At 32.5% G+C, this 72,089-nt stretch overlaps 3 protein-coding genes and 1 pseudogene across 5 annotated transcripts; all 4 read left to right on the top strand.

Annotated features, from left to right (window-relative positions):
• The first annotated feature begins 26,868 nt into the window (after positions 1-26,868).
• Positions 26,869-36,378, top strand: LOC120279004 (CCR4-NOT transcription complex subunit 10-like). Of its 2 annotated transcripts, none has more exons than XM_039285827.1 (6): positions 26,869-27,233; positions 30,219-30,299; positions 32,696-32,878; positions 32,966-33,052; positions 33,131-33,202; positions 34,229-36,378. In XM_039285827.1, exons 1-6 carry the CDS (start codon positions 27,057-27,059, stop codon positions 36,029-36,031), a joined length of 2,403 nt encoding a protein of 800 aa, XP_039141761.1. In that variant the 5' UTR covers positions 26,869-27,056; the 3' UTR covers positions 36,032-36,378. The 2 variants fall into 2 exon arrangements, with proteins under 2 accessions (XP_039141761.1, XP_039141760.1); XM_039285826.1 differs by having other exon boundaries at positions 30,219-30,305.
• A 7,370-nt stretch (positions 36,379-43,748) lies between these two features.
• On the top strand, positions 43,749-47,064 carry LOC120279427 (vesicle-associated membrane protein 711-like). The gene is made up of 4 exons (XM_039286362.1): positions 43,749-44,054; positions 45,015-45,205; positions 46,306-46,469; positions 46,813-47,064. Exons 1-4 carry the CDS (start codon positions 43,838-43,840, stop codon positions 46,901-46,903), a joined length of 663 nt encoding a protein of 220 aa, XP_039142296.1. The 5' UTR covers positions 43,749-43,837; the 3' UTR covers positions 46,904-47,064.
• Positions 47,065-52,502: 5,438 nt separating this feature from the next.
• LOC120278408 (ACT domain-containing protein ACR2) lies at positions 52,503-57,312 on the top strand. Of its 2 annotated transcripts, none has more exons than XM_039285189.1 (9): positions 52,503-52,730; positions 53,547-53,647; positions 54,198-54,269; positions 54,341-54,386; positions 54,486-54,600; positions 55,020-55,087; positions 55,155-55,826; positions 56,640-56,744; positions 56,886-57,312. In XM_039285189.1, exons 2-9 carry the CDS (start codon positions 53,643-53,645, stop codon positions 57,216-57,218), a joined length of 1,416 nt encoding a protein of 471 aa, XP_039141123.1. In that variant the 5' UTR covers positions 52,503-52,730; positions 53,547-53,642; the 3' UTR covers positions 57,219-57,312. The 2 variants fall into 2 exon arrangements, with proteins under 2 accessions (XP_039141123.1, XP_039141122.1); XM_039285188.1 differs by having other exon boundaries at positions 54,335-54,386.
• A 4,246-nt stretch (positions 57,313-61,558) lies between these two features.
• LOC120278453 lies at positions 61,559-62,454 on the top strand (annotated as a pseudogene).
• Positions 62,455-72,089: the final 9,635 nt, after the last annotated feature.

The following is a 72,089-nucleotide window of genomic DNA, read 5'->3' as shown; positions in this document are numbered from 1 at the left end:
CTATATTCAGTTCGGCCCCTCTCTAGATATACTAGTATATGTATACTATATGCATACATATACATACATAAACATACATACATACATACATGACATACATATACATATACATATACATATACATACATGCATATATATATATATATATATATATATATATATGTGTGTGTGTATAAGGATGCATCATCTATGAACATTTCAACCGATTTGATTTGGAATACGTGGTAAAATATGATGAACAGTAACTCATGAACAGTTAAAACTGAGATTAACAGTAATACATAAAAAATATCTTTATAGATAGTAAAAAATGGGATGAACCAGCTGATACTGTTGCACTCTCTGTCCACACCAATTCCTCTTTATCTCTCTCTTCTTGCTTTCTTTTCCTTTTTTCAATCTACGGATAGAAATGAATTTCCCCATATTACATTTACTCTCTCTCTCTCTCTCTCTCTATATATATATATATATATATATATATAGCGTAAATTTTTTGATAATGTATCAAACTAGTTCTTTTTATAATTTACATCAAAATGGTTACCCAGCTTCAATTTTGTTTCACCTAAGGATCATCTAACAAATTTTAGCCTACTTTTGATGATGTATTCAGAAATTCTCTATAGCAAGTGAGATAGAATTACCAGTAGAACAGACAACGCATCATATATATGATAACGTGAATTTTAGGCATATACATCATCAAAAAGAGACTATAATCTCTCGTGTGACCATTTGGTGAAACAAAATTGAAGCTGGATAACCATTTTTATTCAAATTGAAGTTTTGAACCCCAAAATGAAAATAGGTCATACATAGTTTAGTGCTCTATCAAAAAATTTAACCTATATATACATGATTGCAAATGGCCGAGCTAGATGCTAGTTGAACACAATATTAACTCAAAAAAGCTTGCCTGGTTTCAACTTGATTTTAATTTCGAAAGTTAGCGCTTATCTCGATTTAGATCTTGAATAAATTTATTTTTGAGAATTCAAACTCGAGCAGATTTTATTTGAAACAGAAATATCATTTATAACTTGATTTTTGTTTATAAACATAAATAATATAAAATATGTAGTGTTTTAATATAATAATAAATTATATAACATTATTATATATTATAAATATATTAAAAATTTTAACATATGTATATATTTCAAGCTAGTAATCGAGCTAATTAAAGTGGACCTAGCTCAGCTTGGCTAGAAATTAATTTCAGACTCAAAAATTAAACCCAAGCTTGATCCAAAATCTTGAAATTTCAATTAATAATATTGAATAAAAAAAATCTAGTTGGAACAAAGAAATGTATGTTTTCTTTGTGAGAAATATCTCAGAAATAAATTGGGACAAATGACCATGTATCAGTTACTCTGACCTTTTCAATTAAATTTTAAAAAAATTGGAATAGAAATAATTTTTTTAATATTTAATTATTTCAACAAATATAATTGTTAATAAATTTTTAAAAATAATTAAGTATTAAAATTAACATGAATTATTAATTGTTACAAAAATATGGATTTTAGGTAGGGTCAGTCCAAGCCCATCTCAGTCAACAGGTAATCAATTGAGCTTGATCGCCTCAACCCAAAATTAGGTGCTTGTTCAGTTGTTCCAAAGCTGTGATTGGGCCATGGGCCCAAACCCACATGGCTAATTGGCGGTCCAATTATTATTATTATTATTATTATTATTATTATTATTATTATTATTATTATTATTATTACAAAAATTAACTTTTTATCTAGTATTGATTGGTTTTTATATGCCAATGAAAAAAATATCGTTAATTATTTATTTAACATCCAATTCTTTATATACCTTTAATTAATACTTCCAAATTTTTGCTTATCTATCCTTTTCCCCATCAAAAGTTGTCTAATTTAATATCAAATTATGAAAGGTTAAGTTATCCTTTGCATCCCTAAACAAATACAGGTTCTGTCTTTTTGGTCCCTATAGTATTTTTTTAGTATTTTTATTTTTTTTTTAGTTTTTGTAAGTTGGAAATCTTAGTTCTCCCACGGATGTTGAGTTTGTCGTTCTGCTTTTCTTACACATTTTTTTTTATTTTAAACTAAAAAATACTTTAGGGACCAAATGAGTAAAAACTTATTTGTTTGGGGACTAAAATGATAATTTTATCTAGTATTAACGGTATAATTTTCTTTTAGTTTAAAATAAAAAATGCCATATAAGCAAAACCTAATGGCAAACCCAACATCCAACAAGGGAGGATTAATATTTTCAAGTTACAATAGTTAAAGGGACTTAAAAATGCCCAAAAATATTGGAAGGACCAAAATGGCAAAGACCCTACTTGTTTTGGGATTAAAGTGGTAATTTTACAAGTATTAAACTATATAAAAATATTTAATACATATTTAAAGTGAACTAATATGATTCTAGGATTTAGGGGTTGTTTAAGAATTTAAGTTATAATAATAAATCTCATTTTTTTTTTATACTAAAATATAATTATTTTTATAATATATTGGTAAACTGGAGTATATGATGAAACAAATTTTTGGAGTTCAAATAGATAACTAAACATATATAAAACCCAATTTAAATCCTGTAAAATTTTAAAAAGATATTATTCTCTTTTATGACAATAAAATACATAGAATTTTTTGTTTAATTTCTAACTTAAAATGTAAATTGATACAATTTCAATAAGTTTTTTCAAAAATTTTATAAGTCAGTAGAACCATTTTATATGAGGTTTTTATTATTTGTACGAAGGGAAAAACCCAAGATCACAAAATCATGTTTGGGCCAAATGATGGTAGTGAATATAGTACGGGCAAAATATTAAAAGAATAAACTTTCAAAATAAAGTATACAATATGTACACTATCATTTTAAATCAAATAATTAATAAAATTTTAATTCAATAAGGGTTAAAAAAAACCATGATTCATTAGCTTCATTGTTAGTTCCGGAGGGGTAAGTGTGTGTAAAAATAAACTCTCAATCTCACAAAGAAATTAAAACACACACAAACAGTCATATAAAAGTAAGAAGACACACAAGATGGTTACCTAGTTTGGTATAACCTTGCTTATATTTGGGGGGCAGAACCAGAAGAAACAATCTACTAAAAGAGGTAAAAGAATGAAGAGTATAACACATTCTCTCACTCATACAATGACAAAGAAAACCCTCTTAACATTGTCCGATGCCCACTCTCCTCAATCCACACACCTTGGGGTCTCTCATGTGTGCCTCATCCTAAATCTTCAAGCATGGTATTATTGAGTAAATTTCCCTATTGGTGTCCGTACTTTGGACTTGTTTCAAAGCGGGGTCCGAACTTTAATTTATATCAAATTGGTTACCAAACAATAATATCGTTTCACCGGCGAGTGACCCAGTCTTTTCCGGCCTATATTTTTTGACGTGGCCACCAGAAATTCATTGTCATCATCTGCGTGTCTACCTGGATCCCAGTTGGCCCCTTCCACGTCAAAGCTTGTAATTAATTTAAGGAAGCTTTCGCCACGTCAAAGGCCATGTCAGATTATTTTCGCCATGCGTACAAGGGTTCATCCATCATCTCCAGAGATTGCCCCCTTGTGTGGTGGGGCTACTGCATAGTCAAAGAGAGACAGGGAGAGCGACTGAGATAGCCAGAGGGTCTAGGCCAAGGTTGCCGCCGTGAATCAAGCAGGGGAAAGAGGCAAGGGTGAGGCGAAGATGGTATAGGGGAGATGTAAATCAAGATAGAGCCTTTTTGATGATGACCTGCAGCTTGTGTGGAGATGTAAATCAAGATAGTTGATCTGTTTATTTTTTATTTGAGTTTGTTATTTTTGGAGATTGATTTGCACCATTTATTTGTATTTTGGAGATTGCTTTGGTTGTATTTTCATTATTTGGACCTTTGAGTGTGACAATGTGATTTGTTTCTAGTTTTCATTATTGGTTCAGTTTTGTGTTCATCTGTATTGTTCAATTAGTTCTACTGAGTTTTTCCCTCAGGTCTACAGCTTTGTATTAGTCCTTGATGTTTTTTTAATGTAATTTTCTCTTTGGAATTAAATAAAACAACCTTTTGATGGAGATTAGTGTCATGGCTGAAGTGAATACAAAATTTCAATGTTAAAAATTTACATCTATGTGTTAAAAATTTGCATCAGTTTGATCATGAAGACAAGTTAGCAAACCTTTGAACATAATTCAACAAACATTGAAATCATTGCCAGTTATGACAATATTACTTGATAAGCCTGGTTGAAATAAAGGAATTGGAATTATACACAACAAGAATAACAAACTAAAGGAAATTGAAATGCAACATAAGCAGGGTGGCTCAATTAATTATCTATAGTTTTTAAATTTAAATCAGATTTCTGACTGAAGGCAATTTAGCAAACTAACTTGAATTTCTGCCATTCAAGTCTACAACAATGACCTTTTTTAACAAAACAATGTTATTTTCGATCACCTAGTGATAATGTTACCAAAATCTTTCTCAGACACTTGAGAAGTGTTACAAAAATGATACAATTAGATAAATACAACACAAAAGAAAGACCATTATGTCAGAAGTGAACTATGGCAACCAGATTTTTCTTCTTTTGTCTGCACATTCATCTTTGCCTTTTTTTCTTGAGGGTCATTGTGAATCCTTTGAGATTTTTTTAATGTTAATTTTGTTTGTGCTCCTTTGAGATTTTTTTAATGTTAATTTTGTTTGTGCTTCACTTGGCCTCCCTTTTGTAGACCTTATGATATGTAATTTTGGCCTATTCTTGTGAGAAGTCAAGCCAACTAATGCTCGGGAAAGGGATTGACCATGTAATTCAATTACCTATTTGTCACACAGAATGAAAAATATAGAAAACATTAAAAACCATAGAAGGTTAGTGAAGAAATTGTATGCAACTACCTATGGGACAGGAACTTCACATTGTTGTTGTGAAGCAGCAACCTCAATTGGAATTGATTGATCTCCTTCTGTGTTTAAGGTTACCATTCTTGCAGGGGTTGTTTCATGAGCCTCTCCAATGTCCTACAATGATAGTAAATAAATCAACATATAAAGTTAATAACCTGTGATGACCTGTGATGATCTGAAGGATTACACACACATGAATAATCACCTGTAACTGATTATCTGCAAGGCCTTCCATAAATGTGACATGTACCTCATTCTCATTAGTTAGCACTGTATTATCAACCTTGTAATAACCAGAAAGCACAAATTACATGTATACCCAGTATAAAATGCATTCTCTTCTAATCAAACTTAAAACAAAAAAAATAAAATTTAACACTCTATATAACCAGAATAGAATAGCATAATACCATTGATCTTGGGTTGGTTTGCACTGGTTGACTTGTTTGTCCAACTGAGCATGAATTCCTCCCCTACAATACACACTCATTAAATTAAAACTTCATGTACAAAAACAGTATTTTAACTTTGAAATATACATAATTAGAAAAACTGCCTTACCTGAACCCCATGGTATCTTTTATTATGCCCTATAGCACCACACAAGCTGCAGGTCATTCTCACTCACTTCCTGCTGACCTTTCCACTTGTGAATCCAGTGTTTTCACCCATTTTTTCCTCCTAAGCATAGTCTTCCTGCCCCTTCCTTTATTCAATATCTCATGTGGAATGATGGGACCCTGATCACTCTTTGGCCATGAATTTTTATCATGGGTTGGGTATAGGATGTACCTAGATGTGTCCATGAATGTGCTGACCTTGTAACATGCATGCAGGTAATTTTCTGGTTTATCTTTATTGTAGAACAAGATAGATATGGAATGACAACATGGAACACAACTAAGTTGCCACCTCCTACATGAACATGTACACTCTCTCTTATCAACAATAAATTGACCCTTAGGACCTACAACCTGGTATTTGTCTCCACCAGACCAAGTGGTGTTATAAAACCAACTTAATTTCTTTTGATTTCTAAAGCTTCTTCATAAATCCTAGGATAGTGCTGGGAGGCAATTTTTTTCATGGCATCTCTCCTCTTTTGTATTCTCTTCATTAATTGTGTCCTAATCATTTCATTCATTGTGATAATGCCTTTGATCCTTGCTTCTAAGATTTGACTATTGATTCATTAACACAAATTATTGAGAAGGATGTCACATGTAAATTGGGTTTGGAAGTGTGATCAACTCCAATGATGGGGTTCAATTTTTTTCATGTATTCAAATGCCCCCACAGACATCTCTTTCAGAGTTTCCATTGCCCACTCATAAGCAGAGGTGTAACTTGCCTTAGCACAGGTTCATAACTGGTCCTTAAAGAGCTTTACCACTAAAGTTTTTCTTGAAATTTGTGTGAATATGTCTGACACAATACCTATGTTCACTATAAGGGAATTGTTCTGCTATAGCTGGCATTAAACCCTAGAATGGTTAATTAATGATAGGTCAACAAAAAAACAAAAGAAATAAAAATACTGCATCAGCAAAAAGAAGCAGAAAAAATTATCCAAAACAACACTAAATAGCAATTATGTTTGAAAATTTTAGAATACTTCAACCAAAGTTCATGCAAGACAGATACAAGAAATATTTGAAAACATCCATTACTCTTGCTAGAATAGTAAAATTAAATATGGTTCAGCAGGTAAAAAAAAATTCATACATGAAAATTGCAAAACAAGTCATCCAAATTAAAGAATGTACATTACTCAAGTTATTTTGGAAAAAAATGTACAGATTTAGCAGGAAGCATCTATGTTTGAATTGTTTATAATAATTCAACCAAAGTTCATGCAGAACACACACAACAACTATTTCAAAACATACATTACTTTTGCTAGAACAGAAAAATAAATATGAAAATTGCAGAATAGGTCATCCAAATTTCTCATGCTATTTTGGAAAAAAAAATGTTCAGATTTAGTGAGGAGATTATTACATCCAGCAATTTCCCAAAAGCATGAGAGAAGAAACCATTGCAATGGAAGGGAAAAATCACAATAAGTAAGACGATATTCATGCAGGGCAGATACAACAAAATTGAAAAAAATTAAAGTTTACAACCTACCAGTTAACTTACTTGATTTTGCAATGATCACCCACAACATATTCCATATCCAATGCATGACAAGTTGGTGAAAAGTAACCAAATGGAAATAGAAACTAAATCAATCAACAGAACAAGAATGAAAAGTTATCATTAAACTAAAGCCTTAAAAAAACAATTTTAGCCTACCTTTTGCCTATCAGTCATGAATGCCCACTTGTGGCTGTCAACAATTCTAAGATCTTGTGCCAAAACTGCTAAGAACCACTGCCAGTTGTCTTTGTTTTCTTTACTCACCACTGCCCAGGCAAAAGGATAGATGCAGTCATTTGCATCTATCCCAACAGCAGTTAGAAGTTGGCCTTCATACAAATCCTTAAGAAAACATCCATCAAGTGACACCAAATGGCTGCACCTTGCCAAGAATCATGTTCTCAAAGGAGCTAAGCACACATAGAAAGCTTGGAAGCCCCCATCCTCATTACACTTGATGATTTGGTTGAATCAGGGTGTGTCTTCATCAATTCTAATCTATAATCATACAACCTCTTGATTTGTGACTCCTCATCACCATCTAGAATCCTTTAAACAAATAGGACAATAAAAATGAAATTCAAATATTGTAAGGTTGCTAGGTTTAGAAAAATAAACTACCCTAAGGACAATGAGATTCACCTGTGTGCAATATTCTTGGTTCTAAAAGCCTTTAGTCTTCTGAAGTCCACTTCCTGGTTGGTCTTGATAGCTTGAACTATGCCAACAAGCTTCCAACTTGGGTTTGCCCTGAATTGTTTAAGATAATTCTTAGCTATCCATTCAGCATTCACATGTTTGCTATTATGTTCTCTAGCACATTCATGTTCCAAAATTCCAGCCTTGATCTGTATTGTGCTCTTGTCTTTCAACATTGGTGAAACCCACAAGTAGAATGGACAACCCCTCTTACAATAAGCTTTGCACTTTCTTTTGTTGTTGGGGTTGAAATTCATCTCATACCCATTTTGGATTCCATAATTTCTAACAACCTCCTTAAATTATTTGAAGCTCCTAAACTTCATTCCAATTTTGAATTATGGGGTTTTCATGTCCACATCATCATTAAACTCAACATATCTAGGTCTCACAGGTAGTAATGACTCTTCACTGTGGAAGAGCATGATTCCAACTCCTCTGAACCACCATAATTAGAGTCTACATCATTAACCATCTCTGGATTATCTCCTTCAATGTCTACATCAGCCCTAGGCCCTCTAACATTGTCTGTTTCTGCTTCATCTGATTCACCATTAGATGTATAATATAAATCTTGTAAGTCACTTTCTTCACCCCCACTTTTCCCTGTATCTTCTTTATAACAATCCCTAATTAGAATTTCTTCCACATCAGCATCTTCTATATCTTCGGATTCATCCATTTCTATATCTTCATCTACATCCCTCAAGAGTACAACCTTGCTAAATTCACCCACACCCACACCCACACCTACACCCACACCATCATCATTGTTCACATTAACTTCAGCTTCATTAGTGGTGGAGCCATCCATAAGTGTAATACATACATAGATCTCTTTAGATAACCCTACAGAAAATGCCATATTCAATGCATCCAAATCAGTCCTTATTTCTTACATTCCCTTCTCATCACCTATTACATTTAACCACCAAATCCTACAATACTAATCAACACAACATAAGTCTACATAGCCAGCTAAACCCTCTATGTCACCCACTTTGTAATGCATTCGAATGGTGAACAACTCAGCATCTCGCACTGTAATTTAATTATAGAGATGTTAGCTAATTATACAATGTATATTGTTATATACCATTTTAATTAACAACACAAAAATCTAAGCTTGGAAAAAATAGCAAACAACAGTCAATGTCTTTGGACAACGTATACCATTTTAATTAGCAACACAAAAATTAATTCAAAACAACATGCAATGTTGTGTCAAAACAACATGGTCAACAAATTTAATAGAAAGCAATACTTTGGACAAACATATAAAGAGACATGGGCAACATATACCATTTTAATTAGCAACACAAAAAAAATAAATTCAAAATATCATCCAATGTTCTATGAAAACAGCATAGCCAATATATTTAAGTGAGAGCACTACTTAATTAGGACAAACAAATAAAGATGCCATGCAACAACAATCAAACCAAAACAATGCTCTAATTTTGTCATTCTTGTCTACATTACAAGACAAAATTTGAATACAAACAACAATCATGTGTCTATGAGAAAAAAATAGCAAACAACAAAATAGTGAATGATCTAACCTAAATCAACACCATATACCATTTTAATTAGTAACACAAAAATTAATGATGGAATTGTTGGTTAACCTGTCTACTTTAAATTCTCTGTCAAATACACTAGGATCTTGCTTTGCCTTCTGTTTATTTTTATTTTTTACATGACAAGACCTTCAACAATTCCCCAAAAAAAAAAAAACAATCAGTTTTTGGAAACATTAGAAAAAAAGAATTACACTACTACAATCCTACTATTATTCTTAATTAACTTGTCATGCTGATATTACTGGCAAGATTCTATGAAGTGATAGTGATTTCCAAATTCAGGTAATTTTACATATGCATGGAGTCATGAAAACACTATCTATAATTGACATCACACTTTTCTTGATATTAATGATTTTGATTTCTGCCTTGTATCATTGAAGTGAACTTATGTGAGGATATATTATCAATTATTGCTCCATATGTTACCAATATAGAGATCAGAATTACACTGTAGATCAGAATTCTCTATGTTATATTCCTATATTATCAATACACACATAGCCATAAAAATTGTTAGAGATACATCTTACAAAGCAACGCACACGTACTAAGAAAAAAAAACTTTTTTTATTCTTAATCTCTTAGTGAGTAATTAACAAAACTACTGATTACCCTATTTAAATAAAGAAAATCAACTTTAACAGGCTCAGATAAAATAAATAACAACCTTATCAACCTTAGCTAAAACAATCTTAACAAACTCAGCTAACATTGTCACTAAACATATGCACTAAAGACTCGATCCAACACAACTCGAAGGAGAAAGAACAAGTCAGGATTAAACACAACAAAATTAACTTCTTCTCCGGGAGACAAGATGCACAAGTCTTTTAATTGCATGGTAATTACTTTGCAATATCACAAAATAGAACTAACCCCCTTCAATTGACTTTAGGGTTTTTTATATTACCTATATTGATATTTTCTTCTTGAACAAACCCAAACTTTAAATAAGGCTCCAAAAGAACAAAAATTGTTGAGAATGCAAGGTTTAAGAGAAGCACTTATAGTATTCCGAAGCTTCTTGCCTTGGGCCCCTTATTTCCCAATTTACCGACATCTTCACGGTGAAAACCTCCTCCTTCTGTTTAAACTAATAATTGTACTCAGCCACGTCTCACCCTTGCCTCTGTCCCCTGCTTAATTCACGACGGCAACCTTGGCCTGGACCCTCTTGCTATCTAAGTCGCTCTCTCCCCTGTCTCTCTTTGACTATGCAATAGCCCCACCACACAAGGGGGCAATCTCTGGAGACGATGGATGAACCACTGTACACATGGCAAAAGTTGGAGACGTGGCGAAAATAATCTGACATGGCCTTTAAAGTGGCAAAGCTTCCTTAAATTAATTACAAGCTTTGACATGTATGGGGCCAACTGGGATCCAGGTAGACACGCAGACGATGACAATGAATTTCTGGTGGCCACGTCAGAAAATATAGGCTGGAAAAGACTGTGTCACTTACTAGTAAAACGATATTATTGTTTGGTAACAAATTTGATACAAATTAAAGTTCGGCGATTTGAAATAAGTCCAAAGTACGGACACCAGTACGGAAATTTACTCAAGGTATCTTATATGGACGCACCTATGTTCTAATAGATCTTCCTCTTTTAGACTTTTCCGCGGTTTTCTAACTTGCACACCTTCCAAAGTTAGGTGTTGCAACACCATTTGCAACTAGACTTGCAACACTGCCCACTTTACTGGACTTGATTGAGTTCTAGCCCAGTTATAATTGAACTTGCGACACCTTCAACTCTCCAGATTCCTTCAGTTCATTTTGTAGCAGTTGACTAGTCCCGAGCTCCTTATGCCTGCAACCGCTTCCTTCCTCATGTCATTTCAGCAAGCCCCTCTCTCGAGGGTCGCACCCACCTAGGCGCGAATACCATCTCACCAAAGATGGCCACCAAAGATCTCTCGATCTTCTTTCCAAACTTGATCCAAGTTTGGTCTTCAATTATGATCTTCATTTAATTCACCAATCTTTTGTTACTAGAATTGATCTCTTCTCATCCAAGTTTAGTTTTCAATATCTTCCAATCATGATCTTCAATCATCCATGCTTGGGTATTCAAATCTTCTATCACATCTCTTCATATATGATTTATATCCTTGAATAGCTCCACCCATAAATAGCCTTCCTACCAACTTATGCTTCATGCAATCTTCATGAAGATCTTTTAATCTTGCCAATCAATCAATAATTCCTCTCATTTAGAAATAGACTTCTCATGAAAAGATTCTACCAAAGATATGATTCATCATCCCGGATCTTATCAAAAATAGATAAAATCATACCTAAGATAAAACTAGCTCTTCAAGAGAGATCCTTTCCTTGATGTTCGTGCTAAAAATAGATCTTCCTTAAATGAATCTTTTGAGAGAAATACTCCAATCATAATTACCTACCAAGATCTTCTAGCCTTCATATCGTCATACGCCAAGTTACCATGCGTTAGCCACATCATCATCCTTGTCACCTCTTCTATTTATTGTTAAGTCACCATTGCCTAGTAATCTTCCTTTGCAGTGTTATTTCCTGGCTTGTCAAATAATGCCAATCCAAGTCCAGACCTAAAATTCATAAATAAAAAAAAATTAGAAAAGAGACTAGATTGACAGAAACAAAATGGAAAAGTATAATAATCAGGTCCATTCAATATGGAGAAACAAAAACAAAGAGCCAGGATTGGGATGAGGAGGTGATTCCCAAAAGGCTAAGCTAACTTGCAAGACTAGTCATGATTAGCCATCATTTTTCCAAGTCCGTTCACGTTGTCAGTAAGGGACCCAATGAACTCCAAACTTGTTCCTCACTGTGCTAATCAAATCCTCTAGCTTTGTCTTTTTCGCTTCCAATACTGTGAATACTCAGAGAAGAAACAGACTATTAATTTTAGCTAAAATTGAATTAGATGCAACTCCCTAGAATTAAAAACGTGTTCTCTACGCTCAAGTGAAATATTCCAAATATTAGTCTAGCCAAGGATCCCACGTCTCCCTAAGGGAGGGCCTTAAATGAGATCTCCACATTGACCATAAATCTTTGAGGGAGTCAGGGAAGCGTTCAAGTCCTAAAAGCAACCAAAATATCCCCAAACATGCTTTGTAAAAGGACAAAGAATGAAGAGATGATCTATTGATTCTATTGTTGAATAGCAAAGTCTATCGGTCATTGTTGGAAATTTGTTACATCTTCTATAGGAAAGGTTTTCCAAAGTAAGAATTTTGTTGTCCCAAGCCAGACATTGATGATGCAGATTTTGTGGGAACATACTCCTTTTCAAAAGAGTGGGGAAGACCACACAATGCTAGCCTTCATTGTTGAGGAAGCCATATAACTAATTCTTTAATAGATCTTGTCCTAAATATTTAAATTATATATTTTTTGAATAAGCTAAGATTAGTAAATTAATTTTAATTAGATGACTTATTACATAATATAATTTATCTAAAAAACTTGTAAAGTTTACACATATACACTCCTAAACACTACAATAAAACTTACATTTTACGATGACCTATTGCCATCACAAAATGATAAATGCTTCACAAAATAGTATTTTGCTTTGTATATATTTTCATTGCAAAAGATATTTTTTTTGCAACACTTCGTTGCAAAAAGTATTTTATGCAATGGGATAATGTCGTCGCAAAAAACAAAATCGATACAAGGTTGTCACAAATGAGGCGCAATTGCGTATTATTTGCGACTTAATTTTTATGATCGCAAATGACTATTATTTGCAATGAATATGTAACCGTCGCAAAGGAGCATTATTTGCAACCAAGTTATGGCCGTCACAAATGAGTTGTGTTTGCGACCATGTTTTGCTCATCTCGAATGTGTATCTTTTGTAACGATTTGATAGCCATCATATATGGGCATTATTTGCAACTTGGTTGTCACATGCACAAATGACCATTATTTCCAATGAATTAGTGGGCTTTTGCAATGGGTGTTAATTGGGAGAAATTTATGACCATTGCAAAAGTATATTACTTGCAAGTATTATTTGCAGGAAACTTGCTACAATCACAAATGAGTATTATTTGAGACAAATTATTTTCTTTACAAATGCTTTATAAAAAATTGGGCAGCATTTTACCCCATTATTTATGTTCCTATGTTACAATATAATATAAATTTTATGACCATAAGCTTATACAATATGCACTCAATTACTATTAAACATTTATTTAATTTAAGACATAAATTTAATAATAGCTCAGAACCAATTTATAAGTAACAAAATAAAGTTTTATAGACTTCTACAAGATAAACATTGAGTCACTAAGAGTTTAAAACATAAATTAATGTAAGATAAACATATTCATAAAAGTGAAAAATCCTCAATCATCATCATCATCATCATCATCAAGATGATCATCTTCATCACCATCCTCAATCACCATCATCATCATCGCTCTCCAAGCTATCCTCATTGTCCTCATTTTCATTGATATTTTCAGACACTTTTCCTATATTTTCTTAAGAATTAACCCTCACATCTTTAAGTCCATTATCACCACCCTGCACACAAAAATAATCAATGAAAAATAATTTAAAATTAATATATTATTACAATAAATCAAATCTATATGACATAAAACATAAGTTACATTAACTATAATTTAAAATTACTACAAACATAATGCCGAAAACTATCAATTAATATTCGTTATACTTGAGTAGCTGATAGTACATTAGATAAGCCTAAAGTTTGCAACATTACCTAATCCATAAAAGGTATTTGTTGTTGCGATTCATTAATAGTGGGTTTCATTTGTTTGAAACACTCCTCTCATTCCACTCCCTTCTTTACATCTTTTGTTGCATGCTTGAGAGGGACTAGTTGTTAGGTAATGTCGCAAAATTAAATAACATCATCAAAGGCATGCGGAAGCAATAATAAATTTATGATATGATCTAATTGTTATAATGAACTCCGTAATTTAATTAAAAGCCCTAGAAAATTATCTTCTAGTGTTTAAAAGCCTTTTCTTTGATGTGCCGAATTTGTCCCTCGATTGTCGTAGATCTCTTAGCGCCGAACAAAAGTCCCACGCCTCTAGATCACAAACGGAAATTAAGAAACCATCTCCTCTTCTTCTCTAAATAGTGGCTAGGGTTAGAAAGGAAGAGAGAGCTTGGGGATTTTTCTCACTAAAGAATTAATTGATTGCCATGGCAGCGTCATATAAGTACACTCACCGGAAATAGCCTTAAAACATGGCATTATGGTTTCACGTGTAACTGGAGAAAAGTTAAGTGGATTTTGTGTTATAAAAAAAAGTTTTGTGGTCACAGTGTAATAAATTACAAACATTTGTGGCCATGAGTGAAAATAAACCCCCAATAGTGTGCTTGTTGAGTTATACTCCTTATAAGCATGCCACACTTCTTCCAAATCTTTAAGGAATATGTTTCTATTGGTAGGAGTAGGATGCCTTGTGCAATGAGTCTGATCCTGCATTTCCACACATACACAAAATTAACAAAAATTATTTAGATTAAGCAATAATTTTTGTTTAGAACTAAACAAAAAAAAAGAAGAAAGATGCCCAAATGAAGAAATTTTTTTTTATGTCTTCTTTCAAAAATGAAAGTGTTCTCATCAAGTTGTGGCTGCATCATTATTAAAATGAAATCTCTTATTAGAATTGTAAAATACTAAAAACTGAAATATCCTTAAAGATAAATTCAAACTATAGAGGAAAATTAAAAGTATAAGGACATGCATACCTCATCTTTGACGACCAAATGTCAACTTCATAGTGTTCAAAACAAAATTTTAGAAAATCTTCCACAAAAGGTGGTGTACCATGTCCTGATTTTCGACCTCAGGCCTCTTTAGATTCTTGTGCATGCATTAGAGGTAAAATGGTCATTTAGCACTAGTGGTATCCTTGCATGGTTGCATAGTAGCTTTTGCGCGAGAACCAGCCAAAAACCAGGGGCAATTCAGTCTTTTGGACCTTTTCTTTTTATTTTTCTATTAGAAGGGCATTTTGGTCATTTTTATTATTTAAAAAATTAAAACGGATAAGAAGCCCAGCTGGATTCTCTTTCTCTCATTCTTTCTTTCTTTCTTCTTCTTCTTCCTTTCTTTCTTCCATTCGGCCGAGCACCCAAAGCTTTGAAAAAAAATTCTCCGGCGAGCTTTTTCGGTGAATCAAAGCTTCCACTCTCTTCCTCTAATCCTCTTGAGTAAGGTAGGAGCTTCAATCCAAGGTATTCTTTTGTATTTTCCTCGTATTTAATCGTTTTTTAAAATCTTTGAAAAACCTAGAATTACACCTTGGTTTGGGTTGTTTTTAGGCTCAAATCGAAGCCAGTGTCATGATGATTCATTTATGTGAATGCTTGATGAGAAATTTGTTGATTTGATGATGTAAATTGGGAAGAAACCATTGTATAAGGGCCGGTTACTGTATCAATCCCGAGTTTACTGTAGCACCAAAAATTTTTGACCTTTTCTTGTATTTCTTTGGTCCAAATTGATGCCCTTCTTACTTAGAAATTCATTGAAAGTAGGTTTTATTCCAGTTCAAGGTCATTTGGATCCAAAATAACGTTGTTTTTCCCTAAAACCCTAGAGTTACATGTTCAACATGTAACATTGCATTGTCATGCATTTTAGTTTCCATTCTTGTGTTCATTGGTTCTTGGATTCTCCCACTTGTATCTAAATGGTGAAGCATCCTCCAAAGGGAAGGAAATTGCCGACCAATAAGTGCGTCTTGAGGCAAGATGACTAGTTCTGTAAGTGGTTAAATTTCAAAATTGCATAGATTTAATAAGAGTATTATAGTATTTCTTTATGTGTTCTATAACATAAATTTGATGATAAATAAGAATTCATTGGATATATATATATATAGATATTTTGAACATGAACTTATTTGGAATGGTTGAACCTAGTATACTTATGCGTTTTATCTTGAAAGGAAGCATGTTTACATGTGCGTGTATTTACATGCAAATGGAATATGGTTTAATGTGCATTTTTGTATTCAAACATTGTATGGTGGATTCCTTGAGTTGGAATTGGAAAGAATTACATTGTGGCATTTTGGTTTTTGATGGTGACTACAGACTTTAGTCCGACACTGCAGTGGGGGTCCCATGGTCCGGCCTAATGGGGGCAGCGTGGTTAACCCTGAGTATACCCTAGTCAAGAGGTGCATGGAGCCATTGATAGTGGGTTCTTTATGTGAGAAACCCGGGGTTACCACATGTGATCTCAATGGCCAACGTCAAGGTTATGAATACCTTGATGGCTCTCAACCTAGTCCCGACGGCGGCTAAGTCGGGGAATGTTTTTAGGCCAATGTTTTGAGATCGATTTTACAGTTCAATTGTGCAAAATATGTTATTTTGGATTGTGATGAGGGGACGAAGCCCAACTGTCACTCTTAGGAAAGCAGTCTCTCATAAAAATTTATATTTCCTGGGAAAATGTTACTTACCTATACTATTTATAAATCATTGTGTTAACTGTTAATCTGTTGAGTACTTGGAGCTACCTTTTTTATATTATTATTGTGGTAATTACTATTGAAAAATGCTTTATTACTCTATTATATCTATGTTGTCACCACTCACTAGGTAACATCCGTTACCCACCACTCTCCTTATTCTTTCTCAGACTGCGATGTTGGACTTGGTTGTGTTGGGCATGCAGTAGACTGACTTATCTATTTCCCTTTGTCTAGGTTAGTTGCAATGTGCATGTAAACTCTATGGATCCATTAGACTTGATCTTTTGTATATTGTTCCTATATTTTATATTTCTCTGGTTTGTATTTGGAACCCTGGCTGGTTCCGTTGTGGATATTGTCTCCTTCTTTAGTGAGTTATGTTAACAGGTTTGTTTTGAGCCTTACGGTGACTAGAGAGGTGAGACGTTGTAGGGCTCACTCCTTGTTGTCAGTGGCGATTGCCACGTGCCCGGCTAGGGTCAGGGCGTGACAAAAGGTCTTGGTCTCACAACTATAAAAGCAAACATTTAGACAATCAACTTAAAATAAACATGCTAATTATTGAATAGAAGAGTCAAATGCATTTGGCACTTCTAAATTTAGTGCTAGTGAGCACCCATTAACATTAAGAATAAGAAGTTTCTTTCAGTGAGCTATGATCAACGTCTTCTTGCTGGTTTATATTTTTGTATCCTTGTAAACCTAAAAAAAGAAGTGTCAAACGGACAAGAGCAATAAAGACTTCATAAAGGCAAAATGCTAACTCATAAATGAAACCTCATAAATGCTAACTACAAAATATAAACTGAAACTCAAATAATAGCAGTAACAATAAAAGCAAAATTTCACAATTACTAGATTTTTCCCTTTTTAACATTTGTTTCCTCAATAGAAGGATTGTCATGACTTTTTGAGAAAATAAATAAGCAAAGACATCAGCAAAAAACAATAGTATGTTTGGCAAGAAAAAAGTAAAGTAATCATTTAATTGGAAAAAAATGAATACATAACTGTGATCACTGACAATTCACTATGTGGCTAGTTCATTTTTTGCCATTGCCATGGATGAATGAAAATGATTATATAATTGTAACATTACAAGGTATTGTAGACATATTTAAGACAACCAAAAATATACATAACATATAACATAATTTAATATTTACCTTTCGCGCGCTCTGCAATTTTTTGTTTTCTTCCATGATAAAGACCACTAACAATGTTGTCCTGTGTAAACAAGGATGGTTGAAGGTTTGTCGGGGCCTTTAATGGCCGTATTTCACCAGAGCTCATAATGTCCTCCTCATCAATTTCATTTCTTATTCATATTTTTTTAGGAGGCAGCTGCATTTTCTCCATCAAAAGGAGTGCACTGTTGCTCCTCCACCTTCTGGTCATGCATGGTTTCCGTACAAAAAATACAAACAAAATAGGAGATCAATTACTTTGTTGTTGGGAAAAAATCAATTGATTGGTTGTTCTATTGAAAAAATTAGTAACCAGTACACTATTTATAATTTAACCATAAACTCAATAATCAGAAAAGATTTATAATATATACATGCTAACTCCTATACCTAAACATTAACTACTTATAATATGTTGTAAGTTGAGAAAAAAAAATTAGTCACCTGTACAGTTGATGTCATCCATAAGAATTCATGCCACATATTGCATCCACCAATATGAGACATCCTTTTGAGTTAAGCAGAGTTCCTCTCAATTAAGAATCTGCTCCATCAACCGCATCAAATATACAAAAATAGTCAAGACCACCCACTTGTTGTGGGCAGTTGCGGATATAGGTCATTAGGTAGGACTTAGGTCCTTTATCATTGACTATGATGGAGAGGCAATTGTCAAAAAGTATCCTCTACAAGTGGATCAAGGAAAGATTAGTTAAAGACAAAGGAAAACATAAAATTTTTAATGAATAATACCATTTCTTCTACAGTAATATCATATTTTTTGTTTTCGAGGGACGAGGAATGTTGATACTCCTTCTCCTTATCAAGGACAAGAAGATGGAAGAGCCCGTTAGAAACTATTAGTATTAGGACCACCTCCACTTTATCGTAGACTTTCAAGGGACCAACCATCAATTTATAATGCCCTCGTAGATACATCAATTAATTCCCAAATACTTGTTTCACATCTTTTTCAGATTCGCTATGTGAATCCACAACCAAATAACGAGTAAAAAGTGTATTTAACTCTGATTAAGGATATTCAAAATAAGATATCCGTGGTCCATTAATTTTTTTGTCAAAAAGAACATGTATCTCACCATGGTTTTTGGCGTTAAAATCTTGTATCGAAATGAAATGAATACTATAAGTTATGATGTTTAAATGGTAATAAAAAATATGTTAAAAAATTATAAAAGCATATTTTCCAAACCTTAGATTATGGTTCAAGTTGACAAAAAAGATGAATTAATAATTTATAAAAGAGTTTCTATAAGATAATATATTTACTTGTCCTCATGTATCTCAATTTCAATTTTGTTTCTTAATTTGACACCTTTATTTTTTTCCCTCTCACATTTTGTTTTCCAATAGCATGATTTATGAATTTGTAAATATTTATAGCATATAATACATTATATATATATATATATATTAAAAATTTATTTCATGACTCTTTCTATGTCTTTTGGCTGGGGATGCTGAAAAACCTACTTCATTTGTTGACGGATTAAATGATGGTGCTTCTGAATAATTTGGATTAGTTTTTGTATTTTCATCATCTATTTGATTTGGTATTTGATTATCTTGATATTTTGATGATGCATCATTTCTAACTTGTGCTTTTCCTTTCTTTGCCATGGTTAACTATCGTTTTTTATAATGTTGAATGTGATGTTTTCCCACCTATAAAAAAACCACAAAAAGACAAATATTAAAATGCAATAAATACATTAAACAACTTCATGTTTATCACTAAAATAGCCATTATGATTTAAAATACCAAAATAAAAGGCATAATAGGTTTCTATCAATATTTTAATTCTAAGGAAAAAAAAATAGCATATGTGAAAGTTGAAAAATTATAAAAATGCTATCATAACAAGATATAGATCAAAGTAATTGATATAAAACAAAAAATGAAACTCACCAAATAGAATAATGTTAAAAAATTGTCGAGATTAATGCCAAAAGATTCAATTAATCTATTATCATATCTTCAACTCAATGCTTATTCCAATCTACATATTTAAAAGCATCTTGACTCAATGCTTATTACAATCTATATATTCAAAAGCATCTTGGCTCAATGCTTAATCCAATCTATATATTCATAATCATCTTGACTCAATAATCCACTTATATCATGAACTATATAGTCTTCTTAGTATGGCCCATCTTCATTTCATGGCATTTCATAAAGATTTATTGGCTTCATCTCAATAATTGTAGTCCATGTAGGATCTTTTAAGTATCAAATATAATAAACTTGAGTTACTTGAGATGCTAGAACAAATGAATCATTTATATGTAGTTTTTGTAATATGTTAACATTAACAATTCCATAATAATCTTTTTAATAACCAATGCCCTCCCGAAGAGTATCATACCAATCACATCTAAATAACGTAATTTTGTTTCCTCTTGTATAGAGAAATTCAATTATGTCTAATGTTACTCTGTAATATAACAACTTTCCACTATTTCCTTCCTCTTTAACCATACTCCACAATTTTACTTTTTTTTCATCACAATCTCTTTTGTGGAACCGAAATCCATTCATATAGTAACCTAGACAACATATTACTCTTCATTCAGGACCACGTGCTAAAGCAAGCATATTTATGCCTTTCCTTCATCAATTTTATTATATGCATTAGTTATCTTCATAATATGCCAAAATTCCAAAAATTATCGTTAATATTTACTCCAAGAAATTAGAGGACAATCTATTACAATGAAATAATTAATTTGTTAGGATGCTGTTATGTTTAGTATAAAAATTATGAAGAGACTTTAATATTAATTTGATTAATATCATATTATAATCATTCATTCAAATATGGACTTAAATTACCTGATAACAAATAGAGAGAACAAAGAGCCATATGATGACTTAAGAGGGGCTCTTTCTTCTTTCTTGCTTTATTTTTTATTATTTGTTAATTATTTATGTAAAATTGCAAAGGTGGTTTAATGGAATTTCTTTCTGTCTTTTACTGACCAATACAAGTCAATATATATATATATACAAATGGAGATTCACAAATCATTTAACTTCTTGCCCAAGCAAACATTTCTAGCCTAAAATATACGAAGAATCACAATAAAAAAATAATATCCTTCCTAAAATATACATGAAGAATATTCTCACCTAAAACATATCCTATATACTCCCCTGCCTAATACTCCCCCTCAAATTGGAGCATGTAAATCTCGAATGGTCCACTTGCTAATAAAGTATTCAAACTATTGTTGTCCGAGGGCCTTGGTGAAAATATTAGCTAACTGGTTTGTAGTTCTAACATAACAAGTGGCAATGTTGGCCTGTTGTATCTTATCATGAACGAAGTGGTAATTGACCTCAATATGCTTTGTCCATTCATGAAAAATTGGGTTTGTGGCTATATGGAGAGCATCTTGACTATCACAATGTAGGTGCATAGGTTCATCATGTGTCACCCCTAATAACTGAAGCAAACCTTTCAATGATCTTAACTCACATCTACCGATTGCCATTGTGCGATACTTAGATTCTGCAGAAGATTTTGACATTGTTTGTTGCTTCTTTGTCTTCTAAGAGATAGGAGAGGATCTTAACAATGCAAAATAACCTATCAGTGAGCATCAAGTCATTGGGCAGCTTGCCCAATCAAAATCACAATATGTATTCAAGCAAAAATCATTGTCAACCCATAAGAAACTATCATGTTCGGGATGTCTTTTCAAGTAACGCACCACTCCCAAAGTGGCCTCCCAATGATCTTGTCATGGACATTGCATAAACTAAGCTAGGACATGAATAAAATATCTAAGCTCAAGTCTTGTAATAGTAAGATGTATTAGTTGCCCCACCAACCATCAATATTGCTCAAGATCACCCATGATTGCACTTGTAGTCAATAACAGTTGATGATTTTGTTCTATAGGAAAAGATGTCAGCTTTGCTCCCAATAAACCAACTTCAAAAATAATGTTCAGGGCATATTTGCATTGGCAAAGAGAAATACCTTCTAAACCACGGGAGACATCAATGCCCAAGAAATATCTTTCATATAAAAACATTTGCTTAATTACTCTTGGAACATGGCAGTAGTCTCGGAGTTATTTCCAGCTATGATCAAGTCATCAACATATATTAACACACTTAGGTGTATATCATCATCGTAATACATAAATAGCGAATAATCAAAGTAAGATTGAATAAACCCAAACTTCTTTAACACTGTCGCGAATTTTAGAAAACCAATAACGAGGAGCTTGTTGTAATCAGTAGGGTGACTTTTTTAATTTGCACACCTTTGTTGAATCTTTTGTAGAAAATCTTGGAGGCATCTGGATATAGACCTCTTCATCTAAATCACCATGTAAGAATGCATTATGTACATCCATTTGATGCAACTCCCATTTCTTTGTTACCGCAATAGCCAAGAATGCTCTTACTATCACCATCTTAGCAACTGGGCAAAAGTCTCAGTATAATCGCGACCTTCCACTTGTCTATTCCCTAGAATCACTAAGCGTATTTCATGATGCTCTAGTGTTCCATCTAAGTTATACTTGATCTTGTATACATATTTGTACCCAATTGCTTTTTCCCCCGGGGGCAAGGTCTCTAAAGTCCAAGTCCCATTATTCTCCAAATCTTGTATCTCTTTTCTTATGGCATCCTTCAACTTTCATCTTTTACAACCTCAGAATAACAAGTGGGCTCAATTCCTGCTGTCACAAGAGCTAAGAAAGCACAATAACTAAATTAATTAGAACAATGAAATCTTAAACTAGTTCTTGCTTCCAAACTTTAGCCCATATCGCACTCATCCAAGAAAGTACACATGTAACACTAGATTACACGCATAGAAAACTACAATTAAAAAAAAAACATAAACACTACAAAAATTATATGAGTTCTAAAAATAAATTAAATTCATATTTTCATTTACAAACTTAACTACAAAACTCTCTTACTAATCCATCTTCACCTAACAATTCATTATAAATTACATCGTTGGCTTTTCACCCCCAGAAGTGGTTCTCACACTCCCATCCCTCCTTTTGTTTTACCCATTTGCCTTCAATACTCTATACGATTTCTCTAAAAACTTTTGCTAAAAAATATCAGTAATTGTTTATTATATGATTACCTATTACTTTTGAAACAGTATCAACTTTTCCATTAGCAACCAAATTCAACATTTTTATGACAAAGGAATGCATCATCTGATTTTTGTTCAAAATAATCTCTATTGCGTATCTTGCATGTAAATAATCTTTAAAAGTTGTATTTTGTAGATATTTGATGCTTGAATCTATTTTCAACTTTATACATTCTACCTACAAAATAATTTAAAAAATTAGTTTCCAATATTAATTGTATAACTTATCTAAGATTAAAACAAGTGTTGAAATTATAAATATTCTACCAAGCAAATTTCCAAACTAGCTTCTAAATTTCCACTCCATGCGCAATTCCGAAGAAATCTAATATACTCTTCCATGCCAAGGTACTATAAATTGTCTACTTGCATTAATTGGCCAACTCTCTTACTTTTTGACACTTCATAAAAACTTTTGCAATTGAAAAAAAAAAAACCATTTCCTCATTATTGAAAGAAATAGTTATTTTGTTTTTATTCTATGAATGAATAAAATTACCATCCAAGCAAAATTTTGAGATCATGAAGAGATTTAGAAGATATTGAACTTATATATCCAAGGATTTCTTCAACTATATCTTGAGAAATGCTTTCAGTAAAAAGATTGCAATATCTCTCCCATTCTAAGATTAAGAAGAACATAATGGTCACACATTTGAAAAGGGAAAAGGAACAAAACCAAAAACTAAGGCAAGAAATACAAGAAAATACATAGGCGAAAAATGTAAACCTAGATAATGAAAGGAAAACTTACTCTTAAAGTAGATAGAATAAAGATAGTAACAGATGCAACCTTATGGGTGGTGAGCGTTTGTGTGACTATTTAAAAAATTTATGTATATGGAGTGGATGAAGACATTAACCCTCCCTCTCACCCTTTCTCTCTTTCTTCCCAATAATTGTATCCCTGCTTGTGTCTTTCTCCACCCTTATACCCCAATAATTGTACTTGTGTTTCTCTCTCTCTTCCCTTATATGCATATAACACTTTTATTTAATAGAATCCAAATTTCAATTAATACAAATGATTTAAATAAAATATGTTTGTTTTGAAAGAAAACCCATCATTAATTGTTAATTATGTATGTGTTTCTTTATTGGATATGGCCTAAGATGTGACCCTCTACTTTTAAGTTGAAACAAAGTGAAAGTAAAATACACACTTCCTATTATTTTGTAAGAGTAATGAAACTATTAATATTAAATGGTTCATCCAAACATGAAACAATGGTTGAGAGAAATTTTGAAATATAACATAATTACTAATAATTTTTTTCCCCAAACCTCCGAAAGAATTAGAAAATATTGAATTAAAATCTATTTTTTGTAGTGAACAATTAATTACATATAACATAATTTACATGTAAAACCAAATACAACACTTTATGAAATCCTTTGTTTGTTTGGGTGAATCTGTAAATCCTGGTGTATTTGGTTTTACACTACAATGCCTTTTTGGGAGTATTTCGTTTTACGCCCAAATTGAGCGTAAAACCAAATTCTGAGAAAAAGAAATCAAAGAAGGAAAAGAAGAGGGGTTTCATACGAGTGTTGTCATCCTCCGCTCACACCGGCAAGAGCTTCTTCAAGGTTTCACACCAGCAAGAGCTCCTCCAAGGCTGTCCTCTGCTCACACCAGCAAGGGCTTGCGGTTCTCCCACACAATAGCATCGGCTCATCTCCTCCAAGAGTTCTTTGAATGCTCTGTTCACGCCATCCTCCGGTTGATGATATTGCACAAGATCGAGCATCATCAACATCCTCCGGTTGTAAGAGATCATCTTATCTTTTGATCATAGCAAAACCTTTACATGAAATTATCTTCATCACCCTCTGTTAAGTTCTACCAATTGGATCTAATTTTTCTTATGATCTTCCTTATATTTATTTGTTCTTATAACTCTCATGTTTCTTGATCTAACTATATTTTTCTTGGATTTTATGCATTATTCCTTGCAGATCTTCACTAAACTTTGAAGTTTCCTTGATATTTGTTGTTTTCCAGCTTAAGGTAACTAATTTTTCTGATTTTTTTAGATATCCACACTTAAATCTTTTTAGATCTAGCCTTTTTCTTGCTTATTGGTATATTTTCCTCCAAAAATTTGTTTATATCTATATATATTTCTGCTGAAAATCATGTTGTATGTATTGTTGTTTGATTTGTTTCTTGATTTAATATGCAAACACTTTATTATGGAATGCCTGGTATGAATACAAGGCCTTATTAAAGTTGATTGCAGGTTATATTTACATGTATTTTTTTTTCTTCATAGTTGTATGACATATGGTGTACAAGAAGCTAATTTGTAGCAATGTTATTATTCAAAAATATTAAATGAGATATTATGAAATGTGGTCATTTATTTAATTAAATTTTGAGTAATAACTCATTTAATTAATTTTTTATTCAAAATTTATTTAACATGCATAATTAAAGTTTATTTAACTCGGAATTATTTAAATAAAATTTAAGAAAACAAGTAAAATATTATTGGAGAAGTCATCATTGATAATATATTTAAAAAATATATCAATAATTTAGAAATTAATTTAATTAAAAAAATTTAATGCTTATGTTAATTAAGATAATAATTACAATCAATAAAATAATCAACATTGACATTAAAAATAAAAACAAACACAAAAGATTGTGAGTTTGAGAGTCTGGGGGGTAATCTCACCATGGGTGCCCACATCTCTTAATACATCAAACCAAACACTGGATTTCATAATACAAATTTACAAATTCCTCAAAACAAACACAAAATTTCATGTACATGATTTTTCGATTACATCCAACCAAACACCGATTTTTGCATTCATGTATTTTCAAATCCATAAATTTCAGGTTCATTTGTAAATCAAAATCCAAAGTCGATTTTCGATTCATCCAACCAAACACACCCTAAAGGTTTAAATAATAAAGAGAAATTAAGTGTTTTTTTTAGTGAGAGGAAGAATAATGTGGATGCTGACATCAATACCAACTTAGCATCAGCCTCATTCGGACTATTAATTTGATCTATATACTCGTAATAAATATCATTATTATATATATTTATATATTATACTTACTAATTCTACAATGTTTAATTTTTAATTTTTTATTATTCTTTTTTATATATGTATAGATGTGATTTTGTGTATTTTAATTTTGCTTTTGTAGTTTGTTTTCATTGGTTTGGAACAATAAAATGAATAAATAGATATATAATATGTTTTTATTTTAATCTTGTTTTTATTGTTTAACAATTTCTTTTTATTATTTATATATTATATCATTAGTTATTGTTTTATCAAATATATTTAATAATATTAGTGATTAATTATTTTTTTTATTAAGTGACTTTTTTGAAGTTTGTTTTAAACGATTCCGATTATTAAATGAAACCTATACTTTAAGCACGAATATCTATGCTAGTATATATATATATAATTTTTTAAATGGATAATAAATAATTTTGATTTAAAAAATAAATTTATAATATGAATAAATATTTATTTATTTATTATTGAAAAAAAAATTTTTACAAGGGTGTAAATCTGAATTTCACAAGTCCAAGCCATTTAGCGCTAATAAAAAAAAAGCTTTGGTCAACCTTAGTGAATTTCTCAGATAAAGCCCTCAATTTAATTTTTATTATTTTCAGGGTTGAAACATAAAACATATATAAACAAATGCCCCCCCAGTTCTTTCCCCTTTTTCCGCCATTCCTTCTCACAATCAATCCCGATCGATATCCAAAGAACACAAAACCGATTTCGTTCTCATCGTTCCCAAATCCCAAATCCAAAACCCTAACCCTAGCTATCTCCAACCCCAAGATTGCGCCCCAGGTTGTTTGGATTTGGGATCGGATCGTGGCTCCCAGATCTGGGAATGGACGGGCGGGATCCAACGGCGGCCGGTGGCGATGGGCCGGTGGAGGAGGACGGTGCTCTTTCCGTCACTGCGGCGCTGGCGAAGGAGGCTGCCGCGTTGTTTCAGAGTGGAAGGTATTCGGAGTGCGTTGAGGTTTTGAACCAGCTTTCGCAGTTGAAGGAGGACGATGCGAAGGTTACCCTCTGGGATCTTGATCTTTTTGTTTTCTCCTAGTGGTTTCCATTTTCGTTTCATTTGATCTGCTGTTTATGAATCCTTTTTGTTATTCAGTGTATCAATGAATTTTTTTTTTCACTATTGTTGAATTGATTGAAATGTGTAAATTATAAATTTAAGTAAAGTGAGTGCTTATGCCATCGCTGTAATTGGTTTACTTGTGGTGTTTGATTGGATGGAAAATAGTGGTGTTGATTTTTCATGAGTATATTCGGTAGGGCATGATTTCTGAGACATGGCTTGACTAGGGATTTGAACTTTGTCAATTCTTATTTTTAAGACTTTGGTGAATGATTGCTAGTTGACCTCCGAAGCATTGTTGTTTCCAAGCTTTAGTGCCTGCCGCTTTGGCATCTTTGTTTCCGCTTTCATCTTCTTTACCCTGAAATATACGGAAACCCATTTGTATATGTGAATATTCCAATATAAGCGTATGTATGAAAATACTTCGAAGCTAACATGCAACAAAGACAAATGGTTAGCTAGAGATACAGTAATTCAGCTGCATGAAAATATATCTAGTTGTATTTGAGTACCTTTCAATGCGCCCAATAATTCATGATGTCCTTCATTGACACCTTTTTTTTTCTTTTGTTATTTTCTTCCCACTTCCTCCATGCTCACCCAATATTCTGAAATCCATTTTTATGCCCATAATTTGTAATTATAGAATGGTGGAAGTTTTGTATCCAATGAGCCGTGATACCAATAATGAGAAAAGCATCAAGTTATGCCTCCAAAAAGAAACATAGCAATCTTAGTCCCTAATCTTAAACAAAAACCAGAGAAAAGCAACAAATCAAAATTTAAACTTAATCTCTATGATATAATTTTCACCACATTGGGGATGAAAACTTGTGCAACATTTGCAAGGTTAAGGTAGTTGGTCAATTAAACAGAATATGCAAAAAGGTATTGGAAACATTTAATTTGTCTAATTTAAAAGAAGCACGAGCTAAATGTCAAAATGGAGTTCCGACTTCCAAGAGGTATTTGAATTTTAAAAGGATTGATATGAAGGTCCAAGATGAACATATGTTTTGATACAATGAAAATCAAGAATTAGAGGATGTCTAGTGCATTGCAAGATACCAGAACACGCTGTAGATAAAGATTTATGTTGTTTGGTTACTTGATCCTTAGCTACTCATTTCTTTAGGCAACATGTTAGCAATGAAGCTGTTTTCATTTTTTGTCCTCATCAAGAGAGAATAAGAAATTCAAGTCTTTTGTAAATAATCGTTTTACTTTGAATCCCATTAAATTAGTGGAAGGATTTGATCATTATAGGCCATGTAGTATCTTTCCTATGCAACCTTGGAGAATGTTCTAAGTCTATTTATTTGTTCATTACTTCTCCTTTCAAGCATAATTTTATGATGGCTCGTGAATGCTTCGTTTAGGGTACTCAAATGATTTCTTCAAACATATACATTAATGTAATTTTTAACCCCAACCGCTGAAGAATTTCTTTTTTGTTTAGCTTTGTTTATTGAAGATAATTGTAGTTTATCTCTTTTCTTAAACCATATGCTTGGCTTTGATGGAGGGCAATGGGAAGATGAAATCATGCCTTAATATGTTTGAACTTTTGTGCCATGTGCAATGTCCATTAAGTTTTTGCTTTAGTATATCTACGGTCACTATCATTATTTTTCCTAGGGATGACAGTTTTTATGGGCTTGGTTGGCACCCAATTTATGTAAACCCTGATAGGATCTGCTTGAGGAGGGTTTGGAATTTAACCCTTAAATACCTCGAATCCTTGTACATAGTTCATAGGTATCTAGCACAGAACCCATGAAATGCGAAGCCTGAAACTAGAAAACCAAGTAATATATCTGCATATGTCCATATATACACATATGAAATTGGAATATTTGCTTAATGACTATTATTATTTGATTTTCTTGATTACTATTGTTATTTGTAAATCTATAATGCATAGTGTTTTTTACCAAAATTTAGACAACTTTATTTTCTTCTGATTTTCGTGTTATTTTTTGAAATCTCTTAAGCTCAATTTTCGTATACTCTAGGTAAGTAACAATATTTCTTTTTGTTCTGTTTGAGACAACACCTCAACTGAATTGGATCTTTCATTTTTTTTAATCTTCTACAGTTATATTAGTTTGTACAAAATATATACATTTTTTAACTTTTGAAGATCAATTTATTTACTAAGGTTTGATTATTTGGAATGAGTGTGTATTGAGTTGCTAAATTTGAATTATTGGTTTTTTTTATTTAAAACATTTAATGGGTTTGGAACAGCTTTTAGAATTTAGTTAGAGATTATAAATGGGTTTGGTAGTTTGGGATGGCTTTGGGTTTGAATATTTTTTAAAGGTTTAGATTTGGGAATTGTGTTTTTGCCCTGTACCTATGAGATTGCCATATTCTGTTTTATCCACAGTCCCTGTTTCTGATTGCATTGAAGTTTCGTATACAAACCTGTCCATAAGGTAGTGAAGGTAACTGTTGGTTTTTTCCAGTTTGTGCATGCACTGATGATGTTGACAATGCCCTCACTGAGGTAAATTGCAGTCAACTTCCTTTTATTCTGTTTTCCTGTAATCACCCTTTGTTCTTTCTTGGTTCAACTATTTGTTAGTATTTGTCTGGTTGTTAAGAAGCATGCTGTTACCTTTGGCGACTTATCTATTTTGTATCAGTATGCTTGTTATCCTCATTATAGTTTGTTCATATTTATAATGTTTTCCTTTGTTGGTCTATCTTAATGGTCCTTCTTTTCTCCTATGAGGGAAACTCTACTAACATGAATATGCACAAAAAGCACCTTAGGGAATTCGGTCAATGTTACAATCTTTTATGATACTGGTTCCCTTATGTGTGAGTTATTTTTACTTGTATTTCTGAAAGTGTGCCATGATATATATTTCTTCAAATTCTGTTACTTAAATTGTGGATCTAATCTTTCAGGTTGTTCATAACAAGGCTGTTGCTCAATATTTCTGCAATGGTTGTTCCAATCCAAGGAAATTGCTTGATGTGCTTGACAAGGTAAAGGTAAGATGAAAAGAAATTCAGGGATTCACCATTTAGTTTGTCAATCATTCACTTCTGAAATTTTAGATAATTTATTTCCTTTGGGTTACTTTTTAGACTTTTTTCCTTTTTATACTTATTATTTATAGTCCATTCTTAGTATATTATTTATACTCCCTTTTGCCTTTGAAGTGATCACTTAAAATCATGTACTATAAAAGATTTTGAAGATTTTCATTCTTACTGTTCCCTTCTTATTGATCCATTAGTTCAATTCATTCTAGCCAATTTTATTCAAGATCCATCCTTTTTTTTTCTTTCTTTTTTTTTTCTGGTTCATTAGTTTCTACTTTTTGGCTGCAAAAAATATATTAATTCTCTGTATGTTGTTTCTTAGTGACAATCATTAAATTGATTGATAATCTGTACTAACATCATTATTTTCTGATTTCATTTCGATGGAGTTCGTCATTTTTGTCTTGACTGTCCCTAAATATTCCTAAGCTAGAAAATTTTTTTCTCATCTTTGAATAGTTACCAAAGCTCACTGTGATCTATCTAATTCTTCAACCATTGTATGCTATTACAATTTTTAAATTTCCATTATAAAATACATCAGAAGTATGTTTAACAATTTTCTGTTACACCAGATTATCCTTATTCAATTGCCAATGTTACGGTAGGTTTTTGCTTTTTATCGTCACATTTTGTGAACCCATAGAAGAGTTATGGAAATAGCAATGTTAAAGAAGGCATAAGGCGTTTTGCTTTTGTGAGGTGAGGTGTAAGCCTCAAATTAAAAAAGATTTTGTAAAAATATATATGCTATCTTACATGTTAATCCCTTTTTCAGTGTCCATATGTCTTTGAATTTATAAATAATTTGAGATCCAATTTTTAAGGACTATAGAGGAACTTCTTGTTATCAACCATATCAAGATGTTTCAAATTTTACACAATGTTTAAAAAGGCGAATGGCATGCCTCGAGGCGGTCTGAGGCGTAAGCCTCAACAAAAACTGAAAATGTAAATAGTAATTGACAAAATAGTCATGAAATTAATAATAAAAAGATTAATTGTCTTTGGTTTTTCCATAGTTTTTAACTTAAACTTCATAGTTCATTCTAGTTTCTAAGAAATTGTTTTGTAATTGCCCCAAAATAGTAATCGAGTTTTTTTTATAATTTTTTTGGAAATATAGTTGGTAAAAAAAATTAAGGGCTATTTAAATGGGTCTCTTGTATATCCATTTATTTAAAAAAAAACCAAAGAATAATTGATTTCAAATTTTCAATTACCGATTCATTTTTAAATGATTAGTTACGATTCCATTTTTAAATGATTGGGTACACCATATTTTTAAATGATTAGTTAGATTTAGAATTTATTTTTAAATGATTAGTTGGTTACTTGGTAATTTACAGATCAATTAATAAGTATGTCAAATCTTTTGTGGTGAGTTTTTTTAATACATAATTATTTCATTTTGATGAAATTTTAAAATTAGTATTAAATAAATTAAGATTTCTTTCATTTATACAAAATAGAAACTTAGCAATTTATCAATATATATATTGGTATATTAACTATGTATACATCAGATAGGGAGAAAGAAATGGTGGTGGGTGAGGCGCACGCCTCTTGCGCCTCGAGGCAGAGCGTCTTGAGGCGTAGGATTTATGCATTTTATAGGAGGCGTAGGATTTATGCATTTTATAGGAGGAACGCCTCAAGGCGTGCCTCGAGGCGTACGCCTCAACAGCTTTTTTAAACTATGATTTTACATAGTTATGATTGTTTTGTTTCTTCCTCTTCTTTCTAGCCAAATTTTTTTCTACACTGCAAATTTTATTTTTTTAATCTGTTTTTGTATGAATATATTGAGCTATAATTTTTTTGAAATAATTCATGATTTCTTTTAATCGTTGAATTTCAGTGCTTGATTGGCCTTTCCGCAAATATTTGCAGTTCATGATGTTGGTACAGTTGTTTGTTCTTACTGCTTTGGATATTTTGGCAATATAGTTTTTTAGCCCACTTTGAAAGACCTTGTGTTTTACTTGATTTTGGATATTTTTTTCTATTTAGTGATTTGTGACATCTCTGACAGATCTTTTTCATGCTTAGATTGGTTTGATCTGATCTGCATCACCAATAAAGTAGGTTATGTTTAGACTCTTAAAATGATTGCCAAATCAATGACCAATTTGACTTGGACACTCTTGTGGAGAATAGAGTCTGATGTTTTCTCTGTGCTTTTGACCTTTGCATTACAAGGTGTGGTAGTACGTGTACATTCTAAACATGCAGTTCATTATTGGAAGTTGCATGTGTAATTATGCAATGCAACTCATTATTTTATACTGGTAATTATGCTATGCAATTTTTATACTGATTTTCTAATACTGCAGAGGCAAAGCGAAGACCTTGTCCGGTCCTCTAGGGAGGAGAGGGATGTTATTGGAAACAATGGAAGCAATCTGGGCTCAGGATCTACTGCAAGCTCGACTCCATTATATCAGCTTTCTGCTCCAAATTCTAGCCGCATTACCTATGCAGATGAATTTGATACTTCCATCGTGACTTTAAACACTGTATGTTGCCCACTCCCTTTGTTTTTTATTTTCATTTATCTGTTCATCCTTTGGGGATTTATGTATTCATCTTGGTTCATTTTTCAGGCAGTAATTCTGTATGCTCTGCATGACTACGATGGTGCATTATCAAGACTAGAGCCATTATATCAAAACATAAAATCTGTCGATGAAGTATTATAGATGACTTTCAAGAAAGTTACTGAACAAACTCAATTCTATTTCCTAATTCATATTATTTTTTCAACACAGGCAAATACTCTTCAGATATGCTTTCTTTTACTGGATATTGCATTAGCTTCCCAAGATGCGCTGAGAGCTGCAGTAAGTGAAAGATTCAAAACTGCAACTTTCTTTTTCTAAGCACATAAACTTTATTTTATTTATCTTTTGGGTCCATCATATAAATGAGTATGGAATAGTTTATGGATGTTTGGAAATCTTCAATTGCTTGTACTTGCTTCATGCTTGACCCTGGGTTTGTATAATTTTTTTTTCCTTTATTGTGCTTTTCTGATCCTTCCACTTGAACAAATCCAGTTCATTATTGTTAATCTGGCAACTGCTTCTTGGTTCTGGGTTTTTCCAATATCTTAAGTTATGAGTTTGTTTATGACATTTCAGTTTAGTCTATCACTCCTTTTTTCCATGGACCATGTGAATTTTCTCTGTATTAGACATATCAATTTTCAATCACATCTGTGCTGTGAACAAAATGGCATGGCTCTGAGTCCTCCTTTCCAACCTCCAGAATGCCAGTGACTGATCATCTCTGGATTATTTTCTCAAGTAGAAAGAGGAGTAATTCCATAATTCCACTACTTCTCTAACTTCCATGAACCTTTCACAATCAGCATGAATATAATTCTGATATTTTACCAAGTATTCATTGTTTCTGGCATGACATCTAGGTTTTCTTGCTGTAGATGAAAGCATGTCTCTTTTGTTAAGATATTTGCATTTGGCCAATGCTGCCACAAATTTAATTTGGTCTAGCCCAATCTCTTGATTTGTATGCCGTTTCGATTTCATTCTGTATTGTTGTGGTTACATTCTTGGGTATATTTTCTATGTTTCTCTCGATTTTCATTTGTTGGTGATCAAATAATATGACATGTTTCATTTAAATTTTACATGGAAACAACCCTTATCTGCTATTGCTCTGTTTTCTTTTAGCTGACGTGAGTGAGATGAGCATACTAGAGAGTACGCCATTTCTCATTTGGATGCTTGTCTTTATTTGTAGATGTCCATAGCAAAATAACCCACTAATTAACTTTGTGGTTCAATTCTGTTCCTTTGTAATCCTTTCCTCCTTACTGATGTGGCACAAAATTGTATGCTTTCTAGGATGTGATTCAATATTTGGAGAAGTTATTTGGTGTTGGCTGCCTCACAAACCAAATTGATGATGGAACTGGTGCTGATAATCAATATTCAAATGAAGTTGCTTCAGCAAACATTAATGTCAATGTGCAAGATGCCTCTAGATCAGATTCAAGTGACAGTCCAAGCATTCCTGAGAACTCCCTCGCACGAACTTTATTGGATGAATCATTGGAGTATGAAACATTTATCTCAGCAATGGATGGTGGTACTCCTAACTTGGGTAGGTCTGCTACAAAGGATGTCTCAAAATCATCAGTTGATCGGATTGCGCCTGCCATTGTGCAACTTTACAAGGTCAAATTTCTGCTACTTACCAGAAACCTGAAGGCAGTAAAGCGTGAACTCAAGCTTGTTAAGAATATTAAAGGCAGCGGAGGTTCACCACTGCTGTTGAAGTCCCACCTAGAATATGCTTGTGGCAACCATCAAAATGCTAGAGAACACTTGATGTCATTCATGGGTCAGAAAGAACAAAGAATTCGGGCTATACTGCATAACAACCTTGGATGCATATCTCACCAACTAGGAGAACATCACACGGCTATCTGGTATTTTTTGAAGGCATTACATAGCTGCTCAGCACTACGATCTGAGAAGCCTCCAAAACTTTCAACTTATTCACAGGATAAATCCCTTGTCATATTTTACAATTGTGGCTTGCAATATTTAGCCTGTGGAAAACCATTAGTTGCAGCTAGATGTTTCCGTAAAGCTGCTCCTTTTCACAGTCGACTTCTTTTATGGCTCCGGTTCGCTGAATGCTGTTTATTAGCTCAAGAAAAGGGTCTCCTTCAAAAAACCCCTTCCTCTAGCAGTGAAGAGATTAAAGTTCAAGTAATTGGTTCAGGCAAATGGAGGCATTTATTTGTGGAGAACATTAACTCGAGTAACAGGCATTTGGATGACACTGGAGAGGATATTCTGTTTGATCCTGATGATAAAAATAAAGACATTCTCTCACTTCCATTTGCTCGCCAGTGTTTGAACAAAGCCCTTGATTTATTAACCGAGCTGGAAGAAAAAAAATCAAAACACAATGCTTCACGCTCTGCATCAGAAGTGGAAGTAACAAGCCATAAGACAACAGGATCACATGGAGCCTCTAGAGGAGCAGCCTCTATGCTAACTGGTGCGAATGGTGATTCTAAAGAAACCAAGGTGAACCGTGGCACTATATTTCAGAGTTCTCTTTCTTCGTATCTAGATTTGTCCCAAAAAGAGAACCATATGATAAAGCAGGCAGTTCTAGCTGACCTAGCATACGTGGAGCTTAGCTTGGAAAATCCAAAGAAAGCACTTGCTGCTGCAATTCGACTTCAGCAATTGCCTGGCTGTTCCAGGATGTATAATTTTCTCAGCCGTGTATACGCAGCTGAAGCACATTGCCACCTGAACGAACCTAAAGAAGCAGCGAAGCAATTATCGGTATATCTCTTAGACACGACTGATGTCACTTTTCCATACAGTGATGAGGACAGAGAGAGATGGCAAGTTGATGAAGCTCAAGGTGGCAAAACCTTGAAGCCCGAAGAGGCTCGTGGCATTCTTTACCTCAACATTGCCACTATGTTTTCCATTGAGGGAAATTCCGAAATGGCTAGTCAGTTTGTAACTAAAGCATTGTCTCACGTACCGAATAACCCCCGAGCTATTCTTGCTGCGATTTACGTGGATCTCCTATGGGGTAAGACACAAGACGCCCTCGTCAAGTTGAAACAAAGCAGGCATGTGAGATTCTACTCAAGTACAGAGGCTAAACAATGAAATGAGCAGCTTAGGATGTTTTTGTGTTCTTTTTTTTATTTTTCCGGTTTTCCCAATTGATTTGTATCCTCCCGTGTGTTCGGTTAGATGAAAAGCTTTACCGGAGGGATAATTTCGATGCTAGTGTTTTTATGTACCATAGAAAAATGATTGTTGGTAGAAATAAGTATTTTTCCTACCATTACCAATAGGGTCGTTTTGTGGTGTATGACAGATTAATTTTGATCTGTTTGTGCCCAGCTTTTGATCTTACCATGTAATGCATGTCAATGATAGAGAAGAAGAAACAGCACCTTTTTTAGGATTTTGCTAAAATTTCATTCATTTAACAGTGATGTTAATGGGAAGGCTCTTTCTTTTCCAGGACAAACAAGTTCACAATGTCTTTCACTTTCTTTGTTAGTTAATAAATTACTGAAAAAGAAAAATACTTGTTTCTGAAATTGTATTTTACTTAAATTGTTGCTTGGTTAGGCAGTGGAGGTGAGAAAATAATTGAATTCCAGTTTGATGGTTTGTATTGCTTTTGAGAATTTCAATCTCTATTTATTAACTTAATTGTAAGTAACAAACAATGTGGGTGAAAATGATTGTTATATCATCAAATATCATGTGTAAATTATTTGTTGCATAAACAAGGAGAAAATTCATTTTAACCCAGATTAAAACAACAAAAGTAATATAGAATGAGAGTTTCCTTATTTCAGCCAGCAAAATTGCCTAAGAATTTAAAATATAATTATTAACATTTCCAAAAAAAAAATTATAACCATCTACTTTCTCTTCTTAATAATTCAAGTATTGTGGAAGGAGAAGTGTGGACAAAAACAAGAGTGAGACATTCATGATGGGTAGCTCATGTTCTTGGGAGCATTTGGCCAAAATATACAAAGAATTATAAAAATGCATAATATTTAAAATTATTCATAATTATAATATATTATACATTTGCATATTGAAATTATATGCCAATTATCGTTTAGTCTATTGGCATCTTTATAAATTTTAATTAAATTAAAATTACAAATTTAGTCCTACATTTCTCATCTCAATGGAGGTCTATGTTTGCCCTAATATAAGACATGATCATCTTTGCGCCCACTAGAGAGAGGTGAGCTCGCCTTTTTGCCAACATGCTTGCACCTAGTATCCCCCTTTTGGCCATACCGTGAGCATTATTCGGAAAAACCGAATATCAAATCCTAACCAAACTGAATAAAAATTTTGGTTTGGTTACTGAATTTTTTCTGGTTTTGGTTAGGTGACAATTCTATTAATAATTTGGTATCCGGTTCTGTTCGGTTTTTTGTAAAAAAATTTGATTTAACCGAAACTGAACCGAATTATGTCATATAAATAAAAAATTATATATGTAGGCTAGGTTTTTGTATAAGTTATAAATAATTAATTTATAAGCCCACTATTTAATAGGTTATAATTAACCTAAAACGATATAATGATGAATTAAAAAATTATGAATTAATATTTCAATTAATTGACCTACAAATCATTTAAAAGCTGTTTTTTATATATAATTTTGATTAAATAACATATTATGGTTAATAATCCAACCAAAATTTCGGTTTGGTTAATTTCGGTTTTTACCTATATTTGGTTCGGTTCGATTCTCATTTTTTAACATATTTTGGTTGGGTTAATCGACAATTCGGTTCGGTTCAATAAATGAACCGACCGATGCTCTCACTAACACCCACTTTAAGTATCTGAAAATATTTTTAAAATTTTATTAAAATATTGCGAGTATAAGATTGCATAGAAAATAAAAATTAAAAATTTATATATATATATATATATTGTTGAGAATATTTTATAAATATAAAGAGAATAATAAGAATAAAGAGCAAGAATATTTACCAAACATCTTGATAATTTACTTCTTCTTCTTCCTCTTATTTCTTCTATTCTTCTTCTCTTCTTTTATATTCAAAATATACAAGTGAGGGGGGTATTTATAGGCTTACAAGAGTTGAATGAATGGTCAGGTTCGATTTGATCCGACGGTCCAAAATACCCTTGTAAGTGAAATAGTACAGTACTGGCGGCTACTATAGTGGTTTCTAGATTGTTGCTACAGTAATGCAGCCTGCTATAGTATTTTTGCTATAGTAGGCATCCATTATAATATTTATTTATAACACTCCCCCTTGGATGCCTACGAGTAAAGGATATGCCTCGTTAAAACCTTGCTAGGAAAAACCCAGTGGAATAAAAATCTAGCTAAGGAAAAAGAGTACACTATCCTTGGTATATTTGAGGGTTACTGTCTCATTAAAAACCATGCCTCGAAAAAACCCATTGGGATAAAAACCTTGGCGAAGGGAAAAAGAGTATAGTCTCCCCCTCAAATCTCCCCCTCAAATAAATAATTTTTAACTTATATCAGAATTATTTACATCCTTAAGTCTTCTCATCCCGATTTTGTGTATAAGTCTTTGGTAGATGCACTTTAGGGAGGTGAATTTGTGAATAGATCAACTTGATTTTCATTGGATTGAATCTTTTGAACTACTATAACGCCTTTTTTCTGGATATCATGAGTGTAAAAAATTTTTGGTGATATATGTTTCGTTCTGTCACCTTTAATATAACCTCCTTGTATTTGAGAAATACAAGCACTGTTGTCTTCATAAATTACTGTAGCATTTGTTGTTACTGATGATAATTTGCATAATGATTGTATATGCTCAATCATAGATCGTAACCATTGGCATTCACGACTTGCTTCATGGAGGGCTAGAATTTCAGCATGATTTGATGAAGTAGCTGTAAGAGTTTGTTTTGTGGAACGCCATGAAATAGCTGTACCATTGTAAGAAAATATGTATCCAGTTTGAGATCACCCTTTATGAGGATCAGACAGATACCCAGCATCAGCAAAGCCTGTGAGGTTGAATGAAGATTCTTGTGGATAAAATAAGCCCAGATCTATAGTTCCTCATAAATAACGTAGCACATCTTTTACTCCTTTCCAGTGTCTTCGTGTCGGTGTAGAGATGTATCTTGCTAGAAGATTTACTGCAAAAGCTATATCTTGTCTTGTATTATTTATAAGGTACATTAATGCACCAATTGCACTTAGATATGGAGTTTCTGGACCAAGAATGATTTCTCCTTCTTCAGGTGGACTAAATGGATCTTTCTGGGCATCAAGAGTCCGAACGACCATTGGCGTACTCAGTGGATAAGCCTTCTCCATATTGAATCTCTTCAACACTTTTTCTATATAGGTTGATTGATGCACAAATATTCTTGAGGATAAGTGCTCGATTTGTATGCCAAGACAAAATTTGGTTTTTCCCAAATCTTTCATTTCAAATTCCTTCCTCAGATATGATGCTGCAATTACAATTTCAGAAAGAATGCCTATAAGATTTAAATCATCCACATATACTGCTATCCTAACAAAACCGTGTATAACTTTTAATAAACACACATGGACATATACTATCATTTTGGTACCCTTCTTTTATAAGATATTCACTAAGATGGTTATACCACATCCGTCCAGATTGTTTTAATCTATTAAAAGATCTCTGTAATTTATTAGAGTATAAATGATGATGATTTGTAATGTCTGGTTTTCTGTATCCTTTAGGAATTTTCATATATATGTCATTTTCAAGTAATCCATACAGATATGCTGTGACAACATCCATCAACTGTATATCTAATTTATTACTTGCTGCCATGGCAATTAAAAAAAATCAAAAAAGTAATTCCATCCATTACAGGAGAATATGTTTCTTCATAATCAATACCAGGACATTTGAGAGAAACCTTGAGCAACCAGTCTAGCTTTGTATCTCATAATTTGATTATTTTCATTTCTTTTTCTCACGAATGCTCATTTATAATCGACTGGTTTTATCCCTTATGGTGTTGGCACTATCGGGCCCCAATATCTCTCGTTTTGATAGGGAATTTAGCTCAACCTAGATAGCTTCTTTCTATTTTGGCCAATCATTTCTTTGTCGATATTCTTCAATACATCGTAGTTCTTGATCATTATTAGTATTTATTTCTATATCTATAGCCGCATTGTAGATGAATATATCATTTATTTCGGTCTCATGCCGATTCATTCTTTGACCATCATCTACATAGCAAATTGAATTTTCAATATTTTCATAAATATCATTCCCCATTGATTTTTTTATTAACTTGTTCTGAGGGTTTCATAATTTCCTCTCCCTTTTTACATGGGAGATCCCTCTCTTTATTTTTCTGCTTCCTTTTTATAGGAGTTGAATTTTTGGCGCAAATTAGTTTTCCATGTTTTTGTCGTGGTTTGTTTTCTACTTGATTTTCTTTCAATGGAGTTTTAGGAATCTCAATTCTTGCAGGAGCATTGGCAGCTAGTATATATAATTTGGTTACCATTTTGGTATCAATATATGCATCAAGTATTTCATTTGCAATATTTTGCAATTTAATGATCCTTTGAACTTCAAGTTCACATTCATTGGTACGAGGATCATAGGTATGTAATCGTGATACATTCCAATCAATTTCTTTTGCCTTGTTTTGAGTAATCATTTCTCCCCCTAATAAAGGGAAGACAGATTCATCAAAATGACAATCTGCAAATCTTGCAGTAAATACATTCCCTGTTAATGGTTTTAAATATCGTATAATTGAGGGAGAATCATAGCCAACATATATACCAAGTCGGCATTGTGGACCCATTTTTGTACGATTTGGTGGTGCTATTGACACATATACTGCACAACCAAATATTTTCATATGTGAAATATCAGGTTCTTTACCCATAACAAGTTGATGTGGTGAATATGAATTACATGCAGTGGGTCGGATCCGTATTAAAGCTGCAGCATGCAAAATAGCATGACCCCACGCACTTGTAGGCAATTTCGTCCTTAATAACATTAGACGGGCAATAATTTGAAGTCTTTTAATTAATGACTCTACCAACCCATTTTGGGTATGTACATGAGCTACTAGATGTTCAACATGTATTCCAACTGCCATACAATAATCATAAAATGATTTTAATGAAAATTCACCAGCATTATCAAGTCGAATTGTCTTTATGGGATAATCTGAAAATTGTGCTTTAAGCTTGATAATTTGCGCCAATAGTCTTGCAAAGGCTACATTCCTTGTAGACAAAAGTGAAACATGGGACCATCTAGTCGATGCATCGATTAAAACCATAAAATACCTAAATGGTCCGCATGATGGATGTATTGGTCCACATATGTCTCTTTATATTCTTTTTAAAAATTTAGGAGATGCACCAGTCACCTTAGTTACAGAAGATATAGTTATTAGCTTTCCCATTGAGCAAGCTGAATATGCATATTCATTATTTGTTAGGATTTTATAATCCTTCAATGGGTGTCTATGAGAACTAGTAAAAATCCGGCGTAACATAATAGCACCCGGATGTCCAAGTCTTTCATGCCATATTTTAAATATCTCCGAGTCATTAACCTTCCGGGTTAATACCGTATGTAATTCCATCACTTTAATACGTGTAAAATATAATCCTGAAGATATACAGGGAAAGCTTTCAAGTACACGTTTTTGATATGAAATAACTTGTGTAATATGAAGATATTCTTTTCCTTCCTTATCAACCGTCTCTAAATAATATCCATTGAGACATATATCTCTAAAGCTTAAAAGGTTCCTCCTAGACTTAGGGGAATAGAGAGCATTTTTCATCTGCAAGGATATCCCATTTGGCAACATCAATGCTGCTTCTCCGAAACCTTCAATCAGGTCTGATGACCCTGTTATTGTGGCTATAAATGCCTTTCTTATTAATAAAAATATAAAATATATTTTTATTGTCAAAATAGTATGTGTTGTTCTCAATCAATAATGCATTCATCATCAGTCATATTTTTAACAAAATAGAAGAAAAATATAATTTAATAAAACATAAAGACATATTACAAATTAGTCTATAAGGAAATCTGATACATCTAAATATGTATTTTCAATTACATTTAAATTATTTGTAGAATTATTCTCAATTGGATCAACTGTGGGGTTGTCAGTAAAATTTATCTCAATATCTTTACCTTTCTTATTTTTGAGTAATTCTTGGTAAAGATGGACAAAATGTTTAGGGGTCCTGCAAATTCTGGACCAATGACTTTCCAGGCCACAACGATAGCAGGTATTCCTCTTTGTTTCTAACCTCATGTTGTGGCTTTATTGCTTTTGTTGATGTACATCAATTTTGTTATCGTGTGTCCGATATTATTTCGGCCTCCATCACGACCGCGTCATCCTCGACCACTATAATGTCCTCGTCCACCTCGGTTTTTAAAACCAATACCGTGACCACGCCATCTTCTTTGCCCAAAATTAATTTCTGGTAGTGGTGCTGTTCCAGATGGTCGAGATTAATGATTCTGCATCAACAATTCATTGTTTTGCTCCACCACAAGGAGACAAGAAATTAATTCAGAAAATTTTGTGAAATTCTTTTCTCGAGCATCATACCTTCCGTCACTGTTTCTCCACAAAGACGTAGCACTGAAACAATTTTAAATAGCTCGGAATTATATTCTTGCATGCTTTTAAAGTCTTGAAACCTTAGGTTTGATCAATCATTGCGTACTTTGGACAAGCAGACCATTCTGAGAAGTTCAAATTGTTCTTTCAGGAATAACCACAATTCCTGTGGATCCTCAATGGTCAAATATTCATTCTTCAGACCATCATTAATATGATGTTTTATAAATATTAAGGCTTTCGCCTTATTATCATTAGGCTCATCATTATTATCCTCAATAGTTTTGCCCAGGTTCCTTGCTTTCAAATGAAGCATGATATCCAGGCTCCAGGATATATAATTGCTCCAGAAATATGAAGAGCCTCGAATTCTCTTTTTGTGATATTTGCCATTAAATACAAATTCTAGAAAATATGATAGATCATTAGAGAAAAAGATTAAAAGGAATAATACAAATACATGAAATAAAGTTACATGGAAATGTAATATAAAGATTATGAGCAGATTCGTGCTGATAACGTGTTGAGAATATTTTATAAGTATAAAGAGAATAATAAGAATAAAGAGCCAGAATATTTACCAAACACCTTGATAATTTACTTCTTCTTCTTTTTCCTCTTATTTCTTCTTTTCTTCTTCTCTTCTTTTATATTCAAAATATACAAGTGAGGGAGGGGGAGGGGGGTATTTATAAGCTTACAAGAGTTGAATGAACGGTCAGGATTGATTTGATCCAACGGTCCAAAATACCCTGATAGGTGGAATAGTAACAGTACTGGCTACTGCTACAGTACCACATGGTCGGCTGTTGTAGTGTTATATTTGCTATATTGGCTTCTAGATGGTTACTACAGTAATACTACTTTGATACAGTGTTTTGCTACAGTAAACATCTATTATAATATTTATTTATAAAAATATATATATATAAGTCACATAACGCAACATACAAAGAGTTCTTAATAATTTTCTTTTAAACATAATAAGTCTTTGCAAATAAACCCAAACATAAAGAATTAAAAAACTTTTCGCGCCAACAACGTGTAATCCAGTAATCCAACCAAACATATAAAAACAAACCAATCAACACCCACCACGTGTCCTTTTCCACAACTCTCCTCTCCTCTCGAGTCCAATATAACTAACTTCTCTTTTTCTAAAAAACCAATATAAACCCTTCGCACTGCTGTCCCTTCTTCGCTGTCCTCGTCTTTCTCGCTGTTCTCGTTTCCAGAATTCCAGAGATCGATCGATCGAGAACGAGAGAGAGAGAGAGAGAGAGAGAGAGGGATTCAATGGCGGTAGTGTATGCGCTGGTGGCTCGGGGAACGGTGGTGTTGGCGGAGTTCAGCTCGACGGGGAGCAATGCGAGCGCAATCGCGAGGCAAATCCTGGAGAAAATCCCTGGGGCTGATGATAGCCATGTATCCTACTCGCAAGATCGGTACGTGTTTCATGTTAAGAGAACCGATGGGATCACCGTCCTCTGCATGGCCGATGACTCCGCTGGCAGTGAGCTCCTCTGATCCGTTTCTTTTCTTTGAATTTGTGGTTTTTTTTTTTCTTTTTTGGTGAATTATGTATGGTTTTTATCATATTGGTTTGATTTGGTTATGTGTCTGAGATTAAAGTTTGAATTTTCATGCGAGTGATTAAAATGTATGTGAAGTTTTTGGGTGATTGTTTGATGGTAATTGCTTGCTCTTGCCCATATTGAAGAATGATTAGCAAAGATTATTTAAGAGATCTTTGAATTGAACTTTTAATGGTGTAAAAGTTTGTGCCTTGATTTTTGGCCATAATAATCTGACAATTTTGGTCATTGTTGGTCAATTTTCATTCACTGAAGGCACTATATAGTGATAGCATGGGATCTTTTTAATTAAATATTATTCACAAGTGAAAAGATGACAATATCTGCTACAAACTATTTGATTTAAGATTTCCTAGACATTTAAGTATAAGAAATGTCATCTTTTTTTTTTAATCTTTTTTTATCTTTCTGGGTTTAATGATGAACAGAGAGAGATTATTGGAAGATGACTGTCAAGCTATAGGCAAGAAAAAAAAATAAGCTGTCCTAGGATCTTGATCAAATGATTTTTATGAATAATTTTAGCATCTTGGCAATGGTTCTTGCAGAAGCAAATTTGATAGCTCCTGTTGTTATCAATATCTACTTCTTCATTGTGTATCATGTGCTAATTTTTTGCAACAGATTTGGCTTTTTTTTAAGCCAATGACTTGACAGATTATACAGAACATTGTGTTTATTTAATCACCAAACAATTTTTGAAGCTTTTCTTCTCAATCATCTGGCATAATATATTCACCAGCTGCTGAAGTACATATATGTGCTACAAATTATTTGTAATATTGATGATAGACATGATGGTGTGATAGGAATCCATTTTTGTAGTTTATACTATATATTATATTTTTAAGAGTATTTCATGGAAAGTATTTGTTTAGGGAGGATTCCTTTTGCCTTTCTGGAGGACATTCATGGGAGATTTGTGAAGACATATGGCCGTGCCTGTCACACAGCCCTTGCTTATGCGATGAATGATGAATTCTCAAGGGTCTTAAGTCAACAAATGGACTTCTATTCTAGTGATCCTAATGCAGATAGGATTAATCGCATCAAAGGCGAAATGAGTCAGGTAGAATTGTTATGCTTTTGAAAGAGTTGTTCTTCATCCTTCTGCACCTTTAATATGTTTCAAGGTGCTATTTTATAATATGAATTTCTGAATATGCTTGAATCGTTGACAGAATAGATTGTTTCCATAACTTTGCATATGTTAAAATAGCCAAGGTTAAATGATGCCTTTTAAGTTAAATTGGCATAAGTTCAAGCAGATACAGAACACAACAAATGTATTCGGCATTCCTAGTGAACTGTTACTTCATTTGTTGTCATCTAGCATTCCTTCTACTGTGGAGGTGCTTAGTGAACAAGATGATATTATATTATATCTCACTATTTATCATGTAGGTTCTGTTTTGTAAAACATGCTTAGGTGGCAGAAACGTTTATTGTTAAAATAACAGTATCTAATATATATATATATATAGGCATACAGATCAAATTTTATCTCTTTCGTAGTATTACACACGCACACGTGCACAGACACAGGGTTTTTGTTTTGTCATTTTCTAATATTTATTCTAATATTTGATGTGCCCTATTCAGTATAGGGCAACAGTGTGGAATTGCTTCATCCAAACTTAAGCTTTTATTTAAGATGTTATTATTATGCCTGTATGCAATTTCTGCCGCTATGCACTTACACCATTAATTTTGTAATATATCAATTCACATTTGTGATCTGTTTAAAAACTGAACTATATTAGTATATACCTCTCTGTTATTAATTGTAGTTTCTATTTCATCATTCCATATGGTGGTAAAAGTAGGCATCCTTGAACTTGTTTTCTGTTCTTCTAGCCCTTTGGCAATAATTGTTGGATGATGTCAATGTGGCTAAGTTGTTTCCTTGATGATTGGAGCCGACATGTACAATGGATTGTTTTTAAGGCTTCTTTCTTATTCATTAAATGATCTCGTGACTTTTCATATAATTTTCCCTGTCATTTTGTGTCTGAAAACCATTGAACTTGCATTCAGTCAACTGCCTGCAGTTGATAACTCTCCACTCTGTAAATGCTAGCATTGTGCTTACAAATTATTTTCAGTGCTTTAGTACTCATTTCTCTATCATTAAATAATTCTCATGTTTGAAAGTTTATATCTTTGTAGGTACGCAATGTTATGATAGAAAACATAGACAAGGTTCTGGAAAGGGGTGACAGATTGGAATTACTAGTAGATAAAACCGCAAATATGCAAGCAAATACATTTCGCTTCAGAAGACAAACTCGTCGTTTTAATAACACTGTTTGGTGGCGCAATGTTAAACTTAGGTAAGTATTTGGTCAATCAATACTACTTCTGCTCTTTGCTAAAGAGAGAACATGCTTGAACTCAGTATTTGGATGAATGTTATCTAGTAACCATAACAACACAATTGTTTCCTATATGTGACTCCAATATTCATTTTGGTTTCTATATTCTTAAAAAGATCAATACAGTCTTCATTATCATATGCATTGTGAGTCAGAATAAGTATTGAAATACATATCATTTTGAAAATATGAGGACAAAAGTGAGCATTACAGTTAAATATAAGGATGAATGCTGCATTTAGACAATGTTTATGTCTTCATGTTGTATTCACATTGTCTCAAGCTAAACATATTTTTGCAGGGCAACTCTGATTCTCGTCGTCTTGATTGTAATCTACGTCGTACTTGCATTCATCTGCGAAGGGGTCACCCTGCCATCATGTATCAGGTAAAATACAGCTTTCAATTTTCAATGTCTTTAATATGAGTCACCAGTTCTCATATATTATTTGTGAATGTGAGAAAACATCAGAACTATGCTATTTGCATTATTTGCTGTAATACTTGTTTCGAGCAAATTATTTCTGAAATGTGATATCATTTTTTTTTTTTCTCTGAATTCCACTGCTAGATTTGAGCCAAATTTTTTTTTTATTTTATTTTATTGCATTTTGAACATGGAAAAACTTGATTAACTTTGATTGCATGTAGTTAGACATGAAAATAAATATTATATAAAGATGAACTTAGAGGACCTAAAAAATTTTAACCAAATACATGGAAAGCAAGAAAGATTATATATATATATATATATAATTCATGTGAAAAGATAAGGTTTTTAATTTGACTGATGTCAGGGATTAAGAATAAAAAACATTATCTTTGACTACAATTCATTGTTAGAAATATTTGGGTGGTCATATCTCATCACTGATGTTGATAGGAAATTCCCATCTAACTAAAACTTAATTAAGACAAACAAATATTATTATTTTTTTCCTGAAAAACTAACTAAACTTTTGTTTTCTATATTCTATTAGTTTTCTATAATTATATTTTTTTTATTTGACTATTGATTTTTGGGTTATGTAAAAAATTAAATCCACGTCAAATAAGTATTTTTTTACCTTATATATTTATATATGTTATATATAATATTATTCTAACTGAGTAGTGTTCAATAGTCTTAAATTTAATTAATAGATATTTCACGTATTTTTTTTAAAAAAAATATATATATACGAATGTGTCCCTATTCTAAATTCTTTTATTCACATTTTACCCCCTTGATTTCTGAAAATTATCAAAATATCATCATTAGTTCAAAAGGAATAATACTCCGGCTATAAATTTGCCTGTCATTATCATGCCCATTAGAAAAAACACTAGTTGAATGAGTCAAAAAGCCTAATAATAAATAAAGATCTAAATATGTCATTAGGGTCTTAATTATGATTTAATTATATTTTTAACGGTGCAAAAGAGAAAAAGCTTTATCAACTAAAAAAATAGATTAAAATCCTAACTCATATAAAGTGAAGACAAAAATGTTATAAAGCTTATTTCTTTATGCATGTCCATTTTTGACACATGGCTTATCCACAATTTTTTTATAAAAAAAAAAAATAAATAATAATAATAATAATAATAATAATAATGAAACTTTGCATGGGTGAAAATACACGTCATAAAACTCAATTTCTCTCATGTGTCATCCACGTGACTTATCAACATTTATTATAATATATATATATATATATATATAAAAGAGCTTTGTTATTCCATATGGCCACATGGAAGGCTAAAGGCTAAAAGAAATGAGATGATGTTTCATATGTGTATGTGGCCTTGCTTCAGTACACAAAAATACAGTTGTAAAAATTTCTCCAACCATCATCTCTATTTTTAAGAATATTTTAAAAATATTCTTCTCACTTCACACTTTTATATTCATACTAGTAATAAATTTAATCATCTTTAATTTTTTCATTTTTAACCATTGAATTTAAATATTATATTATTTTAAAATATAAAATTTGATTGATAAACTACAAATATAAATACAAACATTACATTGATTATTTAATAAAAACATAACATACAAACAAGCACCATCAGTGAAAACAACACATTATTAAAAACTAAAGTAGCACACAAGCTTTTAATTATTTTCGTTATTTGCATAGCGCAACCACAAATGTTCAATCAATGCATTGTGAAGTGCAATATGAGCGTCTTTGTCCTTAATTTGCCTGTAACGACCAAGAAATTGTTCAAATCGAGCATCTTCATCTTGTACCAATTCAACTACTGGGGTCGACACTTCACTTACATCCACGATTGGTGCATTGAGATCTCGTTCATCCTCAACTATCATGTCGTGCGATAATAATGCATGCAGTCATTATGTCATGTAAGATATTTTTCCTCCAAAACCGTCTCTGGTCCCCGCCACAATTGCAAAACGAGATCAGAGAACACCAAATGCCCTCTCGACATCTTTTTCTCGCATGCTTCGTGTGTCATTGCAAAAATATTTTTTTCTTCGTAGTTCGTGGTTGATGAATAGTTTGTACAATAGTAGACCATTTTGGATATATATTATCAGCTAAATAATATCCCATATGGTACTCATTTGCTTGAATAACGTAATGACAGGAGGAGCAATACCTTGTGCTAGGTTGGAGAACAAATTCGAAGACTCCAAACATCTCCTAGACTTTCTCAATTTTCTCTTAACTTAAATGATAGTGTTGGTGGGTCACCTTCCAACGCCTAACTCGACAAAAAGAAAAGCCAAATTGAAGAAAAAAATGGATGACGAAGTAGTATCTTCTATTAATCGTTTAAAAGATGATAACTCTAAGATTATGGAGATGTTAGAGAAGGCTAATGCAGATCGACAAATGTTCTTAGAAATGCAGAACAAAAATCTTGCTTTTCAACAAATGAGATATGAGGACAAAATTTTGATGCGAGACTTGAATTCTATAGCTGATCCAAATATTCGTTAATTTTTTATTTTTTATTAATTGAAAAATACAAACTTAAATTATAAATTATTTAATTTAATTAAAATATAAATTATAAATATAAATTTTATAAAAAAGAAAAAATAAATAAAAAAAGATAAAAAAATAAACTGAAAAATTAAAAACTAAAAACCAAAAAAAGATAAATAATAAAACTGAAAAAAATAAAAATAAAAGCTGAAAAATTAAAAACTAAAAAAATAAAAAAAGGATAAAAAAAGATAAATAATAATCTAAAAAAATAAAAAAATAATTAACGAAAAATTAAAACTGAAAAACCGAAAAAGATAAAAATAAATAAATAATAAACTGAAAAAATAAAAAAATAAAACTGAAAAAATAAAAAAATAAAACTGAAAAAAAATAAAATAAATAAATAGCGCACCACTGTAGCATTCCACAAATCTGGCGCAGGATTTGGCACCGGATTGGACCAAATCATGCGCCAGTTTTGTTGCAAAACTCTACATTTAGAGTTGGGTTGAAGAAGCTCTAAGCGCCCTTTTAAGCAATGATGTAACCTTACATAAAATTGCAAAAAAATAATAATAATAATAATAATAATTATAAAAACTATAAAACTTATTAGATAAAATAATATAGGAGTATTAAGCAAAGATAATTAGTTTAAATCTTTAATTAATTTTTAAATGCTTATAATATAATACCCGTTAGTCTTATATTTTAATAAATCCTTGTGATTTATCTACTTTTATATATATATATATATATATATATAATAATAATAATAATATTTAATTGATAAAACTTATTATTCTATGATGTTGTGCACTTCTAATTTTATTTAAAAGAGTATTTTGTTAACAACCTTGATCCAAAGAATGTTAATGATTATATAAATGATAAACACTTCCACGGAGGTGAAAGAAGTAAAAATCAAAGTGTAATAATAATAATAATCTTATTGTGATGGGACAAACTATGGTCTATCTTCACTGTAAAAAGATTTTTTTCACAAATAATTTGATCGAAACAAAGAGCATTTTTACAAATCTAAGTATGAATACACCTAAATATTTTTTTTTTCATGGAAAAAAAATTGTTTATTTTTTCTTTGATATTAACCTTCGCACACTATAGAAAAAATCTTAAAAAAACTTATTAACTTTTATATAAAAACTCCAAAAAAAATAAATTAAAAAAAAAGGTTTAATAATTTGGGACTTTATATGGTGGATATTGTAAACATGTGCACCCTTCCAAAATTTAATACAGTGTGCCACCATATAATATGAAGGTTATTTATGCTTCAATTGGAATATGAGATGCATTGATATTGCCCAATCATATATATATTTGTGTGTTTTAATATGCTTAACTTATCTAGGTAATATCAAGCAAATATATAACTTTTTAAATTATTTATTGTACTAATTCATAATTAACTACTACCACTATAATAAGATAGTTAAAATTTTATTCCTCTTTTTACTCAAAGGCCAAAAGATTCAAATTTTTCTTATAATAATTAGTATTTTATTATTCTCTCTATTCAAAGGTCAAAGTATGAAATCATGTTCATACCTCGTCTATAATTCTCTAAATAAAATAAAATAATATAAAATAATTAACTATTTGTGGAATAACCAAAGGACTCTCAAATTTTCAAGGTATATAAGAAATTAATGTATATATAATTTGGGCATTTACAGGAGTATATATACATGTAAAAAGACTAAATAAAGGAAACTTCTATTATATCATGTAAAAACCATATTTACTTATGTACTTTTATAAATATTGAAAGGACTAAATATTTCTATATGTTATGTACCATTATTATGTTTAGAAATTTACAATTGACTTTCAAATTCAAATGATTTAGCAATATATATATATATATATATATATATATATATATATATATATATATATATATATATATAGAGAGAGAACTCCATCATCTCAAGGGACGTCCCTGTATTTCAAATCTAGTGACGTCCATAAGTACTGATCTGGATGTAAAAATCGACTGGCTCTTATCATTATAAACATGAGAAACGCCAGGTCTACATGTCATAGTACAATGATCATGAAAGCAAAGAAAAGCTGACAAGATTTATATAATCAATCAACCATCTGATGACGATCCAATCGGGCCTAGATTTAAAAACATCCCTAGGGATCTGAAATCTAAGTGACGTCCCCTGAGATGATGTTTTCCCATATATATATATATATATATATATATAGAGGACATACACAGACACCTGTTTAGGTCCATTTAATCACCATCCAATAGCTCCGAGTCCCTCGTTATTGATTTTATTTTAAATCCCAATGGCACTTTTCCTTTTTAATCTCTCTTTTGTTTTTCATTATTTAATCGCCACAAATGATATTTAGTAATTCATATTTTTTTTAATTAAAATATAACTTAAATGATTAATATATAATGATATATTACTAAATTACGTATGTATAGATATATATATATATTGCCAATGTGGACAAGTGACCTAACATGTACGACATAAATCCTCAACTATGTTTTGGAAGAAAATCAAACTCTTGATTTTTTTAGGGGAGCTAATTGCATTACAACTAGCTTATTATGACTGTAGATAATTAATAGTATATTCATAAAAATCATACTTACTTATATGTTTTTATAAAAAGAAGTTCCGTTTATTTATTTTTTTAATTATCAATCAACTTACAAATTTTATAAAAATATAGAGAAATTTTTATATTTTTATTTAGTTTCAAAAATAAATAAAAAGAAGAGGAACTAAATAATAGTTCACTTTTAATAAAAATACTTCTAAATTTTTAATCCGGGAGAATATAAGTAAATAAAAATAATTTATAAAAAATACAAAACTATTACAAACTATACAAATTTTTATTTATAAAAAAATAACGAAAATATGGATTGGTGTAATCTCACACTTGGCAACTCATCTATCTCATACTTTTATGAAGTCCCCCATAGGAACAAAATTAAAATTAAAAATAAATATAAATATAAATATAAAAAATAAAAACAAAGAACCACCTGAAAAATAGCACAAGTTCCTTGCATCACTGCCTGCCCATGAAAACCAAATCATCACCAAATCATCTAACAAAAATGCTCAAAATAAATAAGCATCTCAATCGCAATCCAACCTTCTCTCCTTCTCCATCTCCACTGATCCCTCAAGCAGGGATCTTTTCTATGTCTTTCTCCCTCCTCCATCTCCTCCTCCTCCTTGTTCTTGTTCACCTCATTCATGCCATCAAGGTTTGTGCTCTGTGATTCAAGAATTTATGTTTGTGTTTTTTGTGTGTAATTATGTTTATTCTTTCATTGTTTTTGTTTTTTGTTGATGGTTGTGGATGAATTGTTAGTGATTAGTGGTAAATTGAGGGAAAGTTGGTGTTTTTGTGTAGCTGAAAGTGCATAACTTTACTATGGCTTTCTTAAGCTGAATAGGGTTCCAATTCTTCTCTGTATGTTAGTGATTATTGGTGAATAATGGATTTGTGGTTACCTGAATAATGTTTCAGTTATTCTCTTGATTTAAAAGATGTAATTTAAGCATTCATGTCTTTTTTTTTGTTGCTGTTGATGGTTGTGGCTGGATTCATCTTGATTAATGGTCAATTGAGAAAAAATGTGATGTTTTAGGTTGCAAATCCTTAATTTTGCCTAGTTTTTTTTTTTCCTCTTTCCAACATTTATTGCTGTTTTTTAGCTGAATATTGTGTGTTAGGATTTGTGGACCATAATTCAAGCATTCATGTATGCAGTTATGTGTTTTGTTGTTCCTTTTTCTAAACAAAAGATGCAGTTTTTGTTGTGGTTATAAATAAAAGAATTTAACTTAGATGCAATTCAATTGGAAGAGTTTGTATTCATGTTTGTGAATTCCTGCTTGCATCATTTTTCTTGTTTTTATAATTCAAAAGAGTACTCTCTCATCCCTGTCTTGTTAGATGACTTGTATTCTTTCAATTTTTTTAATGACCTATTGGATTTGAAATTTTTCTTAGTTGACTAAAAGTCTACAATTTCTCACTGGACCGCTATTGACACATCTATTTGATCTTCGTGCAGGCACTTAGTGTGTCTGAGAAGGTGGAATAAAGCCAGACAACCCTGGCCTTTATTACATGTTACTTTGACTTGTACATGTAAATAGTAATCTCAACTATGAGGTATTGCACCTATGTTTGAATCTCATGATAACGGTCATGTTCACAGATAAATCGTCTATCACCTTGTAGATTATTTTAATGACTCTGGTTTTATGATATCACTGCTTAGTTGGTTGTCTTTATCCTCGTGCTACTTCATCATATAATCTTTCAAGTGTTCTTATCCATGGTTTTATGTACCAAGTCATAATATCTGTAAGTATGGTGCTTATCCTGTATTTTTTGTTTTTTTAACTTTAATGTTGGTTTTCATTGTTTTTGGTGTGTGGTCAAGATATGTTCGAACAAAAAATAAAAATAAAAAAAAAGATTGATCATTATACGATGATGCAAATTATGTGCCCAACTGATAAATTGACACTTTTTGCAACATAAAGTCATGTTAAGATGCATGATTTCGATCATTGTTACATGGTATAGATGATTTCATTTTATAATGTTTGTTTCATCCTGCTGGTGGTGTACTTGATAATTCTTGTTTTATGATTTTGTAAGTCATGGAATTTTTTACATCACAATCTTATATTTGTTTTCTTATTTTTGTTTGCAGTATGAAGGAAGTCTGTTGCCCTTACTTTGATCCTGAGTTCGAGAACCTCAACGAGAGGATTTATGGGCCAAGGTTGGTGATTATGATGCAATTTTGTTCTTTGTAGCTGCAAATTGCTCATTGTAATATCCTTAAAGTTGCAGGGTATATGTAGATAATGATTCTTGTGAGAAATGTACAGTGGTGAAGGTAATCAAAAATAATCATAAAGACAATCATTTTTCTAACAATTAATAGATTCACCAATCAGTGAATGAAAAATGCAATCTGTATGGATTTTATTTGCAGGTTGATAGCCTCAATAAACAAGGCCTGCTTCTTGAAGTGGTACAAGTATTGACTGATATGGATCTTTTTATTTCAAAGAGCTATATTTCTTTCGATGCAGGATGGCTCATGGATGGTAATACTATATATGTCCTATTTGGCCTTTATTAATGACATTTTTTGTCGGATATATTGTTTGTACATGTGTTAGATTTGTTCCACTTTCGATATTTTACTGTTGGAATGGATCCATATCCTGATATATGTGTCCATCTCTAGCACAAAGGAAATTTGAGAGAAAAGAAAAGTAGCTCTTATTTTGCCTTTCATTTGTATGTAAATAAGGAGTTGTTTCTTGTTTTTCATTAATCACAAACCGTAAAATGAATCTTGACTACCACACCAACGCTTCTATATTTTCTTAATAAGCTCAAAAGTCAAACTGTTAACAGTATTGTTATGCATTAATCAGTTAATGATGCATCTTGCAGAATGTAACATATATAATGTTTGAGAAACTTCCTGATTTTTCTTTTTCTTTAATCTGTCTTGTAGTCTTTCATGTCAAAGATCAGCAAGGCAACAAGGTTACTGACAATGGAGTTATCAATTACTTGCAGCAGGTTAGTTTCACCTGCATGTCTTATTTTTCTTGAAATTCTTTACATAATATGTGTAATGCTTTTGCAGTCCATAGTTACAAGGAGAGAGCTTAAGAGCTCTGGAGATCCAAAAGCCTGTACAGAGGATGCTGTTGAAGTTGAACCTGAATCCACTTCTGAGTGCACTGCCATAGAGATGATTGGTACCAATCGACCAGGAATCTTTTCGGAGATTTCAGCTGTCCTTGCTGAGCAAAAGTGTAATATCATAGAGGCTCACGCATGGAGTCACAATGCTTGTGTCGCTTGTGTGGCATATGTCTCTGACGAGTCTACTTCGACTTGCATTCATGACCCCAGTAGACTAGCCACTATTGAAGACCATCTGTCTACTGTTCTTCGACCCACTACTATCACTGATGATGAGTTTAAAGGAGCAAAGACACGGTTTCTTGGTTGTGATAGCTCAACAAGTCATAAAGAACATCGGCTACACCAACTTATGTTGGCGAACCGTGACTTTGATGAGTCACCAGGCTCAGCAAGAGCATCATTCTCATCGATGGGCTCCAACGGTGATGAAGATGGGAGGAGGACAACAGTCTCTATCGACCCATTCAATGAGAAAGGTTATTCTTGTGTGAATGTGGAGTGCCCAGACCGCCCGAAGCTCATGTTCGATATAGTGTGCACACTTACGGACTTGCAATATGTTATCTTTCATGCTTCCATCACTTCTCACGGGCTTTTCGCTTATCAGGTGTGTCGATTTTTTGCCCTTTGCTTTATCCTTTTAATGCAACTTTTTTGTGGTATACTTATTCCTCAACAACTATTTAGAGTTTGTTTCAATAGCAATGCCACTGACAAATGAAATGTCCCCTAATGTGGTTGCTCAAGAACCAAAATCAACTTAAGTCACAGTCTAGGTCAATTTTCAAAAATAGCCATATAAACTGTCATGTTAGATCATAAAATGACGAAATTCATGAATTTCAACAAGCAGAAAAGTAAAAAGTAATTGAGATAGTTCAGAAAAATCATCATTGTTATTGGGATTCAATTGCAGTTTCAAACTTTTATTCAACCCTATCTTGGCTTCTTTTTATAATTGCAATCATTTAGCGTGGGTAAGAATGGTTCAATTGAAATGTTATGTAGATAATTAGCAAAACATCAACCACCACCTCTGCTCTTCATTGCATTTAACAGACAAGGAAATAAACCTCACATTAAACCAATAGTGTTTTAATTTCATATAGAAGGTAATCATGAAAAGTTCAGAGAATGATCAGGATTTAGCAGTGCTCATGTTTTTTGTTTGAGTTGCATGTCCTATAAGGATAAAGCAAAGAAACCGAGAAGGTTTCCTATTGTCATACAAAGAGAAAAACAAAAAGAAAAAAAAGAAAACAGCATCTTTATGTCAGGAAATAGCATCTATATGTTGATCTAATTTATGTTCTGAATCTTGGAGTACCATGAATATCTAGTTACTTAGACATGCTTTGCATGTCGGACCACCTGAAGATAACACTAAGATTGGAAATGAAAATGAGAATTGTCCATGCAGGAGTATTATATTCGGCACAAGGACGGCTTCATTCTGAACTCTGAGCAAGAGAAGCAACGAGTTGCGAAATGCTTAGAGGCTGCAATCGAGAGGAGAGTTTGTGAGGTGAGTGCAATTTCATGACAAGGCCGCGTGATTCATTTGTTTGTAACACAACACATTCCAAGGCATATTATTTTGGATTGAATCAAGCTAAATAATATGTTTGATTTGCATCTAACAGTTATACTATTCATTGATCGCCAGGGAGTCCGGTTAGAGTTATGTGCAAAGACCAGTGTCGGGTTGCTACCTTACGTAACACGCATTCTTCGGGAGTACGGGCTCACTGTGACTCGTGCTGACATTGCAACCGACGGCGGGAAGACTAAGAATGTGTTTTATGTTCAAGATATTTCGGGTAATGAAGTCGACATGGACATTCTGGAATCAATGCAGAAAGAATTGGAGCCTTTGGCATTCCAAGTTAAGAACGAAGTGCTGCGAAGAACAACGTCGATGGAGAAAGAGAGTTTCTCATTTGGGAGCTTGCTTAAATCTCAATTGGAGTGGTTTTCTCATAATTATATCAGAGATTGATCCCAAATGATAACTGATCATAATACATTTATAGGTTTATGTGTAACATGGAAAAAAATTTGTATTTTTTTTTGGGAACTTGATTTTGTAAAAACAAAAACCAAAGGAGGGTTGTGACCTTTGTTTGGTTTCATGATAAATGAAGCTTCTTTTTTGTACTGATGAATTTTTGTGTGTGGTTTTAATATCATATTTGTGAGATTGCAGTTATATCATAATTTTATAGAATTATAGGGGTGTATATGTAAAAAGTTAAAAGAAAAGAAAAGAAAGTGAATGTTCTTACAGAGCAAGAAAATTAAACAATAATTTAAATTAAATTTATTTGTGCATCAAATAAAAAGCTTTGATTTGGACATTTTATTAAATAAATTTATTTTTATTTATTAAAAAATTCATATGATATAAACACTTGCAAATCAAAATAATAAATAAATAATCCAACTTCTATAACTCAATTTAACCAAAAATTAGTAAACAAAATATAATAATCATGTTCATGTTCTTTATGTGATCTAACCACTCAAAAAACATGATTATATATATATATATATATATGAATAGATTAATTTATAAATCTTTTAAGTATATCTTATTATATGAGTTTCCGGTAACTTATGTTGTAATGAACCCAAAATAGTTTTGCATTAATGAATTGAACTATTATTATAATAATAATAATTATTATTATTATTTCATAGAGAGCATGAATTGTGTTGAGGTTTTTAATTAAGATGAAGAGACAAGTTAAAAGAAAATTTATTTAATTTACGGTTATAATTCTTTTTAAATAAAAAAATTTGTGTATATGCACCGAGATAAATGTATGAATATAGAATTTATTTTTTTTATTTATTCATATTTATAATTTCTGAAATAAAATTAGAGAATTTCACGAGTATTTGTGAAAAATAAAATTTAATTAGGTTGCGGCATTGGGCCAAATTTTATTTTGGGTCCATCAAAAAATGAAAAAACTAACGCTATGTTTGGATGCATAATACGTAGAATTCGGAGATGATTTCTGTGGAATTTATTATAGGAAAATTTCTATGAATTTTTTTATGAAAATAATTTGGGAAACTAACCGTTGGAGTTTTTAAAAAATTAGTCGTTAGAGTTTTAAAAAAAACTAGTCGTTGGAGTTTTTGAAAAATTAGCCGTTAACAAATTTTCTTCTATTTAAAGTCAATACTCTTTATGCAATATGTAAACTTATCTCCCTTCAGCTCTAAATTTTTACTTCTACAAGCTTTTTATTTTAATATGGATTTGGATCAATGAAGAAAGATTAATAAAGATGATGACGAATTCATGCTCACCATTTTACCAAGTCTATTTTCTGTAAGTTCAAAAAGTAGACCTTATCATACATCAATATTAACAGGTTCTGCATATATACAAAAAATTCTCGAAGGTCATGAGGCACGTTGTAAGAGAGAATTTTATGTGAAGCCTCGTATATTTGAAGCACTTGCTAATTGTTTAAGGGATAGATCTTCTTTGCAACTCGAAAAGAATTACAATCAAGTAATAACTAGCAATGTTTATGTACACTCTTGTGCACAACGCTAGTAACCGTGACATGCGAGAACGTTTTCAACATTTGGCAGAAATGGTTAGCCGTTATTTTGGTAAAGTGCTTAAAGCTATTGCTACTATTACTACGACATATATAGAATTGCCATTACATATATAGAATTGCCACCAATAACTACATCACTAGTTATCCAAAACAGTAGACTTTTTTTTTCAATATTTCAAGGTTAGAAATCTTAATACTGTCTTTTTATTTATTATTTACGTTTTTTTAATTTTCTCTTAACAAATGTTATGGGTTTATTATTTTAGGATTTGTATTGGTGCTATTGATGGAACACATATTCCAATCACTATTTCTTTGGCATAGTAAGATCCTAATAGAAATAGAAAACAAACATTATCCCAGAACGTTATGGCGGCATACAATTTTGACCTACGTTTTGTATATGTTCGAGCTGGTTGGGAAGGTTCTGTTTCTGATGTTAGAGTACTTCAGCATTCAATCGACCAAGACTTCCATGTATTACCCAATAAATTCTACCTAGTGGATGCAAGATATGCAAATACTCCAAATTTTATTACTCTATATTGGGGTGTGCATTATCACTTACAAGAGCAAGGACGGGCGTAATGTAAACCAAGCAATTCAAATAGCTATTTAATTTGAGACATACTTCATTGAGAAATCATATTGAATGCATTACTAGTGTCTTGAAAATGAGATTTCCTATACTTATAGTTACAACCGTTCATCCAATAAATTCTCAAACCGACATAGTAGTTGCCGCATGTGTCTTGTATAATTTCATACAGATACACAATGGCAAGGATGAAATTGAGAAAATTAATAATGGAGCTAACGAAGTTGCCATCCCAAATGGAGATTGTTTATATATAAATAATGTAACATATGTCATAATAGAACTCAAATCCTAAGTTAATTAAAATTTAAATCATGGATATGTAATTAAGGCTGTAAATGAGCTGAGCTGAGCCAAGCCGAGCCGAGCTTTGCCTTGTTCAAGCTTGGCTCGTTACTATTTAATCGAGCTCGAGCTCGAGCCGAGCTTTCTTCGAGCTTCATTTTTTATGTTCAAGCTTGGCTCGTTACTATTTTAACCGAGCTCGAGCTCTAATTAAGCTTATTTCGAGCTTTATGTTTGAGCTCAACTTGTTAAGAGAATTCGAAGCTTAACCTTGGCTCGTTAGCTTAATTAAAGCTTGACTATGTTTTAATATTCTATTTTTTTGATTTAGTAAAGTATCATTTACAGCTTATTTAATGAATTATTATCAAGTGTGACTCAACTCGATTTGAGTTTGAGGATTAAAAGAATAATTTAAGCTTGTTTATGGAATCATTAAGGTTTGAGTTCAAGTTTGTTAAAATTTGCATTAAATAAGTTAACAAATAATTACAATAATAACATAACAAACATCGTGATGTAAAACTATCTATAAATATTTTCTTCAATATTATTAACGATCCGGTAAATAAGCTTGTTCATGACACTATGAATGATTATATTAATGATTGTTACAAATAAAATTGGAAATGATACTATAATTGAGCTTTTAATTATACAATAAACAAATTGCTCAACAGATTTAATGAGGCAAGCTTGGTGGTGTTCAAGCTTGGCTCGTTTATCTTACAAGCTCATTTAACTTAATGAACTAGCTGACATGAGCTTTTAACGAGCTGAGCATTCAAATAGTAGTTTAGAGGCCCTATATGTGTGACTCAAATTGACAACAACGACATAGTTTCATATACACCTTAATATATAATATATATATATATATATATATATATAAAACGAGCTCACAACCGAGCTTATAAACGAACTTGTTCACGAGCTTGTTCGCGAGCCAAAAACGAGCCGAGCTTTCGGCTGCTCAAGCTTGGCTCGTTTATTAATCGAGCTTGAAAATGATGTTCAAGCTTGGCTCATTTACAATATGAGCTGAACATCGAGCCGCTCACGAACGGCTCGGCTCAAATACACCCCTAGATATGTTTAGAATTAAATTTAAACATCCTAATCTTAATCTTAATTGATTATTTGGTTGTCTTGGACTAGAATACAAATCCCGAGGCCAATAAAAAAATATAAAAATACAAATTACAAAATTACCCTTGAGAACATATCTCGAGGCAAAATGAAAATTACATGATTGCCCTTGAGAACATATATCGAGGCAAAATGCAAATTACAAGACTGCCCTTGAGAACACATATCTCAAGGCAATCTCAAATCTTAGGATAGCCCAAATGCGTATCTCGAGGCAATCCTAAATTTAATATCTCCTAAGAACTGATCTCGAGGCAATTTGAAGGAGTGCAAATCCCGAGGCACCTAAGCACATATCCCGAGACAAATTAAATTTTTATTAAAATTAAATTTCAAAAAAATTTAATTAAAAATTTTAAATTTTGAATTTTAAATTTCGTTTTATCCTCATCACTTCGTTGTGATTTGATGGAGGGGTTGGTGGAGAAGATAAGATCCCTATGTTTTTTCTTTTAAAGAGGGAGACCGGCAAAGACAGAGGAGGGGACGAAGAAGAATTTAGAAAAAAGAAGGGAATTTAGAGAAAAAAAAAGGTTCTCCTCTCCTCTGATGCTTATTTATATATATATATATATATATATATATAATTTTGCCGTTTATCGCCGATGCTATTGGTCACCGTCGTGGCTATTTGAGTGGCTGAGATAATGCCACCAAGCATGCCGTCTGCCGCTTGCTGTCTGCTGTCGTGTTCTCGCTACTACTGTCTACCGCTATTGATGCATGTCTTCGCTCGGGCCACCACCATACGAGTAGACAAAATCCGCTCTTCCTACACTTGCACGTCTCATTCATTCAAACGATGAGGAGATTCTAGCTGATACTTGGTGGTCACTATCATATCTATGCGATGGTACGAGTGACAAAATTCAAGCTGTAATTGATGCTGGAGTTTGTCCACGACTTGTTGAACTCCTTATGCATCCATTACCAACTGTTGTTACTCCAACCCTCCGCACTGTAGGAGACATTGTCACTGTAGATGACAAACAAATGCAACATATTATCAGTCAAAATGCACTTCCATGTCTGTTGAACTTTTTGATATGTGATCATAAGAAGAGTATCAAGGAGGAAACTTGCTGGACTATTTCAAACATTACAATTGGAAATAAGGATCAAATACAGGCTGTGATTACTGCTGATCTCATCCCTCACTGAATTTGAACATCAAGAAGGAGGCTACTTGGGCCATTTCAAATGTTTCTTTAGACGATACCCATGACCAAATAAGGTTTCTAGTCAATAAAGGTTGCATCAAACCCTTGTGTGATCTCTTTGTATATCCAAATCCAAGATGTGTGATGGTTGTCATGGAAGGGCTGGAAAGCATCCTTAAAGCTGGAGAAGCTGAAAAGAACATGGGAATTGCAAATGTGAATCCATATGCTCAAATGATTAAGGGGTTTGACAAGATTGAGAACCTGCATAACCATGACAACAACGAGATCTATGAGAGGGTTGTTAAGATCCTTGAAACATATTGGTCGCAGGAAGAAGACACTGCTGCTATTCTACCAAATGGTTTACCAAATGGTTTACCAAATGGTTTACAGAATAGTATTCCTCATGGTGGCTTCAACTTCAATCTAAGATATGGGCAGTACCAGACCATTTAACTAATGTGTTGCCTTCAAAAGAAAAAAATCATTTCATTTTGCTTTCATCAGATATTTGTGGTGGTGGTTAATGGAACTGGGTAATAAGAAAAATTTGATTCATAGTTTTATAAAAAATTGAAACCACACTACATCTCCATTAAAAAAAAATTATGCATCCTCATGAAAATTAAAAAAAGGGGGGTCTCACACCACCTGAGTTTAGTTGCGGCAAGGGGAAGGTTAGCTGATGATTCAGTGAGTTTGCCAGAGGGTTCTATGTGGTTTGGTTACGGGAGGCCAAGTCTGCAATTCACAAGCTTATCACGACAAAAAAATAAAAAAAGAAAATAAAAAGAAAAAAATAAACCAAGAAAAAAATTGGTGGTGCACTGGAATAGCATGAGATGACTTTGTAGAAGGTCTTGATGCTGCAGGACTCTCTCTTGTCCTAATCCAGAAATGTTTGGTTAGGTGCATAACCCTCTGCACCTCAGAGAGTAGGGGTACTACTGCTCTTGAACCGTTTAAAAAAAGAAAAATGAATTCATGTGTTGCTCTTTCTAGTTTCAGTACTATCCTATCTATCAACATGTTTTTTTTTAGAAAGATGTAATCATTATCAAGCTTGAGGTTGAAATTAGAAGACAAGATTTTGGACATTGCCCATGCATGCACGTGAGGACCATTAACCATCATTAAGTATATATATAATGGGTTCTTTTCATATTTATCATGGCTAATCAAATGGAATGTTTCGGGATCTGTGCAATGACTATGATCAAATTAATATTAAAAAAAAGGTCTTACAATGAAAGAGACACTTGCAAAGAAAAAATATTAAGGAAAAAAAGAAGTATGCAAAAAGGCATGCTATAGTCTCATGATATGCAATAAAATAAAATAAAATAAAAGGCATGGGCCCACCAAAAAAAATATATATAAATAAATAAATAAAAATAAAAAAATAAAAAAAAGAAACACATGGGCTCACGGTTTTAAAAAAAAGATTGATGAGAAGCTTGCACATGCATACTCACGTATAAAAAAAAAAATCCAAGCACACACTCAATTCAATATGCAAGCAGATGAGCATGCACAATGTTTGATTTTAAAATAATATATATGCATAGCTGCAGGTTTGATGCAATAAAGGTAGTTGAGAATGTATACAAGCTACTACCTATGTCCACTCTTCTCCCAATTATATATGAATATCGTATGTGAATATTGAAGAAACAAACCTCTTATTTGGTAAATAAAAAAAGGGGGCATTCCATGCATGCTTGTTGGATGTGCCCATCCCTCACCAAACATGTAAAATGATGAGAGGCATGCCATATATTCACGTGGAAGGAATAACATCAAGATGGCCTCCATCAATTAGAAGAACATGAAGTTCAAGCAATCATTGGAGAGTATGGAAGGTGCACATTCTAAAACTGTATTTGCTGGTGATACATAGACTGATCCAAATGTGGAAGAATATTGTATTGAAGAATGCTACTGAAGTTATGACCCGTACTCTATGAACACTCCTTTTGGATCTACTTTTATGGATACCAAAATGTTGGATTTGAAGTTATAAAAAAATGACAGAAGTGTTACATGCATGTATGCAAGCATGTACATACTCACCATAAAAAAAAGACCCCATCATGCACATGATAGAATAGGTGGCAGCAAAACATGCAACACGATGATAAGGCACAAGCAGCGGTGACTCATTTTTAAGGCGGGCATGAAATATTTATTTCAAGACAGCTATGAGGCACACAATGCGGTGACAAGGCGCAGGCAGTGGCAACGATATATGATATATATATATATATATATATATATAAAGTTACATATTGATATATAAATGATGTATTGAATATATGTAATAAAATAACAAAATTCATAATTGACAAACTTTCTTGTCTTTTACTTGTATTTTTGCCCTTAATCTGAGGTTCCCAAGATATTATCTGGGGTAATTAATAATAGAGGCTTGCCTCTATTAGGAATGAAAGAACCCACGAAACAAATATGATATTTATGCTTCGAAGTACGGTATGGTGTCTTCTTCACAGACATGATGCCAGACGCATATTTTTTAATCCCACAGAGATGATACATATGAAAATGATGTCAATGTAATGAACTCTGAACGTATTGTAGGTGGTCGCAAAAGAGATGAAATGGCAATGCAAATATGGAATTATTATTGTAACTATTGTAGAAATGTAATATAAATTATGTGTAAGGTTATCAATGTTGCCTTGTTTTCGGGCTACCATTATTATTTATAAAACTCCTTTTTTTATTAAATAATAGAATATCCGCAAATAATTCAACAAAATATTCGCAAATAACAAGTAGTTCTCAAATAAATAAATAGATCTCATAAACATAACGTCTAATATAAAAGATTCAAGTCATTGTGACAATCATAAACATCATCAAACATAAATTGCATATAACTAAATAGAAAAATACATAACACATAACATTGTTTTTAATCAAATCATTTGTCGAAGCCACGACACTTTCCGATCTTCCTTGAGACTCAAGAAGATTTCACGATTACCCTTATCTTTAAACAATGTTGTAGCTTTAACCAAGTCTTCTTCTGAAAACAGATCACACACCACATTAAATGCCATCATGCATTCTTATATGGTATACTTCTCCTCTACTTGGTTCATTTTCATAGCATTAATATATCGATTAGTCTCAGATCGGCGCATATTTGTATATTGTTCTAATAATGCCTCTTGAACATTTTTTTCTCTTTCGGTTCTTTTTCCTTCTTTGCATATCATCATCTTCTAACCTTTGTCTTCTTTCATTACATGAACTTTGGGGTTGTAAAATATATGTTTGACTGTATGGAGGTTTCACTTGTGCAATATTATAATCCTCAGTCTCTATTTCAGGTGTAGACAATGATTGAATGGAATCATTTAGAGCCGGAATATTTAGAGATGGAGTGTCCATTGGCACATTTGCATAATAATCTACATCACAAGAGCATCTTCCTTCTGCATATCTCCCTGTATAACAAATGTACAAATGATTAGAAATTTTATTACAAGTCTTTAAAGCAAACATTACTAAACAACACATTTTTACCCTCATAAATCTCCTGCAATGCTATGAAATATGTAAAGGGTCTTTGATGCCATCTTCTTGCTTCCTTATTTCTTTGCATATTTTGATGAAAATGTTTAAAATAAATTATTTAAATAAAGTTTGTTGGTTATGTGATAAAATATATATATATATATATATCTTAAGTAGTGGTGCCCAAACTTCATCAATGGCTGATACCATATTTTTTTCATAATCCCATCCAAAGCCACTTAATTTAATAAATCCTTTTAGAAGCTTGTAAATTTTTTTTATCTCTTGCTCTAATGCTTTAACTTGTACGACAGTGAAGTTTATATTAGGGAATTTCATTGCAATGTCACACAGTATCCTATTCCATGCCTCTTTAGTCCATCCATTTTGTGAGTGGTATGCTGGAACATTATAATCACCTAATGATTTCAGTAGACAAGCCTTATGATTGTTTTCATTCCATTTGGCCCTTGTGTAAGTCTTCTCTGGATTTGTCATCTATACAAAGCAAAAAAAATATGTCAGGGAGACTGAAACCCCTTGGCCTCTACAAATGGATTTCATTTTTCTTGTCAGATACTTAAAGCAGGCAATAGCGAAATGCAAAATATAGTTCTAGCTTAAAGCATGAAATTTTCATTAATCAATAACGAGCTTTGGCCATTAACCTTTTAATAACAAAGATAACCCAAAAGCAACTAGGATATAAATGTTGGGAAAGGACGGTTTGTCTTGATATAGATACATTCTAGGCACATGATGTTGTCCATTGCACATTTTTTTCATAGTCTATGATTGGTTGTATGTACATAGCCTTGAATTGTAAACTCTCACAAGTTTAATCATACAATGATTTAAGTGTGTCCACTTGCATAATTTCTCACTTTCAATCCTTTATATATATACGAACACGAGCAATACCTTGCACATCAAATATAGACATAGAGGTATATTTCAAACTCTAAAGAAAGTAGGTGTGAGAACACAATTAAACAATTCAAGCACTACCATGACCTGATAAATCAACAAAAACCAGGCACTCAGGCAATAATGACCTTGTTTAACATCTCTCATATAATTCTACAAAACCAAACATCACATCAAAAAGGAAGTGTTATACCTATAAAAATAAAATCAAATAGCTATCAAGAGAAGAACATCAGCAAGGAAAAACAATTCAATAATTCTCCAAGAGTTCTTTACAACAAAAATTACATAACTCATTATTAAATGTCTTTTGTGATCATGTAAATGTACACTAGAATGAAATACTCATTCTGCATTGCATAGAGCACACACCATCTAAAGAAGTATAGCACAATAAATGTGGAAAAATCGGGTCCAACAATAAGCAAAAAAACTTAAAAACATAAATTTGCAGTAACCAACAAGAATATATGCCACATTACCAACTTTTTTCCTCTCAATGTGGAAAACCCTCCAAGTGAAAACAAAAATGGCCCAAATTGTGATACTAATGCCTAGCAACAATAACTAGAGAATCAAGCATCCTTCCATCCATCAATCCGTAAAAATCAGGAATAAAAAAAAGCCACAAAGCAATCACACAAAACCCAAAACAAACAAAAGCCTATCAAAGTCAAAGCCAACAACAGAGATCTACTAAGTTACCATTCCATGAATCTAATCTAAATCCCAGCCCCACAACGCACAAAAATCCCAACCAAAGAAAAGCCAAGTACTTGCACGAACTCCAGAGGCATTAGCCTTCTTCAACCCATTCTTCTTCACAATGAAACTAGCGCCGATGAAGAAGCTGGATGACAACACCATAACCAACCAATATAAAAAAAATGTTGGCCTCCTTCTCCAACCCCGCAGTGTGTTCTCATCGAGATCCAAACGGGGGATAAGAAAGGAGAGGGAGAGATGGAGATCAGTGAATAGGCAGAGGCGAGGGCGTGGTGACCAGAGGCGTGGCGGCTAGCCTCTTTCCCTTCTCTGATAACCCCAAACACCCAATCACAGTGCCCAGCCTGAACAATAAAGGGAAAAAATATTTTGGTTCCCACCTCTTTGTAAAATTTCTATAGAATTATATGATTCCATAATATATACTGTAAAAAGAATATCCAAACAACCCTTATGATAATTTCCTACATAATATTAATTTTCATAGGAACTACTACCATTCTTATGGAATTTAGTGGTACCCAAACAGGCCTAATCCTCCTTCACAACTTAGAAAGCCTAGATCTAATTAAAGAATTCAAGAACCTTACAACTAAGGAGATTAAATAGGAGTCAGATCTTAATCTAGCCTTAGAATCCCTGCTGCAGGAAAAGCTGTATTAGAAGCAACAATCTAGAACGACATGGATTAAGGAAGGCGATGAAAACACCAAATTTTATTAATGTGGTTAAAAATAAAAGGCATAACAAAAACTATATTCCCTACTTTTTTGATAATGATTGTGTAGTCGAAGGCTTGGAAGAGATTGGGAAGGTGTTTGCTTCCTACTTTCATTCCCAATTTAATTCCAATCACACATTTCGTTTTCAATTTTCTTGGCCTAGGCTATTGAGTAGTGAATAGAGAATTAATCTTACTCCTCTTGAAGATCCATTCATTGTGGAAGAGGTAAAAAAAAATCACTTTTGAGTTGAGAACGAACAAAGCTCTAGGACCCAACAATTTCCCAATTTTCTTCGGATTTAGTCACACTCTATGATAACTTTTACAATGGGACTGTTAACTTGGAGAGAGTCATTTGAGCCTGCATAGCTCTCATACCCAAAAAGGAAAACCCTGACAATTCTGCACATTTTTGCCCAATTAGTCTCATCGACTTGACCCATAAAGATTCTTTCCATCCTTGCCTTTAGACTTAGCAAGGTCATAAGTTCTTTGGTCAACTTTTCCAAGCCTACTTTCAGTAAAGTAAAGGAGGTTATATCCTATATAAAATTACCACTATTAAAGAGCTCATTTTTAGTCTTTGAACAAGTAGAGTTCCGTGTCACATTATTAAAGTTGACTTTGCCAAAGCATTTGATATTGTAGACTGGAATTTCCTACTTGATCTTTTGAGTGTATACGGGTGTGGGACTAAGTGGGTTGGATGAGCTAATTCAATACTGATCTCATAAAAAAACTAATATCTTGGTTACTAGTTCGCAATGTGACTATGTCAAAGGCATAGTCACATTGCGAACCATAACCAAAAAGGAAAACCCTGACAATCCCTCATATTTTTACCCAATTAGTCTCATCGACTCGACTATAAAGATTCTTTCCAAGATCTTTGCCTTTAGACTCATCAAGGTCATAAGTTCTTTGGTCAACTTTTCCTAGTCTACTTTCAGTAAAGTAAAAGGAGGTTATATCCTATATAAAATTACCACTACCGAAGAACTCATTTTTAGTCTTTGAACAAGAAGAGTTCCGTGTCACATTATTAAATTTGACTTTGCCAAAGCATTTGATATTGTAGACTGGAATTCCTACTTGATCTTTTGAGGATGACTGTGGGACTAAGTGGGTTATATGGACTAATTCAATGATGATCTCATAAAAAAAACCAATATCTTGGTTACTGGTTCGCAATGTGACTATGTTAGATACCTTAGAGACCTCAGATAAGGAGATCCACTTTCCCTGCTTCTTTTCACCTTAGACTCGGATGTACTCAATTTAATGTTTTAATCATGCCATGTGTATTAAGTTAAACCTTCTACTCTTTGTGGGATAAAGAGGAGAGTACTAGAAGAGTTTGGTACTTATACACTTAAATAGTTCACAAATCAGAGAATCTTTAATTGGGCGTTAAAGATTTGTAAGGATTTGTATGACATATACTTTGACAAAGAGTGCTAGTTGAACACTATGGAATAGTGGGAGCATATGTCATAAATAAATTACTGGGATTGGTGTATTCGAACATGACTCGCAACAATTCAATCACATGGGTTTTACTCTTTGACAAACAATGAGTGGGATTGTTCGTTAAGATCATATGAGTGAATCTTAGACCTGAGGTATCATGATCACAATGTACTTGTGACGTCTAGTCTGTTACTATAGTTGTTAGGCTCAATTTACCTTTTGGTAGGGCCGACCTCCAAGTGCGACTATATCGAGCAAGTAGCAGTTGTGAGTGATCACCAAGATTGAATTCGTTATCTCGAAGTAAACGAGTTAGTATCCTATGCGATTATAAGTATGTGAGATTAGAAGATCTTAGCCAAGGCATTCAAACTAATTGTGTGGGACATGAAGGGTAGTTTGGTAATCTCACCCCACTATAGTTATTTTCATATGATCGAGTTTAGTGATTTTGACAATTACCATGGCTCTCACTTGGTTGGGAAACAAGAATAAAAGGTTTATACACATATGGTAATCATAATCGGAAAGGTTCATAATGATCTACTCATTCGTGTTCAATTGGGTTACGACATATGGCCACGGGGCTGGCTAGGTGTCACCCACGTCCTTTGGTATCCTTCCCATTGCCAATCGGAATGAACCTAGGGAGTCACACTTAAAGGGATAAAGAATCAATCACATTTTGAGTGTAGGGGTAAAATTATCAATTTACAATTTTACTTCATGGGATGAGTAACATTGTAAATTGGTCTAGGGTTTTTGTCTTAAGTTTAAATTTTGATTTAAATTCGATGGAGTCGAATAGATAATCAAAATTATAAAGACTCAGAAACAAAAGTGGTTTAAGTTAGATTATGACTCATATTTCTAATAGAACTTCTATGGTAATGTTTATCATATTATAAAGGTTCATATTTTGAATATGACTTCATAATTGAATGATATTTATCATATTATGAAGGTTCATATTTCAAACAAAACTCATAATTAAATAATGTTTATCATGTTTTATGAAGTCTCTATAAATATGACTTCTTTCTATCCATAAAATCAATCAATTAATTCTCTAGTGAGAAAAATCCCCAAGCTCTCTCTTCCTCTCTAACCCTAGCCGATATTTGGAGAAGAAGAGGAGATTGTCTCTTAATTCTGGCGTACGATCTAGAGGCGTGGGACTTTCGTTCGGCGCTAGGAGATCTACGATAATCTGAGAGACAAATTCAGCACATCAAAATAAAATTCATTAAGAGGTAATTTTCTAGGCCTTTTAATTAAATTACGTTGTTTATTAAAACATTTAGAATATATCGCAAATATATTGTTGCTTCCGCATGCCTTTTTGATGTTTTTTGATTTTCGCTATATTACCTAATAGGAAGAGGCTCTACAAATCCAAAGATCAGAGCGGATTGGGCATTGAATCTCTAGAAGTTCAACACTACCCTACTTAAGAAATAGTGGTGGAAAATTTTCAAGTTGATTTCTTTGGTGTGGAAACAAAGTGATCTAATTTAACTACTATTAGGATTGCCATAGTTGGAATCTTTTTTGCTAACCATCCAGGCAGAAATCCTAGGGGTGTAAATGATACACCTATACTCACAAGTTACTCGGGCTTGACTTAGTGAAAACTCGAACTTGGCTCGGTCATGGTCGATCGAGCTCAAGCTCGAGTAGCTCGAGTACTCGAGCGAGGTGTAGGGATGGCAATTTGTACCCTATCCAACGGGTATACGCGTACCCGGTCAAAGAGAGTATTACTTTTTTTGACTGGGTACTGGTACGGGTAAGGGTATTACCCATTATTTTTTGAGCGGGTACGGGTCGGGTAAGGGTATGCCTCTACCCTACCCGTACCCGTACCCTTACCCTTACCCGCTGAAAAGGGTACAGATAAACCCTGTACCCATACCCGTACCTGTACCCTTACCCTCTCATATATATATATATATATATAATTTTTTATTAAACTAAACATTTACCCACAATTTACCCAAGATCTATTTTCATGATGATTAATTTAAAATTAATACTTCAAATTTTCTCTTAATATATTATTTTAAATTTTATTTAATTTTTATATTTATAGTTGATGAAGTATGATATTATCAAAATTGAATTTTGGATATATATTAGAATCATAAGTAAATTAAAAAATAAACATTATAAAACAAATATAAAAAAATAATATTATAAAAATTTATTCTATAATTTATAAGAACATCCTGAAAAATAAGATACTAATAAAAAATCAATTAGATATAACTTATGAGAATTACTTATAATGTTTTTTATTATATTCAAAATCTGAAGCTATATGAAATACAAATAGTAGATATATGAAAAAATTTAAAACAAAAACCAAGATAGTTAAATATAAACAAAAAAAAAAGTAGAGTTACCATTGAGTCCTAAATAGACGTCATTTTTATGTGATTATATAATTTAAGATAAACAAATATATATAAACTTGTAATTTTGAATTTGTGGACATGTGCTTAAAGATTGTAATATAATATGTATAATTAATTTAATATTATTATATTTATATTTATATTTAATTCGATAATTTGAACAACGGGTAAGCGGGTACCCTGCGGGTAAGGGTAAGAGTTTTTTTTTACCCTGAAGGGTACGAGTAAGGGTATGGGTATAAGATAGGGGTTACGGGTACGGGTAAGAGTTTTGGCATACCCTA

The sequence above is a fragment of the Dioscorea cayenensis genome, chromosome 16, assembly GCF_009730915.1.
Source record: "Dioscorea cayenensis subsp. rotundata cultivar TDr96_F1 chromosome 16, TDr96_F1_v2_PseudoChromosome.rev07_lg8_w22 25.fasta, whole genome shotgun sequence".
NCBI classification, from domain to species: domain Eukaryota; kingdom Viridiplantae; phylum Streptophyta; class Magnoliopsida; order Dioscoreales; family Dioscoreaceae; genus Dioscorea; species Dioscorea cayenensis.
Note: the sequence above shows the minus strand (reverse complement) of the source record. Positions and strands in the feature narration are given on the sequence as shown.

What these genes read in the sequence shown, in the direction of transcription:
- LOC120279004 (XM_039285826.1), top strand. Translation starts at nt 27,057, where the DNA reads ATGGACGGGCGGGATCCAACGGCGGCCGGTGGCGATGGGCCGGTGGAG. An exon ending in CCATCGTGACTTTAAACACT is followed by an intron (nt 32,879 to 32,965) that starts GTATGTTGCCCA and finishes TTCATTTTTCAG; the next exon opens with GCAGTAATTCTGTATGCTCT. An exon ending in AAGATGCGCTGAGAGCTGCA is followed by an intron (nt 33,203 to 34,228) that starts GTAAGTGAAAGA and finishes TATGCTTTCTAG; the next exon opens with GATGTGATTCAATATTTGGA.
- LOC120279427 (XM_039286362.1), top strand. Translation starts at nt 43,838, where the DNA reads ATGGCGGTAGTGTATGCGCTGGTGGCTCGGGGAACGGTGGTGTTGGCG. An exon ending in GGCCGATGACTCCGCTGGCA is followed by an intron (nt 44,055 to 45,014) that starts GTGAGCTCCTCT and finishes GTATTTGTTTAG; the next exon opens with GGAGGATTCCTTTTGCCTTT. An exon ending in TCAAAGGCGAAATGAGTCAG is followed by an intron (nt 45,206 to 46,305) that starts GTAGAATTGTTA and finishes ATATCTTTGTAG; the next exon opens with GTACGCAATGTTATGATAGA.
- LOC120278408 (XM_039285188.1), top strand. An exon ending in TTATCAATTACTTGCAGCAG is followed by an intron (nt 55,088 to 55,154) that starts GTTAGTTTCACC and finishes ATGCTTTTGCAG; the next exon opens with TCCATAGTTACAAGGAGAGA. An exon ending in ACGGGCTTTTCGCTTATCAG is followed by an intron (nt 55,827 to 56,639) that starts GTGTGTCGATTT and finishes TTGTCCATGCAG; the next exon opens with GAGTATTATATTCGGCACAA.